Source organism: Hemitrygon akajei, chromosome 3, assembly GCF_048418815.1.
Source record: "Hemitrygon akajei chromosome 3, sHemAka1.3, whole genome shotgun sequence".
Classification (NCBI taxonomy): domain Eukaryota; kingdom Metazoa; phylum Chordata; class Chondrichthyes; order Myliobatiformes; family Dasyatidae; genus Hemitrygon; species Hemitrygon akajei.
Window position 1 is genome coordinate 112,516,469 of NC_133126.1, and position 71,919 is coordinate 112,588,387.

The following is a 71,919-nucleotide window of genomic DNA, read 5'->3' on the forward strand; positions in this document are numbered from 1 at the left end:
TTCATTCCTCTCTCCCTTCCCAATTCTCTCGCTTCCACTCTCCTATCCTGATTCTCTCCTTTCCTCTCCTTTCACCATTCACTCTCTTCCTCTCTATTTTCCCCACTCTCTCCATTGCGCTCCTTTCCTCATTCTCTCCATTCCTCTCTCCTTCCCCATTCTCTCCATTCCTCTCTCCTTCCCCATTCGCTCCATTCCTCTCCTTTCTCCATTCTCTCCATTCCTCTGTCGCTTCCCCATTTTCTCCATTCCTCTCTCCCTTCCCCATACTATCCTTTCCACTCTCCGTTTCCTATTCTCTCCGTTCCTCTCCTTTCCCCATTCTCTCCATTCCTCTCCCCTTCCCCATTCTCTCCATTCCTATCTTTTCCCCATTCTCTCCATCCCACTCTCCTTTCCCCATTCTCTATGTTCTTCTCCTTTTCCCTGTTATCTCCATTCCTCTTTCCTTCTCCATTCGCTCCAGTCCCCTCTACTTTCCCCATTCTCTCCTTTCCACTCTCCTTTTCCCATTCTCTCCATTCCTCTTTCCTTTCCCCATTCTCTCCATTCCTTGCTCCTTTCCCAATTCTCTGCATTCCTCTCTTTTCCCCATTCTCTCCATTCCTCTCCTGTCCCCATTCTCTCCTTTGCACTCTCCTTTCCCCATTCTCTCCATTCCTCTCCTTTTCCCCATTATCTCCATTCCTCTCCTTCCCGATTCTCTCCATTCCTCTCCTTTCTCCATCCTCTCATTTCCACTCTCCTTTCCCCATTATCTCCTTTCCACTCTCCTTTTCCCCATTCTCTACAGTCCTCTCTTTTCCCCATTCTCTCCATTCCTCTCCTGTCCCCATTCTCTCCGTTCCTCTCTACTTTCCCCATTCAGTCCACTCCTCTCATTTCCCCATTAACTCCATTCCTCTCCTTTCCCCATTCTCTCCTTTCCACTCTCCTTTTCCCATTCTCTCCATTCCTCTTTCCTTTCCCCATTCTCTCCTTTGCACTCTCCTTTTTCCATTCTCTCCATTCCCCTTTCCTTTCCCCATTCTCTCCATTTCTCACTCCTTTCCCAATTCTCTACATTCCTCTCTTTTCCCCATTCTCTCCATTCCTCTCCTGTCCCCATTCTCTCCATTCCTCTCCTTTCCCCATTCTCTCTGCTCCTCTCCTTTCCCCATTCTCTCCATTCCTTTCTCCTTTCCCCATTCTTTCTGTTCCTCACCTTCCCCATTCTCTTCATTCCTCACTTTTTTCCCCATTCTTTCCATTACTCTCCTTTCCGCATTCTCTCCTTTCCACTCCTTTCCCCATTCTCTCCATTCCTCTGTCCTTTCCCCATTCTCTCTGTTCCTCTCCTTTTCCCCATTATCTCCATTCCTCTCCTTCCCGATTCTCTCCATTCCACTCCTTTCCCCATTCTCTCCATTCCTCTCTCCTTTCCCCATTCTCTCTGTTCCACTCTCCATTTCCTATTCTCTCCGTTCCACTCTCCTTTCCGCATTCTCCCCATTCCTCTCCTTTCCTTATTCTCTCCATTCCTCTCCTTTCCCTATTCTCTCCATTCCTCTCCTTTCCCCATTCTCTCTATTCCCTCTCCTTTCTCCATTCTCTCCATCCCTCCTCCTTCCACATTCTCCCTCTCCCTCTTCTACTTTCCCCATTCCAACTACTCTGTCTCCCCATTATCCCACTCCCTTCCTCTCCTCTCAGTCTCCATCTACCATTCCCTCCCTCCATTCTCCCACTCACCAGTCCTTCCCTCTATTCTCTGCCTCTCACAATTCCCCCGTTCCATTCTTCTATTCACCATTCCCTCCCTCCATTCTCCCTACTCTCCCCATTCACTCCCTGCATTCTCCTTGTTCTCCTGTCCCCAGTCCTATTTCCATCATCCCTCTCCCCTTTGCTCTACTTTTCTCATTCGCCCTCACGCTCATCCTTCCTCCATTCCACTCCCATCCTTCCCCCTCCTCTTACTCCCATCCTTCCTCTTCTCCTTACTCCCATCCTTCACCCGCTCTCCCGTCCTTCCCCCTCACATTCCCATCCTCCCTCTCACCCCTACCCTTCCACTCAACCCCACACTACCCCTTCACCCTCTTCCCCCTCATCCCTTACCATCTTTCCCCCTCACCCCTTCCCTTCCACTCAACCCCAACCTTCCCCCTCACCGAATCCCTCCCCTCTCTCTCACCCCCACTTCCCCATGACACTCCCACCCTTCCACTTCACCCATATCCTACACAACACCCCAAATCCCCCCTAGCCCCAATCACTCCGCCTCACATTCACCCCCAATCCCCCACTCTCAGCTCCCAATCACTCCCCTGACCCCATAATCACCCCTCCTCCTCACACTCCCATCCTCATTTCACTCTCATCTTTCCCCTCACTCATCTCTACTCCATCTATCCCCCTCCTCCTGTCCTTCCCCCTCACCCCTACCCTTCCACTCAAACCCATCCTTCCCCCTCATCCCTCACCTCATCATACCCCTCACCACTATCTTTTCCCCTCCCCACCCAACCTTTTCCCATTACCCTTGCATCCTCTCCCCTCACCCCCATCCTTCCTCCTCACCTCACTCCCATCCTTCCCCATTCCCCCTCACCCCTACCTTCCACTCAACCCCATCCTACCCCTTCATCTTCCCCATCCCCCAAAAACCCTCCCCTCCCCATCCTCTCAATTCCTCCACCTCCCCATCCCCTCAATTCCCCAACCCCCAATTCCTGCATCCCGCCACCACCCCCTCCCCTGCCCCATTCCCCTTCCTTCCACCTCCCTTAGTCTCCTGCTCCATTCAACTCACCATTCCCCATCCCTTCCCAATGCCACCTTTGCCCCTTCTTCATCCCCCATTTTCGATCATCTTGGTGGCTCATTCCCGTCTCTTCCTTGCACTGATTCCAACCTCTCATTCCACAATCCCCCTTCCCCACGGTCTCTCCCTCACTCATTCCCCTTCCCCCTTTCTTCCTCCCTCCCCACTTTCTGAACGGGAGTTCATTCCTCTTCTTTCTTCCCTGATTTCTTTCCCTCCTCTTTATTCTCCATAACCCTCCTACCCCACTCCTTTTCACACCCCTCATCCATCTCCTCTTCCCTCTCTCTGCCTCTTCCCACCCTCACGCCCCCACTCTGACGTCTCGCCCTGTGATTGGGACACAGGCCCGGCTATAAGCGGCCGCCCTGCGGTTCCCCTCACTCTGGAGTTCAGGAGCTTCTCTATCCGAGAGGGCTGTGAGGACATCACGACCTGGTGAGTACCGGCGGAGGCCGGCCTGGCTCTCGGACTCGGCCACGGTGACCGGGTGTCACCGCCCCGCAGTCCCGCCTGAGCCAGCCGGCTGTCGGTGAGCAGCTGGGTCCCGGGGCCTGCCATTGAGCGCCTGCCTATTCTTGGCTTGCGGCAGCGCCGGCTGCAGGCTGGCCGGGCCTGGGGACGGCTTGGGAGCGGGGCCGGAGTGTGGCGGGTTGTGTGGTGCAGGGACCCGGTGTGAGGCGGTCGGCGGCCAGCAGCCGCGCTCCCCGCCAGCCCGTGCCGCTACTCATTTTTTTTCCGCTGCGCGAGAGCCGCTGGGATAAGAGCTACGTGTCAGCACTGCGCAGGCGCACAAACTCTGCGAAGTTTTTCCAAAGTTTTTTTCGCCTTAAAGTTTTCTTTTCTCTTTTTCTGTTCCCCATCCCCCCAAAAAATCCTAGTGACAGAATGACCTGATTTGAAGCCCCCCCCTTTTTGCCTGACTTCTGATCATTGAGATCTTCAGTAATTGAAATATTTAGAAGTGCTGGTGTTTGTTTTTTCTACTGAAACAAAAGTGATTATGCAATGAATTTTGCTACGTGGAATAATTCAGAACAGGTCTGGGGTGAATATGCCTGAGATTTCTGCAATCTGCATTTAAAGCCCTTGCCCGGTTTTACAGTTTTACAATTGTCTTCTCCAATTTTTTTTTCCCAGATTTTTCCCATATTATTCTTTTTTGGTTGTTTCTGCCGTTCATCGGCTTGTCTGGTGACGTTGTCACTTTCTGAAGCAGTTTATGGGATGGGCTCTGAAAGGGCAATCTGTTTTTGGCTTGCAAGTTTTCCCATACGTTTGTCTGGCATTAGGTGCTGATTTTTTTTTCTTGTGTGTTATATGATTATGTGAAGATGTTAATTCAAAGTGCCAGGATTGCGGAATTGGAGTACAGACCAGTTTACTGATTTGTTTTTACAATATATCATTATCGTACAGTAAATGTTCATTAACTTTCATGTCAATTTTTTTTTCGCTTTTCCCTCAGTTGTCTGTACCTAGCATTTTTATGATCTGAATTCAGTTCGTCGCCAAAAGATTGTATGTGTGGCACCATGATCTGCCACATGTATACATCACGCAAGAATTAATCTTTTATGATATATACATGTGGATCAGCTGATGTACCTTTCCAGCCAGTATGAAAATAAAGGAATGATTTTTAAGAGTAAAATTCACCCCCACTTGTACCTTTTTGAAGTATTTGTTCTGAGATGGTATATTTAATCATTTTAATTTGTGTTGGTGCTGTGTGCCATGAAACTTAAATTGATCGATTTCTGTGAGCTTGTTTGTTTTTATATACATTAACTGCATTGCTAAATCAGTCATTCTGGTTACACACACTCTTTAACATGTTTTTTACTCACCCATTTCTTTATCTGCTAACGTACCTAGATTCCATTTTGTTGCAGAGTGCCACGGTAGCATTGAGGTTAGTGTGATTTTATTACAGCTTGAGCTTCGGAGTTCAGTTCCGGTGCCATCTGTAAGGAGTTCGTACGTTCACTCCGTGAACTATGAGGGTTTCCTCACGAGTCTAACAATGTCAATTTTCCTCTGATTTAGGCTAGTGTTAGACATCTGGGTAGTGCAGCTCACTGGGCCAGCAGGACCTGTTCCCCCTGTATCTGAATAAAAGTAAACCCCTGATCAATGTAAAACGGCTGGAATTCTCTGAAATAACATTTTACAATTTCACACAATTTCTTTTGACATGAGTCTTATTAATTTGGCCAATTTTCATTGTGAAAGGAATTCATTCTTAATGAAGTAGTATCCGAACTGTAAGATTACAGAACTGAAATTTATTGAACTGTTTTGCATTTTTCCATTGTTTTGTAATAAGAAATAGTTTGAACTTTGTACTTGTAGTGCAGAAGCAGCCTATTCTCCAGTCTGTCACTATTTGTGTTGCGAATAAATGTCTTCCAATTTATTTCTAAGTGCTTTCATATTTTCCCCATCCCCCCCCCCCGCCTGCTGTTTGCCTTAATTGTGTGGTACCAAGTTCCACGTTGTGTGAATGTGAGAAGGCCATTCACTCTTGAGTCAGCTGTGTCGTTCCATAGATCATAGCTAATCCGTTCTTGGTCTAGGCTCAACTTGCCTGTTCCCATAATCCCCTTATACTCAGAAAAATCTAGCTGTTTTTCTTTTTGAGCTGTACAACGAAACGTTCCTCTGGCAGGCTAGGATATTTTCAGATTAAAGCTCTTGTGTACATACCCACAATGCATTTTGCCATCTGCTTTATCTACTTCCATATAATATTTCTCTCACTAGCTTTCCTTAACGCATGAAATGCGCCAACGTCTTGAGTAGTGATTGGGCGTAAGTTACCATAGTCAGGGGAACGAATTTGGAATTAATTTTCGGCAAAGGTATGACCCCTAGTAGTGGGGCAAACAAGTAAGGAATGTAAAAGGAGGTTAAAATGTTTTTTTCCCCTGGAGAAAAAAGCACCTCAGTTCTTGAATTTATTTTTGTGCATACAAACATTTCACTTTGATCAGAATTTTAAAGCTGGCAGTTGTGCTCAGTGTAAACAGTTCTTTTAACATTTCTTTCCAACTTGGGCTGTTCACGTCTGCTCATAGAGCAATCACATTCTTCCATTAGTTTTCCATGCAACCTGTTCTCTCCACATTCCCATCAACTTTTCCCCAGATTCTACTGCTTAGCTGCATGCTATAGGCAATTTATGTCCAAAAGAATAGATAGCACCCTGGGTCACGATGGTACTAGCTACACCTAAAAGAACTGCAGCTTTTGTGATTCACTTGCTCCCAGACATTTTTCTTTTCCTTTCTGTATAGGTGGCATGATAGCATAGTGGTTAGTACAAAGCTTTACAGTACCGGTGACCTGGGTTCAATTCCTGTCACTGCCTGTAAGGACTTTGTACGTTCTTCCTGTGACCGGGTGTGTTTCCTCTCACAGTCCAAAGGCGTACGAGTTAGTAGGTTATTTGTTCTGCAACTAGTCTAGGATTAAATCGGGATCACTGGGGAGTGTGGCTTGAAGAGCCTATTGCACGTTGTATCACAATAAAATAAACTTGAAATGGTGGGAGAGCATTTTTGATTTACTTAACTGGTTTTTAAAAAATGAGTAATTGTAGTTGCTCGATGATTTTACCTATTGTCAAATTGCAGCTTTTCTTTGGTATTTCAAAATGGTGCTTGAGTAATCTGCCAGTCTGCTCTTGTCTACCGTTTGTGTGATTTATTTATCAGTAAGAATTAATGCCTTATTTACTGTTTTCTTTAATAGGCACTGGTTGTTTCAGAATCAGGTTTATTATCACTGACGTATAGTGAAATTTGTTTTGCAGCAACAGTACAGTGCAAGATTTAAAAATTGCTTTAAGTTGCAAAATAATTAGTGCAAATATGAATAACAGGGTATTGTTTGGACTGTTCAGAAGTCTGATGGCAGAGGGGAGCAGACATGTTGAGAGTGGGTACCACTTGATGTTAGTAACAGGAAGAGGCCACGTCCTGGATGATGGATGTAGTCTTCCTGCGACACTGCCTCGCGATGCTGTCAGTGGTGGGGAGGGTTGTGTTGTGTCCATGATGGAACTGGCTGAGTCTCCAATTCTTTTGTAATCTTATGCATTTGAGCTTCTGCACCAGTGGAACCTGCTGTAACATTTTCAAACTACATGAAGAGAACAGCCTGCCCTCACTTTGTATTCCCTACTCCGAGGAGAACAGCCTCAACTTAGCATTTTTTTTTCCCCATGAATCTTTTCTGGAACCTTCTAATTCCTTTACTTTCTTCCTACATGTGAAGCTTAACATTTGATATTAACCAGCTTGTGGAAGTTCAGTATGCATTCTCTACTTTATGCTGTGATACTTGATGAGCTCAGATTTGTATGACTTGTGAATTGCTTGCTTAACGTGCCCTGCCATTTGCAGTAGGTTGTGTATCCGTACCTGCAGAGTTCCCTGTACCTCTTCCTGCAACACCTGGCTTTGTAGTTCTTGGCATACAGCTAGCCATTCTACCAGCTTGTATCCTCCTACCCTTTACCCTTACCCTTAACAGCTTTAACCCTTTACAGCTCATAGTATAGGTTGACTATCCCTTATTCAAAATGCTTGGGGCCGGAAGTGTTTCAGGTTTTGGGATGTATAATGAGATAGCTTGTGGTCGCCATCATTCCCAACTCTGAATTTGTGCTACCGTAAGCAGTCTTTGATATACCCTTGTTCATCACAGTTATGTACTTAACAGTGAAAACTTATTGCACACCATGAAAATACAGTGTGTGTAGGGTAACAAATACAGTTTCAGCCAAATAACTGAATCAGCTGTTGAACATTAACAAACAATGGCAGGCGTTCCATCTCCCCTAGAATGCCCAGTTTTGATTAAAACGTTACAGTACACCTTTTTTAAGCTTCACTATCGAATTGGTGGAAGAAGCCTCACATTTTTTAAAGAAGTTTTTGCAGGAATTTTACAGTGGCGCAGTAATGATTCATTAGCAAGAACAAATAAAAATAAGATGGTGACAAGCAGAGTGGCCTTTTTTTTTTGGAGTGATTCCAGGTTAGTGGGGAGGCTTGGGCAAGGTGAGTGCCTACTTAGTTTCTCATTTTCTTGTCTGTTGGTGCCTAACAGTGAGGACTCTGTTGTGAAATGTTGGAATTCTGGGAGACCTCCAGCCTCCCGGATAACCACATCTGCACCAGGTGCATCGAGCTGCAGCTCCTTAGAGAACATGTTAAGGAACTGGAGCTTCAGCTCGATGACCTGCAGCTCATATGGGAAACCGAGGAGATGACAGGTAGGAGCTACAGGGAGGTAGTTTTTCCTCCCTGAGTTGCTGGAGCAGGTAACAGGGTGACTGTCAGGAGAGGGAAGGGAAACGGACGGCCAGTGCAGACTACCCCTGTGGCTTTGCCCGTCAATAATAAGTGTACCGTTTGGGTGCTGTTGAGGGGGATGACTTACTAGGGGGTTGGGGAGAGGGCAGCTGCAGTGACCGGGTCTATGGTACTTTGGCCCAGAAAGCTAGGGGGGAAGAAGAGGAATGCAATAGTGATAAGGGATTCCATATTTAGAGAAGAAATGAGATGCTGTGGAGACACCTGGATGGTATGTTGCCTGCCAGGTGGCTGAGAAACTGGTGTGGATGGCCAGGGCTTCATAGTTCTGGATGATTGGGATCTCTTCTGGGGAAGCTATGACCTGTACGAAAGTGACAGGTTACACCTGAACTTGAGGGGGATTGATATCCTTGCAGGCGGGTTCTGTTCGAGGTGTTGGGGTGGTTTCAGCTAATTTGTCAGGGATGGGAACCAGAGTGATAGGGCTGTTGGGTTACAAGCAGAGGCAGTGTGTAGCAAGACTGCCGGGAAGGGTAGGCAGATAATAGGGCAAAATGGCAGTCATGGGATGAGTTGCGGTGTTGAAAAGGGTGTGAAATTGAAAAGGGTGATTGGATACAGGACTGAAGGTGTTATGTTTGAATACGCAGTATATGGAATAAGGTAGGTGAGCTTGTGCAGTTACAGATTAGCAGGTATGATATCGTGGGCATCACTGAGTCATGGCTGAAAGAAGATTATAATTGGGAGCTGAACATCTAAGGATGCACATTGTAGCAAAAGAACAGGCAGGTAGGCAGAGGGGGCGGCATGGCTCTGGTTAAAACATGAAATCAAATTCTTAAAGCTGACAGAGGTTTGGAAGATGTAGAATCCTTGTGGGTAGAGTTAAGAAACTAAGGGTAAAAGTTCCCTGATGGGAGTTGCATACAGGCCTCCAAATAGTAGCCAGAATGTGGAATACAAATTGCAACAGGAGAGAAGCTGTGGTTTCAGAATATTTGGAGGCACAGTAAAAAGGCCGAAGTTAGCATGGTTTCCTTAATAGAAAATCTTGTCTGACAAATCTGTTGGAATTCTTTGAGGAGATAATAAACAGGATAGACAAAGGAGAATTGGTGGATGTTGTGGACTTGGATTTTCAGAAGGCCTTTGACATGATGTCACGCATGCGGGTGCTTAACAAGCTATGAACCCATGGTATTACAGGAGAGACAGTAGCATGGATAGAGCATTAGCTGATTGGCAGGAGGCAAGGAGTGGGAATAAAGGGAGATTTTTCTGATTGGCTGTCAGTAAGTAATTGTGCTGTGCCTGGGTCTGTGTTGGGACCTCTTCATTTTTACTTTGTATGTCAATGATTTTGATGATAACCAAGTTTGTGGACGATATGAAGATGGGTGGAGAGGCAGGTAGTGTTGACAGATTTTTGATAATGGGCAATGTATTGGCAGATGGAATACAGTGTTGAGAAGTGTACGGTTATCCACTTTAGTAGAAGGAATAAAAGTGTATACTATTTTCTAAATGAGGTGATCATTCAAAAATCTGAGGTGCAATTGGGTGTGCTCATGCAGTATTCCCTAGTAGTTAATTTGTAGGTTGAATCAGTGGTAAGGAAGGCAAATGCAATGCTGGCATTCATTTTGAGAGAACTTGAATGCAATGCCTAATCTGTTTTTTGGCACTAATGAGGCTTCACTTGGAGTATTGTGAGCATATTTGGGCCGTTATTTATAAAACAGTTCAGGGTTCATTGGAGAAGGTCTCAGGAGGTTCAGAAGAATGATTACAGGAATGAAAGGGTTATCATATGAGGAGCAATTGATGGCTCTGGGATTTGGAAAAATGAGGGGTGTATCTTGTTAAAACCTATGGTGGGTGAGTCTAGGACCAAGAGGGCACGGGCCTCAGAATAGAGGGACATTCATTTTGAGTGTAGATGAAGAGGAATTCCCTTAGCCAGAAAATGGTGAATCTGGGATTCGTTACCACTTTGGTATTGGAGGCCAAGTCATTGTCTGTATTTAAGGCGAAGGTTGATTAAGGCAGGATGTGAAAAGTTATGGGGAGACAGCACGACAATGGGGTTCAGAGGGGAATGGATGAGCCATGATGGAATACTAGAGCAGACTCGATGGGCCAAATAACCTAATTCTGTTCCTATGTCTTACGGAATTTGTATTTTACTTCTGTTTTAGATTTCATGTAAGGTGTAAAAACAAACAGCATTGTAGACTTGTTGTGGTTAGACTTTTCGCCAGCAATGATCTTTGCAAACATTTTTTTGTGCATTTTTGTTCTATGTTTCAATTACTTCTGTTCATTACATATGTGAGGTCACTTTTCAGAACTGTCTATGATGTGCAGAGATCTGCGCATCGCCTGGGAACCTTTCCAACACCTTGTGGGTTTTCCCATCATGTCACAAGGGTTTGGATGGATTTTGGAGGGGTACTCAACCTGTGCTATCAAGTTCGTTTTTTGCTGATTTTTGGAATTGTGATTTGCACTCCAGGATCCAAATAATGAATATAGATTTTTATCCTCCAATACCAATCTCGAGTGTTCAAATATTTGTTTTGCTAGTGCTAATCAAAACGACCATTCAGTGTTACACAAAATGCTGGTGGAACACAGCAGGCCAGGCAGCATCTATAGGGAGAAGCACTGTCGACATTTCGGGCCAGACCCTTCATCCTGACAGCACTTCTCCCTATAGATGCTGCCTGGCCTGCTGTGTTCCACCAGCATTTTGTGTGTGTTGCTTTAATTTCCAGCATCTGCAGATTTCCTCGTGTTTGCCATTAAGTGTTACCCTGTTTTATTTAAACTTGGTCATCTTTGTCCATGCTATCAATATCACCCTTTACCTCATCTGTTTCAATTTAATTGAGCCTGTATGTGGCACCTTGCCTACAGGTTTCTGGAAGTCCCTGTAGATCTCATGACTGCATGAATACACATGGTGTTTGGGGTGGATGTGGGGGGGGGGGGGGGCAGAGGTAGGATTGAAGGGTCTGGTTCTGAGCTGTGTGACTTCAGGAACATCTAACAGTATCTCTTTGTGTTTTGAAATAATATCAATTAAATTAGTTAAATGTGATAACAGCCAGATGTTATTTGAGGGTAGAAAATGTTTTATTTCAAATGGTCCCATGGGAGGTTTGTCTCTATTTGATGGTTTCTTTTCCTTTATCCTGGGGGGGAGAAAATATCTTCTGAATGGGGCATTGCATGTCAAGGTGGGTTTAGTGCATGATCTCTGACGTAGGACTTGCACATACAATCTTTTTGAGCTCAGCTGATACTTAAATTTTTATTTTACGTTTTTTTTTCCTTTTTAAAATTAATCATGGGATTGCCTCTGGTGTTGGGTAAGCTATTTCCTTTAATACTTTGTTTGATGGATTGAAGATTCAAGTTGCTACTTGAATATTCCTTTAGAATGGAATCTTTCATTGTTTTAAGTACTGAATGGGAAATTATTCCTACTAGTTTAAAATCCTGCAATTCAAATTGAAGGGTTTCTCTTTCCAAATACAGTTTTTCCTCAATCAATTGAAATTCATTTCAAACCTGCCTCCTTAAATAGCAGTTACTCCTCGTGGAGCAGTAGGCTTGATGCATTAGAACTGCAATTACTTCATTCACCGTCTTGGGAGAATGGGTATAATTCATGGAAAGATGCTTGAAATACAGTTGATTCTGGTTAATCGGGACAGCCACTTATTTAGGGCAACTTTTAAAGAATGAGGCTAACCGTGAAAATACAAAAATGAGAAAATCTGCCAATGTGGAAAATCCAAGTAACAGGCAAAATGCTGGAGAAATTCAGCAGAACAACCAGCATCTGTGGAAAAGAGTAAATAGTCGACGTTACAAAGTGAGACCCTTCATCAGGACAGATGTTTCTCACCTCACCTACCACTCTTCCCCCCACCCCCCCCCCCCAGCCTCTGTGTCCAGCACATGACCTCTGGTGTCTCCAACGAGGTCCCACCACCAAGCACATCTTTCCCTTCTGATTTCTGCAGGGATCTCTCTCAATGCAAATCCCTTGTCCATTCATCTCTCTCCACCGTTCTCACTCCTGGCACTTAGCTTTGCAAGTAGAACAAGTGTCCCTACACCTCCTCCCTCACTACCATTCAGGGCCCCAAACAGTGCTTCCAGGGGAGGTGACATTTCACCTGTGAGTCTGTTGGGGTCATATACTGTGTCTGGTGCTCCTGGTGTGGCTTTCTGTATATTGGTGAGACCCGGAGTAGATTGGGAGACCGATACGTCGAGTATCTACACTCTGTCTGCCAGAAGAAACGGGATCTCTCAGTGGGCACCCATTTTAATTCCACTTCCCAGTCCCATTCTGATATGTCTGTCCTTGGCCTCTACTGTCACAATGAGGCTACACTCAGATTGGAGGAACAACACCTTGTATTCCATCTGGGTAGCCTCCAACCTGATGGCATGAACATTGATTTCTTGAACTTCCGGTAATCCCCACCCCTTCACCATTCCCCATTCCCATTTCCCTCTCGTCTTATTTCCTTGCCTGTCCCATCGCCTCCATCTGGTGCTCCCCTTCTCCAGCCTTTAACTCTTTTCACTGATCAACTTCCCAGCTTTTTACTTCATCTCTCTTCCCCCTCCCCCCCCTCTTCCCGGTTTCACCAATCACCTTGTGTTTCTCTCTCCCCTCCCCACATTTTAAATCTACTCCTCATCTTTTTCCCTCTGGTCCTGGCGAAGGGTTTCAGCCCGAATTGTTGACTGTACTCTTTTCCATAGATGCTGTCTGGCCTGCTGAGTTCCTCCAGCATTTTGTGTCTGTGTGTCTTGGATTTACAGTACTGTATCTGCAGATTTTTTTCTCTTTGAGTTTCTAAATGGCGTCAGTTCTGTGTGTTTTGTGTTCGAAAAAGCAACAATTTATTTTGTCAGTGATGATTGGCAAGAAGCAAGTAGTAAGACAATTCAGGGCTCTTCTGCTCTCTGGTTTCAAAAATTGGGGTTTTGAGATGCTAAAGACGGCCAGAAGTGAAAATGAACTTATTTTCAGTACTTCAAGTTAGGAATGGCAAAGAATTTGTAGGTATAGACAATCATCTTGAATGTTAGAATGCAAATGAAAACTCAGATGATGCAATCGTCAAAAGTAATGTATGACGACAGTCCATTATCTGAACGAGGTGTCTGACTGATTTTGTTCATTTACAATCAATCAAAAGAACATGGCAGTGCACACCAGATGCTTCGATATGTGTTGGGAACAAATATAGTTTTGTAGTACTTTTGGGGTATTGGTAGTGTTCTAGTTCTGTATTTCCTTTAAATACAGAAAGTATTAGTGAATGAAAGTTTTTCAGACCTTTTTAACTATTTCTATGAAACTTTGGAAAATAGGTGCAGTCACTTAATTGGGCAAAAACATACTGGTCCTGATGCGACCCAATCGAAAGGAATCCACTGTATTTTATTTCCACTTCTTGAATGTGTAGTGTGAATTCTTGACATAAAACACCATTTTTTAATCTATTTTTCAACTGAATATTAAGCAACAAAGGCCTCTGCTGTTGCTTGATTTGCTGATTAGGAATATGGGTGAACAGATCCACCCCACTGAGAAGGGATATTTTTGAGGAGTAGAAGTGCAATTTTATTTTCCATTGCAAGGACATGGGGGGGGGGGGGTAGAGGAGCACAGTAGACTACTTTCACTGGTCTCCTCAAGCCTGCTCCACACTCAATATCATTACGGATTATCTATCCCCATGTCTTGCCTCTTCACTCCCAGTTTCCCATTGCTCTTAATTTCCTTAATTATCCTCCCCCCTTCAAAAAATTGCTACTTCCACTTTTAATGATGTACTCACCTAGACCCTCTGTGGCTTAGAGAATCCCAAAGATTTGCTGCCGTCCAAAAGGGGCTATAGTGGGGAAATTCAATGCATCTTGGTTTTAAATGCTTGGTCCCTTAATGTTTGAACAACCTTATTGATTTGCTATGAAGAACAGCCATGTATTACGAACCTTGTTATTTTCAAGCAAAGTTATGACCAGTTGATCAAGCAGACCACATGAGATCCTGCTGTGTCTGTATATTAAGCTGTATGATACAGAAGCTGGTGTACAATCTCTTCAGTTTGCTATGAAGGAAGGGCTCTCCTTCAAAATGTCTTTCAATTAATGGCCAGAGAAGAGGGTGGATTATCAGGCACCATTTTCCCAAAGTCGTCTCTTCTAGCAGATTGGTTCTAAGAACTTCTTTGAAACCTCCCTTTTTCAAATGACTTCCTGAAGTCTCGGAGAAATTGAACTGTAGATGTTGGAAGTTGCTTTAGTCCAGTCTGAGTTGATAGCTTTGGTCACTGTGACACTTGAAGTACTACAGTTGGCCTGTCGGGTGTTGCCTCAAATTTCTGCTCAGCATTTTGTATGTTTATTGACATACAGTACAGTTGGCCCTTTCGAGCCGCATAACACAGCAGTCCCCCAGTTTAAACTTGGCCTGATCACAGGACAATTTACAGTGATCAGTTAACTTACCTACCGTTACAACTTTGGACTGTGGGGGGGGGGGGGGGGGGGGGACCGAAGCACCTATAAGTGGGAGAATGTACAAACTCATTACAGGCAGCAGCAGGAATTGAACCCAAGTCGCTGATACTGTAAAGCATTGTGCTAACCACTGCGCTACCCTGTTATCCCTGAAATTGTGGCAAGTAAAGATTCACGCCAACTAGAATGTGGGAAAATGAGGGTGTTTAAGAGCTTGTATACAGAAGGGGGAGGTAGAATTGCTCAGGTGAGATGGCAGAAGCTGAGAACTTGCAGTGCTTTACCTAACAGACAAGGTAACATAAAATAATGTTTGAGCAAGCTCTACTTTTGATTTTCAACTGTATTTAAGATCCAACTTATTTTGTCATACATTTTAAATCTTCCCTTAATCCTTGTACTGTTTATGGGTGAGTTTTGTAGCTCTGGTGGGGTGGTATCAGTGGTTTATTGAAATAGTAGGTGGCTGCCACGTTGACATTTAACATTAGAACAGCTGTTAAGAAACACTGAAAGTGGCTGTTTTATTCTTACTGAGTAACTGCAGACTTTGATAGCATTGTGGTGTCTCATCTTTCTGTTCCTGCAATGACTCAGGGTCTTGCTATTCCTTAACTGGCCCTGGCCTCTTCCGTCACAGTTTGAATCAGGACCCTTCAGTAATTATTCAATGCTACAGGACTTCTTTATTGGGTCTATTGTTTGTGGGGGTGGGGGTGTATAAGTTGTAAAAGTGTACCTGCCATTTTTTGCTTATTAAAATGTGTTCAAATGAATATATCACTTGGTTTTCTACCTCAATCACCTGGGTTTGGTTATTAATTCAAATTTAGATGCTGGAACTCTAATCTAAAAGCAGGAAAATGGTCAACAGTTCAGGGCCAGTATTTGTGGAATGAGAAAAAGTTAATGTTTTAGTTCATTTCCAGAGGGACTGCGAATACTTGTTGCTTCCCATTCCACATGACCTATTTACCAATTTCTTGCAGCTAGCTACCTTGTCTTGATTTCTTTTGGTGTTGCTCCTTGGGTGTTGCGTTGGAGGGTGGCTTGCCTCTTAATCCCTGAGGCAGGGGTTAATATAGACTGCTGCTTCTCCACCTGAATATATCATCTCAACCAGTAAGTAATGGTGATCTCATGAGTAATGAAAAATAAATGTTGTTTCTTTTTAGGTTTAGTATATTTAAAATAATTGTTCAGTATTATTCAGCACGGGTTGTGAGTAACGTGATCTCTCGCTAACAGCAGTGTAAAATGGCCACACTGCTGAGTGTTTATTAGTCAGTAGAAGTTTGGCATAATGCTAATAAGAAACAAGTGTGAATATTTTAAATTTGAGAAAAAGCTGTTGTCCGTGCATGTCAATTTTCTGTGGAATTCCTGTCTGTTGCCATATTGTGTTGTACCAATTTATTTCTCGCCTGTAGCTCAGTTTATCACAGATGTATATGTGTCACTACTTGTGACTTTACCAGCTGCTGCTTGCTGTAGTTTCAATGTTTATTTTAGTTATGCAAATTCCTTCTTCATGTTTCATTTTTTTTCTGAAGATTGGCTTAAAATTGACTTGATTTGCATTCCCTCAATTGAAGCAGGTTTCAAATCCATTCTGTTTCGACCCCCTCACCTGATTTTCGGCTTGTTTATCCGCACTTTGTTTTGCCTGCGAGAATCTGGGATCCCATGTTTCGCACCATGGGTGTGGATGTCTGGGCATGGAGGGGTTAGTCCCAAAAACTACTTCTTGGCAAAGCAACAGACTTTACTTTTGGCAGATGCTGTATTCCGTGGTCCTTGCTCACTCTTGCATCTCTGCCCTTCTACTGAGCTGTCTGATCTGCTGTTCCTGACTTGTATGATAAAGTATTACAAAAATACAAACCTGGCCAGTGTTGTAAATTGGTTTCATTATACAATCTTGCAACTTAACCTAGATATTTGAACAGTACATCCCATAGTGCAGAGCATTGGCTCTCTGATTCAATACATGTGAGCTAAATGCTTCTGTTTAAACTAGGCATGTGTGTTTCAAAACAAAATCTTTAACACAGTTTTATTCTTGCAGTCCCTTCTATAGAAGCAAATTGGCAATTGTGCAGGCAGAAAATTGTCATATCCAATTTTGCCATCTATCTCCTAACCTCCCTCTAAATCTCTCTGTGAACATTTGCATTTAATCGGATGTTTTCCACATTTGTAACTGTTAATTATGCTCTTGTTGAAGTATTACATATGCATTCATTTTAGTTTCTAAGATGTCATGCACAGTATTAAAAGTTGCAGTGAGCTGGGAGGGTGTGTGGGAACTGGGACCCTGGTGAGTTTGGTGGTAGCCTGCATTCGTAAAAGAATTGGTTATGTATTGTTTTCTAAGATTTCCCCTCGCGTCTCCCCACACTCTCCTGGACCTTCTGCAGTTTGCCTTTTGCCACGATAAGTACGTCTACAGCTGATGCAATCTCACTGGCTCTTGACTCTGCCTTGGATCATCTGGACAATAGCAGTATCTACGTCAGGCTGCTGTTTATTGATTACAGCTCAGCGTTCAACATTATACTCAGTACTAATCAACAAGCTCCTAAACCTGGGCCTCTCTACATCCTTGCTTCTCCAGCCCTTTACCTATCCTACCCCACCTGGTGTCACCTATCATTTCCTAGCTAATCCTTCTTCCCCTCCCCACCACCGCTTTAGTGTCTTCTCCCTTCCTTCCTAGGTCTGAAACATCGACTGTTTATTCATTTCAATAGGTGCTGCCTGATCTGAGTTCCAGCATTTTGCGTGTGGTGCACTAATTCCTAAAAGTACCATTTTTATTTTAGTACTATTGCTGTGACCTGTTAAACTAGAAATTTTGTTTCATTGTGAGTGAAATTGTGTTATATAATTGAGTTTTACAAATACAGGTTAAGAACCCCTTATCTGAAATGCTCAAGACCGGAAGTATTTGGGAATATATAATGAGATAGTTTTGGATCACATTTTCAACTCTGAATTTGTGTGATACCAGTAATCAGTCTTTGTCGTACAGTTATTCATCACACATGTACTTGGAACAGCTTTTTTTTTTAAATTGCACACCATGTAATGAAACTGGATACAGGGTAACAAAAAACAGCACTGGCAGAATACCTGCAATGCCGTGTTTTGATTAAAAGGTTACAGTAGTTGTATTTTACTTTGGGTTTTACGTAAGGTATAAGAACAATCAGCATTGTAGGTTTGTTCTGGTGTTAGATTTTCATCAGCGATGATCTTCGCAAACTCATGAATTTCTCTCCTACTTCATAATCAGCAGAGGCAAGCAGCCTGCTGAATATTCAGTTACCTTAATTTTCAGTCTATCGTGATAGATCTTAGCTTGTTTCATGATCAGCGTACCATGTAGCAGCATATGTTCACTCAGCTGATGATAGACGATCAGGAACTTCATTTTTATTGCTTTATGCAGTGTTTTTTCTATTTTTCATTACATGTGTGAGGTCACTCCTCAGAACTGTGTGTGGTGCAGAGAGACCTGTGCATCGTCTGGGAACTTTCCCAGCACCTTGTGGAATTTTGTATTTGTCAGTGCTTTAAAAAAAAGAAATCCAGATTTCGAATGTTTTCAGATTTTGGATAAAGGGTATTCGACCTATATTCCTTAAGTACCCCTCTGTCTCTAGATGCTAACATATCCCTACTTGCATTTTCTGTTAACTCTCAAATGGCAAGTGCTCTCACTAGCCTCGATGTTAACTGTGGTTCTGGTGCCTACTCCATATAAAGCATAGAAAACTGCTGAGGGACAATTCTCTGCAGTGAACTGTGAACCACATTTTGGTAACTAGGCTATAACTGCTTCAATGTTTAGTGTGTAAATATAGATAGGTTAGCTGGTGTGGGCCATCTGAGATGAGGGGAAGGTAGCTTGATCCTTTACACGATATGCTCCTGGATGTAACAGTTCAAGTTGTTTGTTAACCAACATGCTCTTAGTTGACTATTTCCATCACTTCTGCAGATTAAAAAGCTGGCAGGCTGACGTGGGCAGGCTTCCACCTACAGGACGGACTTTCTGGCAACTGACCATTTAGCTGGTGAGTATTGTCTGCAATGATTTTATCTATTTATTGAGATACAGTGCCCTGCTGTCCCATCTTACAGCCCACCCCCCCCACCCCGGCTCACTTGTGCCACACAACTGTAAACTCTTGAATGAGCGCTCCCTCAGTTAGCCAAAGGGACTGCTACATCGTAGTGGGAGGGAAAAGAGTAGCAGCCGTCACTAGTGTGTTAAATTAGTAGTTTTAGGCGCATCAGCTTCGGTGCCTAGAGCTTGGGTTCCTTCAAATTATCACAGTAGACCCTACTTGGTGTGTGATCTCTAAGCAATCCAATACATGCTGAAAATCATCTTGTCTTAAGTTTTGTGCTGGAGCAAGGTACAGTACTATCAAAGCCTGCTGGAGATTGAGGCTAGACAAGGATAAGGGAAGCCTTATATAAACATTTACAGCACAGGAACACTACTTTTCCTGTGTTTTACATTCCATCAGCTTTTGCCCTTCTTGTCTGGCTTCGAATTGTTCTTGCACTATTCTCTACTATTTTCTTCACTACCTTCTAGTGAGCTCAGATTTAGTTAAAGTTGTTGCCACCAAATTCCAATTTGGAATTTGAGTTTCTCACTAACGATTCCTACCTTTGGAGGAAGTGTCTTCTCTACATTTACTCTGCAGTTTGAAGGTACCTCTTAGGTCATCTGTTGGCCTCTTCATTAGGAAAAACTAATGAGTTGATTCTCCCACCCTAGTATAGGGCTTTTTCTTTTGTAATGTCTCTAAATCCTCTTTTGCAACAGGTTTTGAGCTATCTGCATTACTGTGGTATAACAAAGATTCCATGTTAATTTTTTTGCCATTATTGTTAACTGGTCTTATTTTAATAATTTTAATTAGCACTGCTACTTAGATTTTGGGGTGTTTCAACAAGCTACTTAACATATTATTTCATGGATTGGGTGTGCTGGAATCCAATACTGGTGTAATGCCCGGATTTTCTAGATGTTGACCCTAGTAGGACAGTTTCACGTTTTGCCCGAGTTTAAAGGGGAACCGGGTAGATGAGTGAATTTTTCTTTCCACATAAATAAGCAATAAGGGAGCACAGGATCTGGGTGGGTGTGGATCATGTATTCATTCCTAAAGAGGAATAAGAGGCAACCATTTTGAAATGATTTCTGAGTTGGGTACTGGGAGGATGTTTCCCATACTGTGACTTTTAGGAATTGCGTTTCAGAATAAGGTATCACCTATTTAAGACTAGAATGATGAATGCCTCTCAAAGTCCCAGATATTTGCAAATCTCCTCCTTGGAACTGTGGAGTTGTTGAATACTGGCAAGCCCACACTTTAATTCCACTTCCTGTTCTGTCAGGTCAGTCCATGGCTGCCTCTACTGCAGCAATGAGGCCATATATGGGTTGGAGGAGTATTCTGTCTGGGCAGCCTCCAACCTGATGGCATGAGCATCAATTTTTTGAACTTCTGGTAACTGTACCCCCCTCTCCTTCATCATTCCCCATTCCTGTTTCTCTCTCTCTCCTTTTCTTACCTGCCCATCACCTCCCTCTGGTGCTGCTCCTCCTTCCCTTTCTTCCATGGTCTTCTACCCTCTCCAATATGGTTCTTCACCCCCCCCCTCCCCCAGTCCTTATCTCTTTCACCAATAAACTTCCCAGCTCTTACTTCACTGCCCCACCCTCCCAGTTTCATTTATCATCTAGGACTTTGTACTTCTTCCTCTTTTTCTCTCCCCCCCCCCCCCCCAATCTTCCTACTCTGACTTCTCATTTATTTTTAACCAGTCCTGATGAAGGGTCTCGGCCTCATTGTTTTTTTTCGTAGTTTGCCTGAGAGTGAGTTTCATTACTTAAACTTGGGGTTGCCTATATCTCCAGGTGGATATTGATGGATCTTTCCTAAACTGGAAGGAGTTTGGGATTGCTGAAAGTGGGGAGTGGTGTTGAGACGAAGGATGGGTCAGCTATGACCTAATTAAATGGCAGAGGTGGGGGGGGGGGGTTGGTAAACTACCCTCACTTACTCCTATTTCTTGGTTTGGCCAAGACTGTGCTAATACTCCCATCCTTTGCAGTGGCATACCCGGACCTCGTGTACGTGGGATTTCGACAATGAGCTCTGTGGCTGTATTGACACCTGAAAGCTTTGCTGAGCACAGAAGTGGCCTTGATGAACAACAGGTTCAAGGTCAGTGAACAGCTGTGTTTATTTTTTAGTATGAATGGTTGGTCTGGGTTGCCAATTTCCTTGTTTTTCATCTGTACTGAGACTTTTTGATCTTGAGGGAGGGAAGTTGTTTCAACCTGGTTTACTTCTTACAAGTAGGGACGATTGCCTGTTGGCCATCTTTTATTCAACTTTTCCAATTTTTTTCTTTACAAGCCATAAGACGATGCCTTTGGAACCTGCTGGCCCTCTTGATATGTATTAGTTTGGAATCAGGATAACCGAATAGTTTCAATTATTCAAACATTATCCTCTTAGCTGTAATGAATACATGGTGGGTGTCCATATTTCTTGGTACTTAAGAGAGGAATGGGAGATCTCTTGTCTAGTAAATGAAGCTACTGCCACTTGCAATATTTTAATACAAGAACAATTGAGCATTTGGGTTGTAACATACTTCTGGACTTGAGCCATTGTCTAGTTCAGTTTCCAAATAAACATTGATGTTTTTCTCCCGCCTCTGGAAGGAGAGAATGGTTCTTGTTTGCACTCGTGTTACTTGGCTCCTGAGTGTACCTAGGAAGAATGAAGTCCACTGGCTCCAGGCTACACTCCTTTTGGGTGAAATTAATAGCGGGCCAGGAGCTTGCTTCATGGCTTCAGCTGATACATAAACTAGAGCTGGCAAGAAACCTTGTCTAAAGCATGAACAGTAATTGTGTTTGTGTTTGCATTGTCTTGTTGTGGTATGTTGTAAATAAGCTGACAGACTTCCACTAGACTCTGAGTAGCTAATAAATGAAACAAGTATTTTCAGGCCTGTTTTGACATCAAGCTGCTATTGGTTCTGCTGCTATATTTTTCACTTTTATTTCTGCCTTTTTAATGTTACTGTTCCTCAACCCATCTATTGCCTGAACCAATGAGCAAGAGTCCATTGTATATGTATTTTTGGATTAAAATGTCAATTATGGTATTACTTTTCCAAAAAAAAATTGCAATAGTATAAAATGAACATGCAGTTTTAAAGTTATTTTTAACTGAATTTGACCAAACAAAATTCTTCTTTGCCTATAGCAAATGTTGGCTCTGAGGATGAGACTGATTTGGTACCAACTTACAAGGAAGCATTTCCTCCTCTCCCTGAGAAAGCTACTTCTGTAGAGACTACAGCAGAACCATCTGGAGCATGGACCAAAATCCGACCACTCAAATCTTCTCTTATCACCCAGGTATGGCTGGTTGCATTTGACTTGTGTACGGAATGAAGTGTAAGATTTCCTGAGTGGAGGTAGCAAGTAGTAATGTGTAGAGAACTGATTTTTGCATTGGAAATTGAATGGGAGTAATAATGGTTCCATTCACACTTCCTGTGTTAAAACCTTGTTTGAGTTGTGAATATTTTGCTGAACTGATAATGGGTATTAGCTCAAACATAATCCTCTCTCCACCCTATAGCGCAGGTTGGATTCAGATCTACATTGCAGGATCATTTGTTTTGATACAGGATCGTGGTAGCATGAAATGATAACCCTGTTATCTCTCCACAGATGCTGCTTGACTTGCTTAATATTTCCAGCATTTGTCTTTGTCTCTGTCTCTGCTCAAGAGTTACTATAATAAAGAAAAATGTTAGAAGCATTCAGCAGATGATTTAACCAAGTACACAGAGAGGCGGGGGGTAGTGATGGTAATAGCAATGCCATTGGAAGAAAACATTGGTTCAATAACTTGTTGCAAGAGAATGTTGGTAATTAAATGACTAAATTTGTTTGAATAGTAGTCAGAAATCCAAGAGAATTGTGAGCGTATATATTTTTAAAAAAGTAACAAGGGGATTAGCTTTTTGTAGACACGCGACTGCAGGTGCTGTTTATCTGGTGCTCGCGCAATAGGGTGAAAATAAACTCAGTCGATCAGGCAGCATCTGCAGAGAGAAATGACAGTTGATGTTTTGACTTTTTTTTGTTTTAACATTTTTAAGTTTTTGTTTTGTACCAGGTTTTTCATGTGCCATTGGAAGAACGCAAGTACAAAGAAATGAACCAATTTGGAGAAGGAGACCAGGCTAAGATCTGTCTGGATATCATGCAGAAGACGGGTGCGCACATCGAACTCTCATTGGCCAAGGACCAAGGTCTTTCCATCATGGTTTCTGGAAAGCTTGAAGCTGTCATGAAAGCAAGGAAGGAGATTGTTGCTAAGCTGCAGACTCAGGTAGGCAGTTTGTGGACTGGAGAGGGCCAAGAGGGAATTTCCAAGCTCTTAGAGAGAAACAAAACTTGGCCTGGTACAGATGGAAGGGGAGAGATGTTGCATTTTTGTTATTTTTAAGGGATCTGGTCTGAGTATGCTGTACAAGTATAAACATTCCTTGAGTAGAATAAGAGTGGATAACTGTTAATATGCGTTCATCAAATGTGACAGCCTAGATCTGTAAATGAACTCGTTTTTTGTATGTAGAATTCCTGTCACACTTGTAAAAAGGACTAGGCTGTTCAATTTTCAATTTCTAGTTTATTGCTATCCCAAATCTTTGTTCATGGAATCTGATTACCGTAGATTCCGGACTTCTAATTTTAGAAATAAAATCAATTTTTTACTTGTAAAGGCCGCACCGGATTTTCGGCCGCAGGTGTCCCACGTTGTAATATGAGATATTTACACAGAAAGATATTACACGTGAGGATTTTTTAACTTTTAATTAAATCCATATGGTAACAAAAACAAATACATATTGCAAATGCTTTTTTTCGAACCGTGCCCGTAACGCGGCTACTTTTAAATATACGTTGCGTATACTTCTTTACTGAACAACATTCCAATATCTCCTAACGACTGGTAAAAAATATATATACTGCAGCCTACCAGGAAAAGTTATTGATCGCCTTTAACTTAAAAGCAGCGTTTTCGCTCCGCCGCTCGACCCCCGCCGTCCCGTTTATCGCAAACGGCATTTAAAAGCAGCGTTTCGCTCGGGTCTAATGCCCCCTCCTTCCCGTTTATCGCAAACCGGTATCCCACAAGACGCAGCGAAACCGGGTGTGACGTCATAGCATCCCGCGATGTAGTACAGAAAACAAATATAGTTAAAACTCTTCTAACTTTAACTAGAAAATGAATTACTAAGCGAAAATATTATAAACTAAATAACTGCCATAAAGGCAGCACAATGCTTTTCTTCGAGTGTTTTCCATGTTGATGAGGGTGAGTACAAATGACTGATTTACAATAATTTAATTGTGAAAGTGCGCTTGATTTATCGTACAATTTCATTGGACCTCTGTGAACTACTCATCAATTTTATTGGTCTACTGTTACGAGGCAAAATGTTACGAGGCGGCATGAAAAAAAACCATGTATTAGCCGCACCGTAGTAAAGGCCGCAGAGTTCAAAGCTGTTCAAAATGTGGGAAAAAAGTAGCGGCTTAAAATCCGGAATCTACGGTATTTAAAAATGATTTTTCATTTAGATATTTTACTTGATGCTTGGATTTTTGGTGTCACTGCTAGGTTGTTGTATTTTGGCTGGTTAACAGCATTTGATTGACTGATTGTCCACTGCTTCAGGCCTCAGCAACAGTCACCATCCCCAAAGAACATCATCGTTTTGTGATTGGAAAAAGTGGTGAGAAACTGCAGGAGTTGGAACTAAAAACAGCAACTAAGATCCAGATTCCTCGTCCTGATGATCCCAGCAACCAGATTAAAATAACTGGCACAAAAGAAGGCATTGAGAAGGCACGCCATGAAATCTTGCTGATTTCTGCTGAACAGGTACACACAGAAGACCTTCTGTAACTGATTTTTGGATGTTGTCCCAGGAGCTGGGTAGTGTATACCTTGGAATAGGGCTGCTTGGCAAATCTGAGATGCTGTCTTTATATATCTTTTGGCATCACTTTCTCCAACTAGTCCCTCTGCAGCCATGGTCATGGGGCAATCATATTCTGTGCCCTCTGCCACTGACAATGTGTCTGATGCAATTAAATGGCACTTGGGGAAACCTCTTCTCTATTTTCCTTCCTATATGAATTGTTTCTTTTGATTTGAATTGCATCTATGGGCATTCTGTCCACTTGCAAATTCCATCTGTGTCTCTTTAGATTTTAAACCCAATTTATTTCAATTTTCTTTCTATCAAACCTGCAGTGGTTGCTCATGGTGGTAGTAGTTGGTAGCACCATGTCCTTCTGTATAGAAAGAAGGCAGTCCATTTGAAACGGACGTGTGGAAAGGTTGCTGTAGAGGCTTGTCTAAAGACATCTCCTTTCTCAGTAGCCTGTCACTTTCTCAGAAACTTGTAGCTAAGAGCTTTATATGATACTGTTCTCCTTCTCAGCACCACTAAAGGGTAGATAAGTTCTTTGATTGGGGGGGTGGGGGAGAGGAAGTCTTTCCATTGCCAGGTTGCATTCCATTGAGTCTATAAATAGGTGATTCAGAGTAGTGTTAGTACTGACTCCTTTTAACAGAGTCCAATTCTGAAAAGCTGCTGCTTTTAGCCCTGGTTTTGCTGCTGAACTCTCCGTTTCCTACAGGATAAGCGTGCAGTCGAAAGGATCAACATTGAGAAAGTATATCACCCGTTTATTGCCGGACCCTATAATAAGACTGCTGGGGAGCTGATGCAGGAGACTGGGACTCGAATCAATATCCCACCACCAAGTGTTATGAAAAATGAGATTGTCATCACCGGAGAGAAAGAACAGGTTGCACAAGCTGTTAGCCGCATCAAGAGGATCTATGAGGATAAGGTAAAAAGGGTCTATCATGAGATGCATACTGCCTGACAAAGCTTTCCTTGCTCAAAGTTGACTTGGCACTTCTGTGGGACGTGCTGGTCAAGGTTGTGACCTGACTTGGTGTAATGCAACAGAGACTGCCCTTCATATTCTCTCATGCTCCATGGAGAATGGATGTGGTGAGAGGGGATTTAAATGGAAAGTTTAAAACAATGAAATATTTCTTTTCATATGAAGATTGGAACGCGAGTGTGTATAGCAATGACGTTAACCAATACTATGTTGCACATCATGAAGGCTATTCCAGTTGAGCACTGGAATAAAAGCATATTTCTGGAAATGCTGAGCAAGCCTGGCCATTTTTAACTGACTTAATGTGCTTTGTCACTTCCCTCCAGCTTGTGTTGCTTGACCTTCCAAAAGATTCCAGGACAGTGATGTTTGTTTTCTGCTCTACCCAAGCACAATTTAATTGGCATGAGATTTAATTTAGCTACTTCATCTCTAATTGTCTTTTACACTTCCGGTTCCCCAATAAACACATCCTTTTTCCCCACCAACACTAGAAAGAGGTGATATTCGGTTCATCACAGCTGAAATCAGGCAACTTGTGCATTCTAAGATTAAGTTGTGTTTTTGTTGCACAAGGATATACTGAGAGGTTCTTGGTGGGATAAGCTTAAATCTATTATTTTCTTTCAGAAAAGCAAAACCACAACAATTGCAGTGGAGGTGAAAAAATCACAACACAAGTATGTTATTGGACCTAAAGGCAACTCATTGCAGGAGATCTTGGAACGGACTGGAGTATCGGTCGAAATCCCACCCTCTGATAGCAACTCTGAAACTGTCATCCTTCGTGGCGAGCCTGATAAACTTGGACAGGCTCTCACCGAAGTCTATGCTAAAGTAAGCAAATTACAGTTGAGATGATCTTCAGACTACATTTCATAAAGATAGAAATTTGTCCATCTTGACATTTTATTTAAACAGCTTTTCAAATCAAATAACACTCTGGAGCGTCTTGCTTTCATTGGTAGCTCTTAAATATGATCCAGTATAACTTGGGTTGAATACTAGTACGTTTCTATGTTCTCTTGTAGGTAGAAGTTAACGCTGGCATTTCATTAAATGGTCTTGTAGAATACACGTTCTGGCACAGACTAGATGGGCGGAAATGCCTGCTTTTGTTCTATAGTGCTCCATGGCTCTGACTAATGATTAAAATGGATGTTTCCAATCATCTAAACAAATCGTTTCCCATGTCAACAAATGCTTGAGTGGCTGGTTTTTTTAATGATTGCTAAAATCCACCCTAAAAGCTGTCTGCTCACCTGTAGTCCTTGTTTGCTTTTCTTGGTAAAGGGTTGGCAGCAGTTTTCTGCCAATGACTGCCCATCACCCAACATTCATCCTGTTATTCTGTCAATCTGCACCACAGAAATCCACCTCCCCTCCATAAACACTGCGTGCACTCCCCCCCACCCCCCAGCTCATTCACTCTTCTACCCTCTCCCATTGGACAGAATTTACAAAAGCCTGATACACATACCATCAGGCTCTGACAACTTCTGTCCTGCTGCTTTCAAATTGTTGAACATTCTCTGTATTATAAAGTGGACTGTTGGCCTCACAATCTACCTGGTCATAGCTCTGCATCTTGTTTGTCTGCACTGCACTTTCTGCATCCTGTTAGTGTTTTCCTGTATTCTATCTCATTGTACTATGATGAAATGGATGGCATACAAAATAAAATTGTTCACTGTACCTTGGTACATATGACAATAATAAACCATTTAACTAATTTTGAAGTAGACAGCACTTTCCTCCATTTTCTGAACTCTCAAAACCTAACACTTGTTATCTAGATGCTCTCTTGAGCAGGTTTTCCTTGGGAGAGCAGGAGTGGGGGGGGGGGGAATGATGCACAATTCTTTTGGGGGGTGGAATTGGATACTTTGGGCTATGTAAGAGTAACTTGTTCCTTCTGCACAAGGTATTTCCAGAAATGATCTCCTCTCCGTTTTTCTGATGGAAGTAGAGGAAAGTGCAGAAAATTTCCCTCTTTGAGACGATCTGACAAGCTCTAAAATAATCAACATCCGACACCAATTAGCTCTGATCTTTCACCTTGTCGATTTTGATGGCTGCCTCTTGCAGTACTGAAGATCTATTGTGCCATTTGCATATTATTTCACTCGCTGTTCCTTCTCTGTCCGACTGTACCTTATCAACTTAGACTCGATGTACTCTGTGTTCAAACATCAAGCCTCTCTGGATTTCTGTGCCTGGAGATGGGATGCTCTCGGTCAGAGTGGTTTATGGTGGTATCAATTTTCTAGTAATCTGACGGTGAAGGCACAGGAGTCCTATTCTTTATGACCACCTTAGCTTTTTTCCATAATGTGTGCTTTGACTTCTGCTTTTTTGATATTGGACAAATTTTAATAGTGTAGAAGTATCAGTCCCAAGTTCCAATGATGTCTGTATGAAAAACAGTGCATTATTATTTCAGTACTTAACAAAACTGAAAGGGTTCAGACACAAAGCTACTGTGTATGATGAGATGGCTGATATTTTCTCTTCCTTTTTTTTTTAAGGCAAATAGTTTTACGGTAGCGAGTGTTTCTGCCCCGTCTTGGCTGCATCGCTTCATAATTGGGAAGAAAGGTCAGAACCTGAGTCGCATCACACAGCAAATGCCAAAGGTACAGAAAGCGTGACTACGCCAGGAACTTGTATAATTGCCAATATTCACTTGGTTGCATATGTTTAATGGGTACTTTGTTCCGATCTTTTGTATATTATAAAACTCATTTCACTTTTTACATTGACTTTGGAATATTGCAGCTTCTGTACCCCAATGTTCAAAGTGAGTAATTGTGTGGTTTCCATTCTCTGAACTGGAAGATGAATGTGACTTTTGCTCTTGTACACAGAGGAGGTTTCTCAAATGGGTTGTTTTCACTGAAGATTCATTTTATTCTGTGCTTTCATTGTCAATCCTGGTGCAGGTATATATTGAATTCACTGATGGTGAGGATAAGATTTGTCTGGAAGGTCCAACCAAGGAGGTGCAGCAAGTCCAACAGCAAATTGAAATTGTTGTGCAGGACCTGGTGAGTATTGAATTAAAAACATCTTTGAAATTTACCGAATATCTTTTGAGCAAGATTTTATATATTAGTTACTGGGGAGTCTTAATAATTGATATTTGCATATTTATGATTTTAAGAATTGTATTTTATGGCCTATATTTTAAAGAGTAATCATTTTGGAGATAGTCGAATCACTGTGCTCGTTTAGAGTTCAAGGGATTTATGAAATACTGCTAACCATTGCAAATGTATTGATTAGATAGTTATCAAAAGGTTGAACCAGAGGTGTATGTCAAACTGAGGTAATGGAAAAACCCCACAGCAAATGATCAATACAAAGGTCTGTATTGTGGTCATGCTTTGCTAACAAAGATCGTAGACCTTTACGGACCAAAAGGCTGCACTGTCATTTCGAGCCACATGTAGAGGCTAGGCTCAAGCATGTGCTGTCCTGATTAGACGGCACTGCTGAGTGAATGATCCATTCTGGACTCTTTGCCAGAAATTGGTCTTCTAATGGCTTAATTAATTGCACTTGATCAAGAAGTGCCTCTGTGCTGAAAGCATGAAGTACCCCTGACAATAGTGTAGCCTCTGCTATTTGTATCACTAGACAAGCTAGTTTAATTTGGTTACAGAATTGGCTCTTGTCCAATAAAATGGAAGCTCCCAACTGCAAAAGGATGGTAATTGGTCAAATAGAGTTACCCATGTCTGCCTACTCTCAATTGGGCTCGTGGTGGTAAATGTCTTTGGTGTTGCCAAGTGCAATTGTTCACTATTACTCCACTTGGGTTCCATAGGGACTTGTCTCTACACATGACAAAGAATCAGGAAATTGGCTGCTTGCAACATTTGCCCAAGTGTATCATTAAACAGCCCTAGTGGAAATTATTCCGAAGTTAACTAGCATCTAGAGAACTGACTATTGGTGGCTAAGCCAAATTGTCTCGACACTCAGACATTGCCCTCTAACTTTCAGTCCTCTGCCCTAACATCTTTCAATTCATCTATGACTTCAGGAGTGGATATATCTGCTTCTGCAGTAACACCTGAAGAATAAGTTTAGAATGGTAGGGTGACTTTACTGACTTGTTGGTTTAACGAATGTCGCGTGAGGTTTTGCAGTGTGGACAAGTCTGTAGATGTGCTTCTACGGCTTTAATTTTGTAGCTTGCGATACAATTGCATTTGATGTTGTATGACATGGGACAGAATTATGCCATTCAGCCCATTTAGTTTTCTCCACCATTTCATCGTGGCTGATCCATTTTCCCTATCAACCCCATTCTCCTGCCTTCTCTAACCTTTTAATGCCCTTGCAAATCATTAACATCTGCTTTAAATATACCCAATGACGAGGCCTCTACGGTGTCTAGGGCAATGAATTCCACAGATTCACCACCCTCTGGCTAATGAAATTCCTCATCTCTGCTCTAAAGAGATGTCCTTGTATTCTGAGGCTGTGCTCTCTAGCCCTAGACTCCCCACAATATGAAACATTCTCTCCATGTCAACTCTATGTAGGCCTTTCAGTATTCAATAGATTTCAATGACATCCTTCACACCCCTGCCCATCCATTCTAAAGTCCAGTGAATATAGGCCCAGAGCCATGGAATGCTCCTCATATGTTAACTCTGGAATAATTCTCATGAACCTCTTCTGGACTCTCTCCAATGCCAGTGTTGGGACTGTGATTGAAATCACCGGAGAGACACTAAAGAAGTCTTTATTCTCATAACAAACATGCATTCTTTTGGAGAGACTCATGGTAGAGTCTCTCAAACTCAGAAGTACATCACATTTTTTTATGTGCCGTTAGATGTTTCAATAATTACAATGACATTGTCAACCCAACATGTTGAAGTAAGACAATGCTTCCTTTGAATTGCAAATCTACGGTAGGAGACACCTACCAAGTTAAATGACTTGGCTGGGACAAACAAATTGCAAATTTCTCTGAACTTGCCTACAATGATGCAAATTACTGAAAGACATGGGTATCTGGATTGATCCAGGCCAATTAACACAACCCCATTGTCTTAACATTTGGCTTATTATAAATTTCAGGTTAATCGTATGGACTACACTGAGTTGACAATTGATCCCAAATTTCACCGTCATCTAATTGGAAAGAATGGAACAAACAGTAAGTATCCAGATGCAAAAGTGAACAATTCTTGTTCAAATTACATTAAAATAGATGAAAATGAATATCAGGAAGTGCTTAGTGGATTGTCTTAAATTATAATTATCTCTAATTGGCACTTTGTGCTTCAGTTATGTTAAGGAGTTGTATTCGTCCACATCTGGTGAGATTTCCTCTTGATCCACAGGTGTATGTGAGAGAAAATGGGTGGGGGAGGGAAAGCTAGACAGACTGGCATGTCTGACCCGAAGTGGTAGTCTAGAAATTTGTAAAAGCAAGTAGCCTGAAGAAATTTTGTGTTTTTGGTGTAGAGGATAAATCAGCAAGGGGGAAAACTGCACTGGAACTGCGCACAGTACAGAAGAGAAAATATGCAGACTTGACGTGGCAGGTTGGATAAACAATTAACTGTTTGCCCCTGGCTTTACAATATTTGAATGCCGGTGTCTGATTGCAATTCCTGGTGTGTGTTCTCCTCACAACTGAAAACCAGGTCTGAGAAAACTGAAGGAGAATTTCAGTCTGACAATAAGTTATTACCTCTCATTATAACACTAAATATGACCTGAGCTTTAATCAAACTGCTATTATGTGGACCTACACTCTGTAATTGTTCTCTTTGGGCTTTCTTTTCAAGTAAATCGCATCAAGGACCAGTACAAGGTCTTGGTGCGAATCCCTCCTGATAACGAGAAAAGCAACTTGATCCGAATTGAAGGTGATCCACAAGGGGTTCAAGATGCTAAGAAAGAGCTGTTGGAACTTGCATCCAGAATGGTGAGCAGTGGAGAATGAAAAGATGTGCTTTGGACTGACTATTAAAAGTATAATCTCAGTTCTGCTGGCTCCATGTGGTTAATGATGGCTCTTTTTTCAGCATCGAGTTCTGATAAAACAAAGTTGCAAGCTTCCTATATGTGAAATGTTGCATGATGGTAAATTGCATCTAACCCACCCTCTTCTAATGGTGGTTGATGTGCATGTGTTATTTGGACAGAGCTCTGGCTTTAAAGAAATTATTTTGCAGGTCTATAGAGTTGCTAAGGCTATTAAAGATGAATTTTTATTAACCTGGCTAAGAGCTCTTGCATTTAAAACTTGACTAGATCAAATTCTGAAAGCCTCTGTGCCTTTACTGACTGGAGAAATTGTTGAGAGTTTTGAATGCAATTAAGATGAGTATGACTATACACAAATAGTTTTTAAAATAACTTGAAAGGTTGTGCTTGCTGAGAATTGGGAATTCTTGGTACACTTTGCATGTTCTAGATTCCTACAAGGTAACTAAAGTTGCCTCTATTTTGGTCAGTATGGGTAAAGCATTAAAATGTTGATTTCTTATGCTAGCTTCCATATAGTTGGAACAAGAAATAATTTTAACACTTGATTTGGGATGGGGAACATAGAATCCATTTTATTTTACAGCTCCAGCTCGGAGCAGCCATCAAATCTACATTGGCAAGTGCCAATCATGTAACTAGGTTTTTTTTCTTCCAGCTTTAAGTACAATTGAATGCAGCAATTGATTTCTGATTGCTTTATTGATCCACAGGAAAATGAGCGCACCAAGGATTTGATCATCGAGCATCGTTTCCACCGTACAATCATTGGCCAGAAGGGGGAGAAGGTCAAGGAGATCCGTGACAAGTTCCCTGAAGTAATCAATGCTGGCAGAAGCTTTTTCTTTTTTCCCTCTCTCATGACGTGTCCACTTCCTTTCCTCTTGTTAAAATTCCTATGTTAACTGTGGAGGTACAGAAGCATCAGGGCTAAGGCTGGCAGAATGGGGAACAGCTTCTTCCCTCACGCTGGGAGACTAATGAAAACCCTGTTACCACAGAGGTCTTGTCACTGGGACAGCAAACTGTTTGCCAGTGCTGCGCTTTGCTACATGAATTTTGAATTGTATTTTTAACTTTTGGTATAATATTTTGGTTTGTGTGCGTTATGTGGATGCACTGTGGTCCGGAGGAACGTTGTTTTATTTGGTTGTGCATGTAATTGCAGTCAGATGACAAACTTTTAACTTGAACTGTATGTATCCCAAACTTTTTCAGGTCATAATTAATTTCCCAGATCCGAATCAAAAGAGTGATATAGTGCAGCTGCGTGGTCCCAAAAATGAAGTGGAGAAGTGTGCCAAGTTTCTGAACAAAATTGTAGCTGAACTTGTAAGTGCTGGCTTGAACCAAATGAGTTTTAAGAGTAAGAAGAACATGTAGGAAATGATGTCATTTCTGTAATGCAAAGTGCAGTGATAAAACTTGGGTTTACACAAAGTTAGATATTGAAATGGACATTCTGTTCTGCAGCTCTTGGGTTGGGATAAAGGTGGGTGAGTTTAGTATGATTTTTTTCGTTACTTCATCAGAATTGTGTGCTGAAGTAGATGACTAATCACAATGTATTTGCTGTAAATCTACAAATATTGCAGGAAAGTAACTGAGCCATCAGTCTTGTGACTGGCAGTTTAAAAAAAATAGAACTCTGGCTATTCCTAGCTGTATCCTATTGGATGCTGTGGCTTTTAAAATTAAATACTTTCATTTATGTTGAGGGGAAGCTACAGGTGTATTGTTAGTTAAAATTGTGGGTTGGGAGCAGTAGGGCAATACCTTCATATTAACACTGTGATTTGTATTTGCCTTTCAATTTAGGTGGAAAATAGTTATTCAGTCTCTGTGCCTATTTTCAAGCAGTTCCACAAAAACATCATTGGGAAGGGAGGAGCAAATATCAAGAAGGTATGAACTTGCTGACATTGCTTATTTACTGATTTTCTAAGTTGGGTATTCACTGCTCTTGGAACAATATGCACGGCCAGGAAGAGCTGATTAAATATATTACCTAATGATGAACATTGGGATTGTTCTCATTAACTTATTTCATACCCACACCTTTTTATTCATTCAAAATGTTAGAAGTAGAGGGAATTGTAGACCAAGTATATTGAAAACAGAATATCCCACAAGTGGACGTTAGGCCAAAGGGTCTGTTTCCATACTGTATTACCACTCTATCAGCATAACTGCAGGTATTGCATTGATACTTAAGAGCCTCAGTCACTGCCTATACATTTAGTTCAATATCATTTTGAGCAATCTGTAACTAGTAAATCAATTTGCTTTTTCCTTGTCAGATTCCTGTGTATGTAGTACTTGAATTTTTAGCACAAAGGTTCCATGTCTGTTTACTTTGCAACATTCCTATGGAATCTTTCCACTGTGTTGTTATTGCTAGATAAAGGCCCTGGTGAGTGGACAGTGTACCTAATTAGGCATGATAGAAAAATCCAAGATTTGTGTTTGGATTGTTCTGTCATTATGACAGTGCAGTGGATGCTATGCTTATGAAGCCTGGTTAATGACCAGTCGCACGGTAGAAATGCTTGCTATAGCTACCGGAAGCCAACTTTTCTCACACTCTCATCAGCATTAGCAGCTCAGAAATGCTGGAGGAACTCAGCAGGTCAGGCAGCATCTTTGCAGGGAAATGGGCAGTCGGCTTTTTGGGCTGAGACCCTTCGTCTGGACTGGAAAGAAGGTGGCAGAAACCAGAGTAAAGCGAAGTACAAGCTAGCAGGTGATAGTTAACCAGGTGAATGGACAAGGGGTATTATATGAGAAACTAGGAGGTGTGTCTCCTACCTCCCAACATCTCACACCAGAATTTGGTTTGGCATCACTGGCATATGTTAAGTTTGTTAACTTAGTGGCAGCAGTACAATGCAATACATGATATTATAGAAAAATAAATCAATTACAGTGTGTGTGTGTGTTCAATGTCCATTCAGGAATCAGATGGAGAGGGGAAGAATTGACCCTCTCCTACCCACCAACTTCTCCCCACACCTGGTCTACTTATCATCTGCCAGCTTGTCCCCTCCCTCCCTACCCCCCCCCCAACCTTTGATCTGTTTGCAAATGCATAAGAGAGCATTGGAAGTGACCAGATATTTAGAAGTTAATGAACTTAGCTTTCGACAGTGCAAGTAGATTGTCATTTGTTCTGGCAGGGGTATATGGGCCATAGGATGATGGAAATGGAGATAAAGGGGTAAAAGTTGCATCTCTTGTGTGGGAAGAGAAGAGACATGGGTTTGAACAGGCAATGTTTGTGGTGCTGGTATGGAATAAATATTTGATTTATGCTAGTTCTTCCCTGATGTACATCCTATTTTGGATTTGTTTGGCAAAGTTCTTGATGGTGACACAGCAGACAGAAATATTAAGATTTCCTGAAGTTGAGTACAATATTAGCCTTCTGTGTCTGGTGCTTCAGTGAAATATTTTTGTTATTATTCAGTTCATTTCCCTGGGCTACTTGTTATTATTCAGTTCATTTCCCTGGGCTACTTATAACCTTAGTGGAGAAGAATATTATTGCTACTGTTTTTGGATATGTGGCCATGTTTTGGATATCCTCATTTGTCTTTTGGAGGCTGCTGCTGACAAAGTGAACATTTTGTAACTAATTATTTCATATTTGTATAGCATTCTTGATTGGAGTGATGATTTTTGCCTTTTAATTGAATTGTCTAGCTTCCTCTCCACCTCCACTTCACTTGTCTGCTGATTGTAATTTACTGTATCTGTCATCTCTGCCTTTGCTATTTTCTGAATGGACTAACAAGTGTAACTACCCACACTGATGTTCTTTGCCATTTAACATTCTGATTTCACTTGGTTGTGGCAGCTCTTTGTTTACGTGTCCAGTATCTCAGATTTCCCCAAAACTAAGCTTGGTCATGTAGCGATTACCCAGGTTGGCTGAGGAGGAGGAGTTAAATATTCTTAAGTCTCCTTGGAGTTTGGAGGTGGGGTGGCTTGTGAAGAACTGGCTCATGAGCGGAATGAAGGAATTTCTAGTCCAGGTGGGAAATATAAAGTCCAGTTTAAGCAGTAAAAGAAGCCTACTATCTTGCTACCCACCCACCCATCCTGTTGTCCTACACCTTCTGCTCTATGGAAGAAGGTGCATGTGGGTCCAATATTGGCTTTGTCAGCCACCTCAGACCCTCGAATCAGACTGTAAGTTCATTGTCTCCTATCCTGACAGACTGATCTGGGGTAGTTTGGCATATGAAAGGATCAATGGTTTTGTAGCCCATGCAAGTACCATTTACATAAGCTGCTATTTAATTCTCTTTCCAGTTTAATATTCTATAGATTTCCACCTCTTCACACTTACTTGAAAAGTACTTAAGTGACTGATGTTGAACAATCCAAGAAAAGAGATCTTCAGTAGCGTTCAGTGTCACACAATGTGATTCATTTGCAGAAAAGGATGAGTTCTTGCATTTGTTGAAGGCTTATTGTTGAGTAATGTTCCTTTTTGGTGGGTCTAGAGCCAGATATTTCCTATTACTGTCTTTTGGAAGTAAGAATTATTAACATCTCTGCCTTGGCAACAAGTGAATTTTTAAAAAAAATCTTAACATTAGCGTATAATCCATATATCAAAGGTTTCAAGGAATTGGGGCTGCAAATCTTTTTTTCTCTGGATTTATTTTTATGAACGTGCTTAAGTATCTGGTAAAGACTGACATTTAGCTAATTATAATTTGTGACGCCCCCCCCCCCCCCATCCATGATAACAGCTACTAACTTTCATGTCACCAACTCAAAATGACGATGGCATCTGTCAGTGTAATACAGATTCTTTTCCTTGAATTATTTCCAGATTCGTGAAGAAACTACTACAAAGATTGATCTGCCAGCAGAGAACAGCAACTCTGAGATGATCGTTATCACAGGAAAGAAATCCAATTGTGAAGCAGCTCGTTCCAGGATTCTGGCTATCCAGAAGGAACTGGTAGGGGTCACTTCCAGTTAGTCTGCAAATTAAGGTTCTTGGAGAGGAGTTTTAGATACTCTTCCTGTATAGTCTTCATGACTTCTGCTGCCCTATAGCATCTAATTTTACTAAGCTGTTTGAAGCAGTAGGTTCCTGTCCACTATTCATTTTGTCATTTTACTTGGGCTGTTGGAAGGGATGGAGTTGAAAGATCGGAAAATATTGTACTACTTTCCGACCTGGAGGAAAAATTATATTCAAGCTATTGTTGTAATAGAATTTGATGTTGTACAGCATAGGAACTAGCTTTTCAGTTCTGTTTGTCCTGGCCATCAAGCATCCTTTTTATTCTTTCCCCTTCCTTTTTCTCCAAATCCCCACCACAATTCATGTAAATGTTCTCCACGTACTTGGGCAATTTGCAGTAGCTAATCAACTTGCCGGCCCAAGTTGCCACAGAGAGAATGTGCCAACTCCACATTGAAGTCCATGGTCAGGAGACTTTATAAGTACCAGGTTGGACACTGGTTCTTTTGATGAGCGCAGAACTAATGGCTCTTCAGAATTTTCCTTGCATTCCCACACGTAAATTCTACCTCAGACCGGCTGTAGAAACTGTTCACGTGTTTTGAAAGATAAGTTGCTCCACGAAGGTCAATGAGCAATGAAGTATTCCAAGGTGATGAAGTGGCAAGACTCCTCGATTAGAATGCAGGCAATTATTGGCTATGAAATTCACTCTGCAGCATTAACATCCCTGTTTGCAGAAGAATTCAACCCATCAGGTTTTCCCCTATTTTGTTAATGGGTATTTCTCCTTCCAGGCGAACATCACTGAAGTCGAAGTTTGCATTCCGGCTAAACTCCACAATTCCCTGATTGGTGCAAAGGGCCGTTTTGTCCGCTCCATCATGGAGGAGTGTGGAGGTGTACACATCCACTTTCCCACTGAAGGTTCAGGGAGTGACACAGTAACCATCAGAGGCCCTACCGAGGAGGTTGACAAGGCCAAGAAGCAGCTCATTCACCTGGCTGAGGAGAAGGTAACTCAGTGACTGTTGGAGCCTTTTTGTAGATCTGGCTACTGAAGTGTGTTGTCGAAGGGAGAAAAATCTTGTGAGTTTTGTGTTTTCCCCCTCCTGCGAGGAGCAGCAGTTCCCATCCAGTGCTCAGACAGAAGGTTGTCTGCTAAATACCACTTGAACTTTGGCCCCTCAAACTTGGTTGAGAATGCAGGACTGTACATGGTTATATCTGTTAACCTTTAGATGAGATGTTAAACTTGATCCTATCTCATCATTATATGCTAAATAAGAGGGAGCAAACTGCTCCCATTAATTTATTCCACACACTTTGAAGCACTCTCTTCCTGCTCCTCCTGTTTTTTTTTGCTCTCAGGTCGACTTTCAGCACACTCTTCTAACTTTATGCATCTTATGCACAGCAAATCAAGAATTATACCTGTGAGCTGCGAGCCAAGCCAGAGTACCACAAGTTTCTAATTGGACGGGGTGGAGCCAACATCCGTAAGGTGCGGGATAACACAGGAGCTCGGATCATATTCCCTATGGCAGATGACAAGGAGCAAGAGCTAATCACTATTGTTGGGACTGAGGAAGCTGTCAAAGACGCTCAAAAGGAACTGGAAGTTCTCATTAAAAGCCTGGTACGGTTTGTTGCCTTATATAAATAATTGCAGTTTCATTCAGTGACATGTACACGAGTGAGCTGGTGTCTATTAGGATCAAAACAATAGTCAATCAAAGTGATCATTTTCTGGTTGTGATACTTGACTGTGGAAGCTGGGTTACGGACCATCTCTGCTAGGGCCTGTTCTTCCACCACCTTCTCAGATGAGATTTTGATTCCGTGGATTAGCCCATGATTGCTGAAGCCAATTTTAATATTAAATCTGGGGCTTCTGAGCTCTTGACTCTCGGTCTACAAAATGCTGGGTTTACGCCACTGAGCTATTGAGTGAGCCTGCTTGGGCATTGGAAAGGGAGAAGCTCCCACCCTGTGAGAAAAGGGAAAGTACAGAGTACGGAGAAGCCTTGTAAGAATAATGGGAAGGAAGCTTCAGTGCCTTAACAAAGCTGAACAGCATTGACTTGTCTGCATTGTTCAAATACCGATTGAATGCAAGACTATGTTGAATTTATCTACAGTCTGGAGTGATGTGAATCCAAATGTAAATGTTTTGTCCGTTTTTTCACCTGTTTTTGTAATGCGTATTTCAAAACTGAAATTTACTGCTTCTTAAGCTTGTCGCAGATTGCAGCAAAATTTGGCCTGTCTGTTGGTCATAGGAGCTGAGGCTCCTCACTATTGTTTTCTTTTTCAGGAAGAAGTTGTAGAAGACGAAATGATTGTTGACCCCAAACACCACCGGTATTTTGTGATTCGCCGTGGGCAGGTTTTGCGGGATATTGCGGATGAGTATGGTGGTGTGATGGTCAGCTTTCCTCGTACTGGAACCCAGAGTGACAAAGTGACACTGAAGGGGGCCAAAGATTGTGTCGAGGCCGCTAAGAAACGCATGCAGGAGATTATTGAAGATCTGGTATGAGGCAATTGAACATTATTCTAGTCCTGGCTGTAGATTTGTGCAATATCCTCTTCTGTAGCAATGTAATCATTTGGTACCTGAGCGGAGTACATGAAATTGGTAGATAGCAAATTGTTTAGATGCTCAGACCAAGCTGTAGATTTTATTAAGAGATGTTTTGGAATTGAACAGGAGAGGACCTTCCTCCACAGTAACTCAATGTGTGTTAAGAAAAACTGACCCTCTCTGCTGTGTTGAATACATGGTTTATAGAGCCATTAAGTCATCATTTTCTGGAGACTCCAGATGAACGGGAAGTTACTCAGTACAACTCAAGGGTGCTTTCCCAGAATGCAAATGGGCAAAACCACACCGGTTTGCTGGGCATTTAGTTTTGCAGCTGTGTGATGTAGAGCTGCTTCAGATCTGATTTTTATCAGTGTGTGTTGTGGTCAAGCATGAGACCAACCTGATTCATTTCATTATCAATGTTTTTTTTCCTCTAATGAATATAACTGACTAGAAATCTGTTATTGGGGACCCATGCAATTAAAAACTTAGCGATGTCCTTGTGCTGGTCCTCAGACCAAGCACCATCTCAGCCTGTGCATTTCATTCATACACACAGCCACTCTTAATGAAGTGGCTGATTATGAATCAGTGCTTGTTTTGGTACTTCCATGACTTCCAAACTTCTTCTCAAATCTTTTTCTTTTGGCTTCCCATCTTTCTTTGCTTCATTACATGAGAAGAAGGAAATGGCTGATCTAGTGGCTCCCATCACCCTCTGGTTCACCAGCCTTTCAGATGTTATCCATCTCACCTTTTCCAGAGATTCACCTGCCTCCAACACCTCCCCTTAGGGTTTTTATTTGTGTTGACATTTTTTTAAAGAATGTATTTTCTCCGGGTGACTTGTACTTGTTTTAATGTAGGAAGCTCAGGTAACCATTGAGTGCGTAATTCCTCAGAAGTTCCACCGGGTGGTGATGGGTGCCAAAGGGTTGAAGGTGCAGCAGATTACCAAGGACCACAATGTGCAGATTAAATTCCCCGAACGTGAGGAGACCCCAGGTATGTTGTGGGCAATAATAATTAACAGAACCACATTTAACCTTAACAAGCATCCTGCCACAAATCTGACTCTGGCACACTTTGAACTATGATGAGAGACATGCAGGTATGTTGTTCCAATTCATATACCAACACACTTTGATTTCACTCTTGTTGATGCCTCACAGTATTATAACTTCCCAGTGAGATTAAAGTGCCGTGGTGAAATGAGACCTTGTTGAGTTTAAAGGAAGGCGAACAGTTGGAGTTGCTGTATAGGTGGATGACAGATTATTAGAGTTTTCCTGGTAATTGAAGATTTCTAGCTTTAAAAGTGAATAACAAATCCCATTCAGTCCAACTTGTCTGACTTGTGGATGAATAAGCTGCCCAAATTGTAAACTGAAAGTCTGTGTGTAAGTACGTTCATTCCTATGAACAGCAGAACTAGTTCCGGTCTCTCGCTTTTTGTAATTGCTCTTTTATCTTTTGCCTTTCATTTCAGTACTTTGGGGGTACAGTTACTATGTCAAGTGTCTTTTGTGTATTTCCAACATGGACAAAGTCATCTTGGGGAGGTCTTTTTTTTTAAAAAAAAATAGAACCCGTTTGTAACTTGGGATGCCCTATATTTTGTACACCCCTTAGCTAGTATGCTTGGTGTTTGTATAGTGGAGAAGAAATATTGGTGCCAAGATTGGACATTCTTACAAAATAGCACAAAAATAAGTCCTTGAAGACCAAGACAAGCTAATATTTTCACACATAAATGCCCCATAATGAGTAAATTAGTTTTGTCACAACCTGCTCAGTGACATGCCCTTGATGTCCAGCTCTCATGTTCTGCACATTGTATGGCTTTTGACACATTAGTATTAACAGTTGGCTCATGCATTTCCTCTACAGATGGGAAGTTTAATACAAATCTGCAGAGCTTTGTAACCATTGGGTTCTATTTAACAAATTGTTTCAGACCTTGTTTTCCAAAATTGGACATGTGAAGGTATGTTGAGGGCTAGTTGTCCATAATGCATGTATTATTTTGGAGGACCCTTGGTAGTACTGAGCTTTTTTCATCTTGGATCTGTAATTTTTAAAACACAAGTGAGGTGGGGTAACAATCCTCAAGTTCTGCTTGCAGTGAAATGCAGTTCTTAGGAGTAGATCTTGGAAGGTGGGTACTACTTGTTATAACTTTGTGGCTGTCATATTGCTAAAGAGCATTCAGTTCACTTTTGTTTACCACTACTCCTACATTTCCTCCTCCTTTCCATTCACTGAAATCTATTCATGTAAAACAAAGTCATCTTCACCTATCGACAGCATGCTTGTTCCTGGTACTTTAAAAATTGAAGTGTTTATACTATCTTCTGTAACCTTGCCCACTCTTTCTCCAAGTTCAACCCATCTGGGATCTTGTGATCCTCCAGATAATGGTCTTTGTGCTTCCTCTTCTCACTTCTATCGTGACAGTAACCAATGAAATACTTTGCATTGAAACCCTTCAAGTTGCCTCAAAGCCAAAACTTTGGCCAACTGTCCAAGTGGCTCTGTTTAAACACCTACCTAATCATCTTCCCAAGGTAGCTCACATGTCTTTGACAGACATTCTTCTTTCTCCTTTCTCACAGTAGCTGAGCAGCAAGTTCATGAGAATGGAGAGACTGATGGTGAAGTTAAAGAGCTTACTCCCTCCGTGCCCCGGAAAAACGACATCATTCTAATTTCTGGGCGGAAGGAACGGTGTGAGGCAGCCAGAGATGCTTTGCTGGTAAGTTGGGAAGGAAAGTGGGGGGATGTGATGTGAGCTACAATGATAGCATTAAACCATAAGAAAACATCAGGTCTTCTGTGAAAGAGGGATCAGAATTGGTGGTTGAAGGACCCAATTCACAGATTTAACAAGCTGTGCAGCACAAACAGAGATCTTTGGCCCACTCTGAATTTGTGCTAACCACCAAGCATCCATTTGCACCAATTCCACTTTTCTTCTCTCAATGACCCCATCAATATGGGTGAATGAGCCTGTTCATACAGTACAGAATATAAATGATCCTTCAGCCTGTGCTGATGGTCAGTCATCCACACTACGCCAGATAAATCTGTAACCGAAGCTTTTTCTCTTCGTTTTTACCCTCCGTCCACACAAAACGGCGTTTTCGTCCCCCAAAACCGGAGCTTTTCAGAAACGCTTTCCAGGGTGGGTATTTTTGAAAACGCTGTCAGATGGCAGTGCGCCATTTCATTGTTTTCTTGAACACAACCTAACAATTTCAGAACAGATGGCAACAAGACTGAAGCCGGAAGAGTTGGAAATGTACTCACCAAATACTTTGACCCATAACTTACTGAATAAATAAGTATACTCACTTTGCCCTGTTTTCTGTCCTTGCTTGTATGAAGGTGGTTTACCTATTTATGCAAGTACTTCTCTGACAATAGATGTGTAACAGCCTAATTTGTATGGAACATTGTATGGAAATGCAAGATACTACTGATGCAGACATGTTTTACACATTTAACAAGGTGCTTTATTAGTGGAACAGAGTTGGTCAGTTTTTAAATGTTCGTCGTCAGTCAGGTCATACAGTCCGTGAACTCCCCGTCGGTTGCCTCCATACGCTTCAGTATTTGTTTTCTACTTTTAAATCTTCCTGCGCGAGAGCCAACAGCTGTCCGTCGTTTAAGTTTTTCTAGTCTGTAACTGAACAAACACGCACCGTCTTTCACAGAGAGATTCAACACCAAGCATGTTGCTTGTTTTTGGTAGATGTGTCCTGCGCATGCACATTTGGAGGCGATTTAATGAAATCTCCATTTCAATGTGGATGGAGATATTTTTTAAAACGCATAGTGTGGACACTTATCATTTTTACGCGAAACTGGCGTTTTCAAAATTATCCGGTCTAGTGTGGATGTAACCTCAGACTCCTACTTTAATCTTTTATACCCCCCCCCCAATATTCTTATCAACAGTTTCTACCACTTACCTACCCAATAGGGGCAGATTAACAGCCAATTAACCTACCAACCTGCATGCTTGCAGGATGTGGGAGGAGAGCAGATCACCTTGAAGGAAATCAGTCACAAGGAAAAGGGAAAATGTGCAAACTCGTAAAGATCTGAGATGAGGATTGAACGTGTTGAAGCTGTGAGCCAGTGCTATTGTTCTGCCCAGTCCTCTTTGATCCAAATTGGTTTTAGCTTGAAGCAAAGTTGAAGTGCCTTTGAAACCAGAGGTGATCCACTTGTAGAATCAGGTGTATTTTTGGGAAAGTTATGTGTTTTAGAAACAGTTAGTGAATGTGCATTTTTCTGTTGACACCAATAGCAATTTCTAGCTGTAGACTTCAGGCTTGAGGCTCTCCTTTGATTATTTTAGGCACTGGTTCCTGTCACTATTGAAGTAGAGGTGCCCTTTGATTTGCATCGTTACATCATTGGTCAAAAGGGAAGTGGCATACGCAAGATGATGGAGGAGTATGAGGTAAGAATGTGAAGTTTCATATCCAGTTTTGGTCTCCTCTGATCCCTGTTAGTCTGAAAGTATTACCATTTACTACTTGCAGAGTAATTACTAATAAAGCTGCCCCACCCTACATTTGTTCTCCCTCATGAGTGCTCTGCCAGCCACTTGTTTCCATACTGCTTGCTGTGGTAGTTCAAAACATCCCATTTTCTCTAGTTACTCCCTTCCAAACCAATGCCTCTCTGCAGTAGTTTGCACAAGTTGTAGAGATACATGTTCAGTAGGCTGTAAGGCCTGTGTCTGCCATCTTCATTAATACATTTTTTTTTTAAAAAAAGTATTTTTTCCACATTCTCGTCACCTTTGATTTCACCACCTACATACAAAGGGCCAATTGTTAACTTATTTTGAAATGGTTCAAGAAGATCTGGTCGTCATTGGTATTAATGACTGCTATTATCTCGTATTTTTATGTTGACAGTGGTAGCTCCTCCCCAAGGTCAGTCAATCTTTGTTTAGAATGAACTGATAGCACCTCCATTGCACTAAACGAAATGCCCCCTCCATTTTTAAGTTCAGTGAGCAGACTTTTTTGGTTAAATTTGTCAACTTTTTTTCTTTAAATTCAGGTGAACATTGCTGTTCCTCCTCCTGAGGACCAGTCTGATATAATTAAAATCACTGGGCTGGCTTCTCACTTGGAACGAGCTCGAGAGGGGCTAAATGACCGTGTGAAGGAGCTACAGATGGAGCAGGAGGACCGGGTAAGCTGGTTTGAATGCCAGACAATTGATCCACTTCAGGATGTCTGAATTAGAGATCGTCCAGGGTAAACTAGCATTATCTAAAGTTGCCATTGTCCAGCCTAAACCAGTGCCCTTCATGTAATCCAGATAACCTGGCATGGTTTGTTATAGATTACAATGGTGGGGTGAATTGCGCACAACTTCAATAGGATCTTGATTATCCTGAGATTTCACTGAAACAGTAGGTTTGTAAAACTAACGTGAGCAGTATTTTGGAGATGACCTGAGAATTTTGTGGCTGTGAATTGTACTTGGCTGGGGCAGGAACTATTAAGATTCAGTTTATCTTTGATACTGGGGTTGAAGTAGTTCAAGCAGAACTTATTCAGGGCATTGAAAGTTGATGTACACTTTTAAGTTCAAAGTTTAATTATCATTCAACCATACATGAATATAACCAAACGAAACAGCATTCCTCTGGGACCAGGTGCAACATACATTACCAACAGCACACAGTACAACTAGCACATGGTTACTATTTCAAAAAAATATACAGTTATAAAGGAAAAAAGATAAAATAATATAGCCCAAGTCCCTGAGTGTCATGACTATAGTCCTGGTCCAGCTTGTTCTTCCACTGAGTGAACACCAGAGGGCAGCACGAACAGGACAGGCTAACCCCCAACCCAGTACGGATTCCAGCATGCTCCAGGGGCTCTTCCACATCAGCTCAGTGTCTCCTCTCCTGGGTGGCTCCAACAGCTGAGACCGCAGCTTCAGCCTGGTCCTTCCTGCAGTTGAGGCAATGCAGCTCCCTCCCAGTTGAACCGGACTTGCAATATACTGCAGTGTCCAACAGGGTCTTGCAATCCCAACAAAAACATCCAAGACAATCACTCACACCAACATGGCATAATAGTACACAGGAAGTCCACAAAGTTCAGCTCCATCACCACTGAGCAGCTCGCTGATGGGATAGTCCTGCACTCCATGATGTTCTTGGTATCTAGCAGTGACTTGTTTATATTTTTTAAAAAGGCATATAAGATGAACAAATACACCTTTGGGTCCAGAGTGACCGTTGCGTCCAAGTGCGTGGCATCTTAATAAAACTAACTTTGTGGTGTAGTTACTCCAGGCCCTATTATTTTTAAATGGATAGTTTGCCTGTATGGGTATCATTAGGCTTGTTCCTAGTAAATTGAGGAAAATTACTACCTCCTGATCGGAAGTGTGCACACTTCCTCAAACAGTTGGCTGCTCTTTGAAATAGCAGTTGTAGATGCTGGTCCTGGATTGAAGTTGGCTTGTGGAGATGGAGCTGTGCTGGTTCTGTGGGCGTCCAGTGTCACTGTGTAGGATTGTCTACCTAAGTTGTAAGTTTGCCTGACTTGTTCTCCTTTCTCTCTTGCCACCCTCAAAGGCTCTGAGGAGTTTCAAGTTGACAATCTCTGTGGACCCACGCTATCACCCAAAGATTATCGGAAGGAAGGGTGCAGTTATTACCCAGATTCGCATTGATCATGATGTGAATGTGCAGTTCCCTGACAAGAATGATGAAAATCAGGTACAGGGTCTTCCTGATCCTAAATTAGTACCTTCAAGTCAATACGTGTATTTTAGGCAGGGAGGTTTTTGGATTGGTAAGATATGGGGGAGGGGGGGTTAGGGGGTTAAAGGTCAAAGGTAGGAGAATGGGATCCGCTATGTTTGAATGGCGAAGTAGAGCTGGTGTGCAGAACATCGTGGTCTTTTACCTTGAGGTAAGTGTTGCCACTCGGATGATGGGTGACATTTTCCTGGACTGGAGGCCAACTGTGTGCATTTGAAGAAGTTGGGTCAGTAAATGAAGAAAGAAATGGAAGCATACACCCAAGGTTGGAGATTTGTGTACCATGTATATGGGGTTGATGTGTTGTTTTGAACCTACATACTAATTTTTTCTTTGATATTAATGTGGGGCAGAGTGTGATGGCCCATTTCTGCCTGTTTTAGTGCAAAAATGCAATGCTGGAAATGCCTTAGCTTTTGGTAGTCTGGTAGTCACAAGGTGTGTTTGACCTAAATGTTAACTTTCTCTTCCCACAGTTGCTTTTAACCTGCTTAGTATTTCCAGTATTTTCCGCTTCTTGTTTTTGCTAGCACATGTAGTTTCGCTTCTTTAGGTATGTGAATAGCAAAAAAATAGTTAAGACCAAAATTGGACCATTGAAGACAGAAATGGGTGAATTTATTATGGGGAACAAGGAAATGGCAGATGAGTTGAACAAGTACTTTGGATCTGTCTTCACTAGGGAAGACACAAACAATCTCCCAGATGTAATAGTGGTCAAAGGAACTAGGGTGAAGGATGAACTGAAGGAAATTTATATTAGGCAAGAAACGGTGTTGGATAGACTGTTGAGTCTGAAGGCTGATAAGTCCCTGGGACCTGATGGTCTGCATCACAGGGTACTTAAAGAGGTGGCTCTAGAAATCATGGAGGCATTGGTAATCATTTTCCAATGTTCTGTAGATTCAGGAACAGTTCCTGCTGACTGGAGGGTGGCTAATGTTGTTCCACTTTTCAAGAAAGGAGGGAGGGAGAAAACAGGGAATTATAGACCGGTTAGCCTGACGTCAGTGGTGGGAAAGATGCTGGAGTCAATTATAAAAGATGAAATTATGACACATTTGGATAGCAGTAGAAGGATCAGTCCGAGTCAGCATGGATTTATGAAGGGAAAATCATGCTTGACTAATCTTCTGGAGTTTTTTGAGGATGTAACTATGAAAATGGACAAGGGAGAGCCAGTGGATGTAGTGTACCTGGACTTCCTGAAAGCTTTTGATAAAGTCCCACATAGGAGATTAGTGGGCAAAATTAGGGCACATGGTATTGGGGGCAGAGTACTGACATGGATTGAAAATTGGCTGGCTGACAGGAAACAAAGAGTAGTGATTAACGGGTCCCTTTAGGAATGGCAGGCTGTGACCAGTGGGGTACCGCAAGGTTTGGTGCTGGGACCACAGCTATTTACAATGTACATTAATGATTTAGATGAAGGGATTAAAAGTAACATTAGCAAATTTGCTGATGACACAAAGCTGGGTGGCAGTGTGAAATGTCAGGAGGATGTTATGAGAATGCAGGGTGACTTGGACAGGCTAGGTGAGTGAGCAAATGTATGGCAGATGCAGTTTAATGTGGATAAATGTGAGGTTATCCACTTTGGTGGCAAGAACAGGAAGGCAGATTACTATCTAAATGGAGTCAAGTTAGGAAAAGGGGAAGTACAACGAGATCTAGGTGTTCTAGTACATCAGTCAATGAAAGCAAGCATGCAGGTACAGCAGGCAGTGAAGAAAGCTAATGGCATGCTGGCCTTTATAACAAGAGGAATTGAGTATAGGAGTAAAGAGGTCCTGCAGCTGTACAGGGCCCTGGTGAGACCCCACCTGGAGTATTGTGTGCAGTTTTGGTCTCCAATTTTGAGGAAGGACTTTCTTGCTATTGAGGGAGTGCAGCATAGGTTCACAAGGTTAATTCCCGGAATGGCGGGACTGTCATATGTTGAAAGATTGGAGCGACTGGGCTTGTATACACTGGAATTTAGAAGGATGAGAGGGGATCTGATTGAAACATATAAGATTATTAAGGGATTGGACACACTGGAGGCAGGAAGCATGTTCCCGCTGATGGGTGAGTCCAGAACTAGAGGCCACAGTTTAAGAATAAGGGGTAGGCCAATTAGAACAGAGATGCGGAAAAACTTTTTCACCCAGGGAGTGGTGGTTATGTGGAATGCTCTGCCCCAGAAGGCTGTGGAGGCCAAGTCTCTGGATGCATTCAAGAGAGAGTTAGATAGAGCTCTTATAGATAGCGGGGTCAAGGGATATGGGGAGAGGGCAGGAACGGGGTACTGATTGTGTAAGATCAGCCATGATCACAGTGAATTGCGGTGCTGGCTAGAAGGGCCGAATGGCCTACTCCTGCACCTATTGTCTATTCTCTTGCTGAGGTTGGGTACTACAGCTCTCTGAAGGTACCCTCTGTCAGAAACCTTTGTGGTGACAGTGTTAGCCAAGGCAACCTGCTTTGCGGCAATGCACAAACAAAGCCAGTCTATTCCATCTAACCTGGGTCCATTCCTCTGCTTCAGGATCAGATAACGATCACTGGCTACGAGAAAAACGCAGCAGCTGCAAAGGAAGCCATCATGAAAATAGTTTGTGAGCTGGAGGAAATGATTTCTGAGGATATTACTCTCAACCACAAAGTTCACGCTCGTATTATTGGTGCTCGTGGGAAAGCCATCCGCAAGATCATGGAGGACTACAAGGTGAGATGCTCTTTTTGTGTCCAACATCCGATGCTTTTGTGCCAGAGTAAAGGGCAGTAGTGAGGGGGTGCCTGAGAGATCAAGAATGAAAGCACAGGGGAACGCCAAGCAGAACCTGCTTTGAACCAGGTATTGTGAGAAAATAAAATAGGTTCTAGAATAGCGGGTAAGAAACTAGTATTGATTATTTTCTACCAGTACATTACAACACAAATTTTCATTTAAAATTATTGAGCTCATGTACCAAAAGAAACTAGTTGCCTTTTAAATATTGAGTACCTCTAGGTTTAGCTGAAAATTAATTTCCAAGTTACCCAGACCTGGTCTGGTCATGTTAACAATTGATGATCTAGCTTGGTGTTACTCTGAGATCACAGGCACCCAGTTGAAGACCCCTGGGAAGGTGGGTATTCTTGTACAATGCAGTAATAGAATAATGGGATAGTTGGGGAAGAGGGGTATTGAATGAAGATCAGGAAATTTACAAATTGGATGGAGGTTATATGGGCCCTTGAGGGAAATAGACCATTGGGAAACTGGCAGCAGAATCTCTATCTGCTTAAAACTTGGTTTCATTCTGTACGAATGCTCTTTGCCCTTTAAACTTCACTTGCAGCTTCACCAGGATTGTTCCTGCTTGAACTTTGTAAGTAAATGTCATGTACTTCTGCAGGTTGACATCCGTTTCCCTCAGTCTGGGGCAGAGGACCTGGACCGTGTCACTGTGACTGGTCTTCCTGAGAACGTGGATGAGGCTATTGACCATCTCTTAAATCTGGAGGAGGAATATGTAAGAGCACTTGTCAGTCTATGAATACACACAGTACCCTCGTTTTTGTAAACAGTGGAGGTTTTAATTACTCTTCTAAGGTATAGAAGCCAGACTTAGTGCCTAGATCCTAGAACAAGTCTTTAACTGTTTTGCGTCCCAAGCTTGAAGGAAATTCCAAATATTCAAAATTTAGACCAAAACAGTTAAAGGCTTGTTTAAAAAGCCGTGAGAATGTTTAGATCATACTTGGAATATTGTGTTCAATTCATAATGAGAAGAATGTGGACACTTTAGAGAGGTTTACCAGGATGCTGCCTGGATTAGAGAGTGCATCCTATGAGGATAGGTTGGGCAAGCTGAGGGTTTTTTCTTTGGAGTGAAGGAGGATGAGAGGTGACTTAAAAGAGGTGTATAAGGTGGTAAGAGGCTTGGATTGAGTGGGTATTCAGACTTTTCCCCAGGGTGGAAATGGTTAATTTGAGGAGACATGATTTTAAGATGTCAGAGGTAAGTTTTTGTACACAAACTGGTGGGTGAGTGGAACATCCTGCCAGGGGTAGTGGTAGAGGAAGATGAATTCGGAACATTTATGGATGATGGAGAAAAGGAAGGGTTGTAGGAGGGAAGGGTTAAATTGATCTTGAATAGGTTAAAAGGTCAGCATCACATTATGGGCTGAAGGGCCTATACTGTGCTGTAATATTATGTTGTATAATGATTCCCTCCATTTAGACCCTTCTTGACTGAGCACTTAATAACATCATTCAGTGTCAAATTTTGCTTGTATCTGCTTGTATGAAATGTTTCTATGGGACATTTTTGCCGTATTAAAATAACTTTGTAATCCAATAGCTCAAGGATAAGTGGACTGGTTATGAATTATATAGATTGCCTGCTAAATTGAGGTCTGTGTCAATGGGATAAGGCAAGTGGAAAGCAGTCTTGCTGCAGCCCCGAGCCATGCTAAGTGGATTAAGTTGTTAAGTTCTAGTATTATTTGTAAGGCTGCTTTTTAAAAATTTTTTAACCAATGTCAGTTAGTCAGCAGTTGCTGTCTGATTGAAGGGATTTGCCATTCAGATGTTCACTTGCTGTGTTCTTAAAGGGAAACAGAAAATATTGTAAACACTAGGTAGGTCAAGCTAAAAGGGAAGCAGGATTAACCATTAAATATTTCCAGCACTTTCTTTCATTTCTTGTGTGTTTCTGGCATCTGCAGGTTTTGACTTCTGAAATGTTCTCTCCGCAGATGTCAGATGTCGTTGAGAATGAGGCATTGCAGGCTTATATGAAGCCAGCATCTCGCGTGGATGAACCAAAGACCTCCTCTAGGGGCTTTGTGGTCAGAGATGCCCCATGGACTAGCAGCACGGAAAAGGTAAAGAACGTTGGCAGCTCTTTTGTGATCTTGGTCCGGGTTGGTCCGTGTAGGAGGACGGCCTCATGGGGGAGCTTGAGGGGAGTGTAGCGTCAGCCTTGGTGCACACTCTCTGATGGCACGTCATTCTGTGGTTGACCTCTAACCTGAGAGTGCTGCCTTGAAAGAATCATTTTGCCCCTCAAACCTGTCCGTCCTTTCAATGTGATCAATACTGAACTGACCTAGTCCTTCACTCTTCTGCTGCTTCTCTGTGGTCCTTTTTCTAAAGTACCTGCTTCAAAGTAATCTAGGCTCCACAATCCTTCTGGGATAGATGAATGTCGAGATTTGACACCCGCAGAAAAAATTTCAATAACTTTCTAGGGGGTGCTTTCTATAATTTTTTTTTCTTTTGACTCTTCATTTGTGATACTCTTGTCTGCATGTTAGTTCAAGCACGACAAATCTGTTCACACAACAGAAAATTATTGGACTGTTAGTTTATAAGGGCTTTGTTTGAAGGTTCCACCTGGTAGGCTGCTCTGGAAAGTTAGATCGCATGGGATCCAGGGAGAGCTGGCTAATAGAATACACAATTAATTTGAGGCAGAAAGCAGAGGTAGTAGTTTGTTTCACGGGCTGGTGGCCTGTGTCTAGTGGTGTGTCTCAGGGTTTGATGTTGGGCTCATTCTTGCCATCTGTATCAACAATGCAGATAAGAATGTACAAGGCACGGTTAGTAAATTTGCAAATGGACTGTAAAGAAAGTTGCCACAAATTATGGGGGAGTCTTGGTTAGATAAGTAAGGGGTCGAAGAGGAGAAAGGATGGGGCATCTTGGTTAGCTTGGGCTGAAGGGCCTGTTTCTTTGCTGTACAACTCTGACATGAAGTACATCCTGTTTGTGCCCAAGTGCTAGCGTTCCTCCTCGGTTTCCTTCCTGTCCCAGACCTGCAGGAGGTTTTTGTGGCTCGCAGGCATCTCACTCCACCTGTCAATCCTGCACATTAGCACCCACCTTCTGGGAAGCCACATGTCACAGTAAGAAGCAGGAGCCAGGGTGAACACCTGTTCTGGAGCTGGGTTAACTGCAGTGCTCTGTGCTGTGCTTCCAATAAACTGACATCTTCTGTTCAGTTCCACAGCATGCAATGTGAGTCACCTCTCATCTTTATCTGAGCCAGGTTTTAAAGCAGGGCAGAAAATCTAAGCCTTTGAAATGAAAGGTTCAGTATGTCCTGTCCAAGGAGATGTCTGTACTCTGAACTCGTGTCATTAGCTTTGTTCGTGGAAATGTTGTTCAATTTTTTGAAAATTTACTATATCACTTGTATTCCCCTCTCTAGGCTCCAGATATGAGTAGCTCTGAAGATTTTCCAAGTTTTGGTGCTCCGGTTGCTCCAAAGACTTCACCATGGGGACCGAAAAGATTCTGAGTTGGGAGGAAGTTGTTTTCTCCCCCCTTCTTCCCAACTCCATACAGCTGGGCTACCAAGATGTGCTTCCTGTTTAATTCCAATTCAGCAGCCTAGCAAGTAATTAATATAGCCAAAACTACTTCCTGTGTCACACGTTTTCCAAAAAAAACACAAGTAGCATGATTAAAGGTCAGACCTGTGAGCCTCATTTATATTTGTGTAATGGTGGCTCATTTCCCCCCCCCCCCCACCCCCCCAACAGCATTCCACATGCCCTGACACGCACAACTGGATTGGAACTGCCTGGTGCTGACTTTCGATGTGGTTTCTCACACTCAGCAGCCTCAACTGCATCTCTGCACTCGGCATACGTCTCGCTCCCCACTTTATTTGAGTTGAATTGACATTTTGCAGGGATTTGAAGCAAAGGCTGGGTGGGTTGTAGTCTCCTTTCCCCTGCCTTTGCCTCCCTTGGAGTGCAGTCACTTTAATTCTTCACTGCCTGTGGCTTTGGAGCCTCAAGTCTGTTGTTACACCTGTGCTTGGGATGTGCCTGTAGTTCTAGCAATGTAGTACTCAGAAATAATGGTTAAAACCCAAAACCTGTATTGGCCTTCTCTATACCGATCTATCAGATATCCTAAAGCAACTTTTACAAGACCACTTTTAAAGTTCATGGTCTCTTTGTGGCTTCCTCTCATCCTTGGGAGAAGGCTGTTATCCACACTGTGATATTGCTTTGTCCAAAAATTTGATGGGTTGAATAAACTCATGAGCACAGTGTTAAATGGAACTTGAGGGTTAGAAGCAGATGAGTCCTGAAGGGGAATTTTAAAAAATGATCAGGAAAGAAAAAGCCAAATTAAATCACTTCAACTATCCCACTGCCAAAGACTCAGTTAACTTGCTGTTTGCAAATTGTTCAAAGCTGGAGTCATGATTGAACTAACATAAAGGGTGAATCCTCAGATATCTATTCTGGAGGGTTGGGTTCTCTCCCCAAGTTTGCTCCTTGTAATGTATATCTTCCTTGTATAAAAAAAAATTAGGTTCTGTGAAGTAAACACAACAAATTAGAATGAACATGTTTTTGCCTCCCTTGCTTGGCTTAGTATTTCTGTACGGTTTTCATGTATAGAAAAGACACAAAATTATTAGACTTCTGTGTTTGTGTGTAAATATTATACATATCTCGTATGTTGACTTTGGGCCAGTCAGCTTAATTGTTCCAAAGACCTTGGGGAGGGTAAATGTGCATTCTCACAGCAGAATAGACCAGGTCTGCCACTTGCATTTGGATACAACAATATCACAAAAGAGATACTGCATCTAAAGTTGAATTGGTTTCCTCGTGCAGGTGTGGATGGCCCAATTTGGTTAACAAAAACGGGGAATTTCCTCCCTCACTCCTTTCCGCAACACTACAGATTCAAAGCCAACACTGTCAAGTTGGTGGATCGCCTGCGCTGGAGTTTTGTTCATTGTAACTTGTGCAGTCTGGTTAACACTGGCTGGTCTGCCATGGAAAAGGGTTTACCAAACTGAATCACAGTTTGGTGGGGTATGCTGTTAGGGAGGGGAGAGAAAACCACAGGTTGTGCAATGGATATTTCATAGCTTAGGGGATTTGTCCATCAACATTAAAGATGGACTTGTTGACTGGGGTCCTTGTTCCATGAACAAGGGTGGGTATAGTTTTCATGTGAGGTCAGTTAAGAAACTGAACTTGCTGATATCTAAAATGAGGTTTAAGAAAACTTAAAACACTAAGGTATTGGAAATTAGGTCATCTGTATTTTTTAATATATTTCTCTCAATTATAATTGATTCCCAGCTCCCAGCATCTCGTTTCACTGTGACGGAGGCTTTTGCATCAGGACTTTCAGCCGGGAGAGTTGAACCGGTTTTGTTATTAGACTGTTTTCAGGCTACTGTTCACCATGTCACCCGCAAGAGAAATCCTGCCTTGGAGTTGCTCTTGTGATTAACTATTTGGTTCTGAATATTGCTTCCAAATCTGTAGATTTTTGAAAGTGTCCTCTTTTGGAGTTTGCTAATTTCCTGGTGGTTGTTTTAATTGAAAGTTTTCTAGTTTGTAAAACATTCCTGTCATAATGCTGGGAGAGGAAAATTCAGCCTCTGTTTTGCTGCGGCCCATTGTCTGATTCTGCCTGGAGGCAAGGCAGTAATTGGTATCACAGAAAGTAATGTATTAGTTTAGTGGCTCCTTTTGTATAGAAACTTGCTGCTCTTCCCCACCCTCCCTTTTGTCTTTTGTCAAGATCTCTTTACTGGCACATTGAACCTAAGGTGAGACTAACAGATTCCTTAGTTGTGCAAGTGCAAATCTTGTTAGATTTTAAATTTGTAGATCTGTTTTTTCATTTCTACTACCTAGGGTTAAAGGAAAGTTGTTTTCCTTTGAAACATGCTAATCTTCTCAGGGCTTCTGTGTAATTCCCTGGCACAGGCTGAGAACAATGGTAAAGGCTGCCCCTTTTCAAACATGGGATTTTAAATGCCAGGTTGTGTATTTGGTGCCATGTTCTCTGGAATACAACTCGGCCAGTACTGTCAGCCTGACAGCACAATGTGGATTTGGTGTACTTTCAAAGTCTATGTCCAAACATTTGCTGCTGTGTCTATTTTTGCTTTGTCCATTTGTTCAAACAATTGATGTTCCATTGCCCCAGTTCTTCCCCTCTATTGATCCCTGTCTTGTTGATATGAAGGATTTGAGAAACGGGCCTGTTTTCACTGCTCCCACTTGTTCAAGTCTTCCATGTTGATGCAATACAAAGAACAAGCAGTTTCCATGTAAGACCCATTGGCCTTAACTCTGAATGGAGATATGCAAATGTACAGGAGATATGGATGACACTGGAATTTTATAAATCCAAAATAAAAAAAATTGAATAACCAGTACTTTTGAAGTATTTTGTTTGTCTACGCTAAGGCTTCCTATAAGTGAAATGTGTTTTGAACTGTCATTCATCCAGTTGAGTTCTGCCTTGGCAATCGACCAATGTTTATCCACCAATGTCTTTTGAATAGGCCAGTTACTAAGCAAATATATGGCTAGAAGGGAGATAGACCATGTTGTAATCGGGATGCAAGGTTGATGCCAACACCAATGGTTCTGCAGGCCCTCCTGACTTCTACCCTTTGTAAATGATGAAAGGTCTTAGATCAGAAATTGCAACTTTTTCATTCAACGGATACCACCTGCCCTGAATTCTTCTGCATTTTCTGATTTTTTTTTTAATTTCAATTTTCAGTGACTATGGGTTTTGCCTTCAGCCCTCACCTGGTGTATTGTAGAGATTTGGCCTCCCTAAGTTTGAAAGGAGTGCAGGCAGATTGACTGGGCTCTCTCCAGAGCTAGCAAGTTTTGTCTTGTGAGGAGAGTGGGTTTGTGTTCCCTAGAGTTCGGGAATGGGAGATCTCATTGAAAGTAATAGGACTTGATGTGATTTTTGCTGGAATGTGGTTTTCTCTGACTTGAGTGTAGAATAGGGGTAGACAATTGGAACATAATGAATCTCTAGGAATTTATTATTCTGTTTATTAAATAGTGTAGGCCTCCGTTAGTCTCAATAGACCATGGATTTGCACCTTGGAAGGGCGCAAGCCTGACCGGCAGTTGCCCCAGCTGCAAGTCTCCCCTCTCCACGCCACCAATGTTGTCCAAGGGAAGGGCATTAGGACCCATACAGCTTGGCACCGGTGTCGTCGTAGAGCAATGTGTGGTTAAGTGCCTTGCTCAAGGACACACACACACAAGCCTCAGCCAAGGCTCGAACCAGCAACCTTCAGATAACTAGATGAATGCCTTAACCACTTGGCCATGTGCCAACACATTAAATATAAACAATAGATTTTAATACATCAAAAGATTGTGGGAAGGTGCTGTAAGATGGAGCTGAGACTAGTGATCAGCTGTGATGTGTTGGGATTGTGTTAGTGTGTTGATCATTGAAAACAAGGTGAGTAGTGAGAAGGGCCTGGGAAACAATATAGTTGAGCTGAGGTGCTGGGGTTGTGCTGTAACAGGTTTAGTACATGTCTGATACTGTCGTGGCCAGGGCTATTTCTCCAAGATAAAAGATAAAAAAACATGCACACAGCAAAATCTGGGGGTCTTTTTATGTTGAGGGAAAATGATAATCATATCTAGGTTTGCGCTCGAGCACAGTGGTTAGCACAATGCTTTTCAGCACAGGTGACCCAGGTTCAATTCCCACCGCTGCCTGTAAAGAGTTAGTACATTCTCCCTGTGGCCGTGTCGGTTTCCTCCCACAGCCCAAAGATATACAGGTTAGTAGGTTAATTGGTTATTGTGAATAGGCCAGGATTAAATTGGGGGTTGCTGGAAGGGTAGATTTCACACTGCATCTTTGTTCTGTCTGTCGGGTCTAGTTCTGCTGCAGATAGGTGACTGTTTTAGGAGCACCTGGGGTTGTTTAGTGGATGTGGGAGGAGAGGACCATGGGCTGTAGAAAATACAAAGGTACATTTAAGGCGTGCTCCTGTTGAGCACATTCACTGGCAGTATCTTGCAGTCAGATATTCATGGCACTTTAATTAGGCCTGGACAGCAATTGTAAATTTCTGCAGTTCATCACTGTTAGGACATGAAAACTTGCCTATGATGTCCAATCCTGATCATAGTTTTAAATATCTGTGGATGGATAGAACACTCTCACCTCTGCAGCAGGAAATTTAAACAGACCAAGCATTGACAGTCCAACAAGTTTGGACAGGTTTTCAAACAGAAGTCATTAGTTAAAATCATGGACTTCTATATCGCTTGAAAATGGCCTCTGTTTTATCCTACCAAGTCAGTGTCAACCACCAACCAACCAGGTAATTAATCCATTCTCATCAGCATCCTACCACTCACCAATGTTCACAGTGGCCATTAACCTACTAATTCACACACCTGTAGGAATCAGGAGGAAATGTAGAATATGGTTTCACAGAATATGCATAGAACATGGAATATTGCAGCACAGTAGTGTTTGGCTGGCAATGTCGTGCTGGCCTAACAATCTAACCTCTCCTACATAGCCCTCCATTTCTCTATCTTCCTTCCATGTACCCATCTAAGTTTGTTAAATGCCCCAATATAATCTACTTCTACCCACCCCCTCCTCTTCCCCCCCCCCCCCCCCCATCCTGGGCAGGACACTCGTCACTGTGTGTGTGTGTGGGGGGGGGGGGGGGTGGAATCCTAGCTCTGGCTTTGAATCCAAATTACTTTACAATTATGCCCCCTGGTTTTAGCCATTTTCTGCCCTGGGGAAGTCGGACTATCCACTTGACCAATGCTTCGTGTATACCTCTATCAAATCAACTATCATCTTCCTTGAAAGAGAAAACCCCTAGCTTCTTCATCTTATCCCCATAGGACATGTTCTCGAGTCCAGGCAGCATTCAGGTAAATCTCTGCCCTCTTTAAAGTGTCTACATTCTTCCTATAATGAAGTGCCCAGAATGGAGCACTGTTAGGTTTTCAGAGTACTACAGTGAAGAAATGGGCTCTTTAGCCCAAATATCCATGCTGACCTATTATTCTGCCAAGTCCTATGGACCTGCACCTGGACCATATTCCACCATATCCCTGCCAACTATGTACCTATCCAAATTTCTCTTAAATATTGAAATTGAACCGCATCTACCACTTCTCCTGGCAGCTTGTTCAACACTCACCACCCTCTGAGTGACGAAGTTTCCCCCGTATGTTCCTCTTAAACATTTCACCTTTCTCCCTTGACCCCAACTTTCTCCCAACGACTCCCCCAGCCTGTTAATTTGCAATCTAACCCTTGTGGTTTGACATACAGCTGTTTTTGCAGTGCTACACCCACTCAAGTCCTGGTTTCCACCTTGTCCTCTGTCTTCTTGGTTCCCTGGGACAAAAAAGAAAATTATTCCACTGCAGAACATTTAAAGAAAAGTTGAATGCAGTGTGTGTGTGTGTGCGTGGTGGGCATCAATAGAATAACATTCAATATCTTGGACAGTCTGCCACTGTGGCTCTACTGAAGTCCTAACTTTATTGGAATTTAATTGTAAATAAACACTTGAGATTTCTTGAATCATAATGAATAACATTTCATCTGTGCCTTTCAGTCATAGCACAAGAGTAACAGTTTTAGTTTTTGGTTAATGAAGGTTATAGCTCCTGGGCAATCCAGAGCCTGAACTATACCTGCTGATGAAATGTGGGCTGGTGCTACAGTTCCTACTCTGGCTCCATAAATCAGCAGCTCTTTACATGGATAGTTCATGAAATGAATAAATACATCCACTAATTAATAACTAAATAAGCGTTCTTTCCTTGTAACACAAAAGCTATTTATTACTAGCACCAGGTAGCAAAATCTGTTTACAGCTATGTTTTGCATCTGCATTCTATTACAATGAAAATCTATTGCTGAAAAACGTCAAAATTAGATCTTAAAGACAGAATTTTTCACAATTTTTGTATTATGCCTTAGGCTAAAGAACGTTGGTTGGTAAGAGGAATGTCATGATTTGTTCTGGGTTAGGTCATTCATGACTTTGCTTGTCTGTTATGCACACTTCACTCTGCCTGGGTGTTCCAGTTGTATGTAAGTCCATTTTACACTCCAGCTCTCCGTTACTGGTGTTGCAGGCTTCTACAGAACTGTGAAGTATCAGCTCATACCTCTGCAGATTGTAGCTTCCAAGAAAGATTTTCTGAAAATTGAGTTTGATCAAATGATGAGCAGTAGCTGGGCAAGTGGGGATGACAGGTATTCAATAGTTGACTTTCAGACCTCCACGATGGGACCTGTGGTGGCATTAGCTCCATTATTCAGATGACATGGGATTAGAAGGTGTAGAATCATTGTGGGTAGGGCTAAGAAACTTTAAGGGTGAGAAGAACCTGATGGGGGTCCACTAGGGGATCAGCTATTCTGGATTGGGTTTTGTGCAATGAACTGGAATTGATTTGAGAGCTTAAGTTAAAGGAACCCTTGGAGGCCAGTGATCATATGATAGAATTCACCCTGCAATTTGAGGAGAAGCTAACATCAGATCAATCAGTATTACAGTAGAGTAAAGGAACTACAGAGGCATGAAAGAAGAGCTAGCAAAAATTGATCAGAAGGGAACACCAGCAGGGATGAAGGCAGTGCAGCAATGGCTGGAATTTCTGGAAGCAATTCGGAAAGTGCAAGATAGTTACATCCCAAAGAAGTCGAAGTATTCTAAACAGTATTGCAACTCTGACTCATGAGAAGTCAAAGTTAACATAAAAGCAAAGTGGCATATTATAGAGCAAAAGTTAGTGGGAAGTTAGAGGATTTGGAAACTTTTAAAAACCAACAGAAGGCAACTTAGTTATAAAGAAGGAATACCAGGGTAAGTTGGCCAATAATATTAAAGGAGATACAAAAAGTTTCTTCAGATACATAAAGAGTAAAAGAGGTGACAGTAGATATCAGACTGCTGGAAAAATGCTGGAGAGGTAGGAATGGGGGACAAGGAAATGGTGGACAAACTGAATAAGTATTTTGCATCTGTGGAAGACTAGCAATCTGCTGGAAGTTCAAAAGTGTCAGGGGTATAAGTGTGTCAAGTTGCCATTACCAGGTAGAATGCATTTGGGAAACAAAGGTCTGAAGATAGATAAATCACCTGGATCAGATGGTCTATACACTAGGCTTCTGATGGAGGTGGCTGAAGAGATTGTGGAGGCATTCATAATGATCTTCTAAGAACCAGTGGATTCTGGCATGGTTCTGGAGAACTGCAAAGTTGCAAATGTCACTGCACTCTTTAAGAAAGGAGGTGAAAGAAAGGAAATTATAGTTGGTCTGACCCCAATGGTAGAGAAGATGTTGGAGTTGATTTGTCAAGGATGTGGTTTTGGGGTATTTGGAGGAACATGATAAAATAAAATAAGTCTGCCTAGTTTTCTCAAAGGAAAATCATGCCTGACAAAGCTGTTGGAATTTCTTGAAGAAATAACAAGCAGGATAGACAAAGAAGAATTGGTTGATGTGTAGCTGGACTTTCAGAATGCATTAGACAAGCTATGAACCCATAGTATTACAGGAAAACACTGGCATGGGTAGAGCATCAGCTGATTGGCAGGTGGCAAAGTGTTGGAATAAAGGGAGCCTTGTCGGATTGGCGGCAGGTGACTAGTGGTGTTCCACAGAGGTCTCTGTTGGGACCACTTCTTTTTACATTATACGTCAATGATTTAGATGATAGAATAGATGGTTTTGTGGCCAAATTGGTAGATGATATGAAGACAGGTGGAGGGGCAAGTTGTTCTGAGGAAGCAGAGAGAATTGGACAAATCAGGAGAATGAGTAAAGAAGTGGCAGATGGAATACAGTGTCGGGAAGTGTTTGGTCATGCACTTTGATAGAAGAAATAAAAGCATTGACTATTTTCTAAATGAAGAGAAAATTCAAAAATCTGCCGTGAAAAGGGACTTAGGAGTCCACGTATAGATTATGCTGAAGGTTAATTTGCAGGTTAAGTCGGTGGTGAGGAAGGTAAATACAATGTTAACATTAATTTCGAGAGGACTAGAATATAAAAGCAAGGATGTAATATTGAGACTTTATAAGGCACAGGTGAGGTTCACTTACAAAACGTAAACCTACAGCACAATGCAGGCCCTTCGGCCCACAAAGCTGTGCCGAACATGTCCTTACCTGAGAAATTACCTAGGGTTACCCATAGCCCTCTATTTTTTTGAGCTCCATGTACCTGTCCGGGAGTCTCTTAAAAGACCCTATCGTATCTGCCTCCACCACCGTCACCGGCAGCCCATTCCACGCACTCACCACTCTGCGTTTTTTAAAAAACATCTTACCAATGACCTCTCCTCTGTACCTACTTCGAAGCACCTTAAAACTGTGCCCTCTTGTGCTCGCCATTTCAGCCCTGGGAAAAATCCTCTAGCTATCCACACGATCAATGCCTCTCATCATCTTATACACCTCTATCAGGTCACCTCTCATCCTCCGTTGCTCCAAGGAGAAAAGGCCGAGTTCACTCAACCTATTCGCATAAGACATGCTCCCCAATCCAGGCATCATCCTTATAAATCTCCTCTGCACCCTTTCCATGGCTTCCACATCCTTCTTATATTGAGTCAACCAGAACTGAAGTGGGGTCTGACCAGGGTCCTATATCGCTGCAACATTACCTCTCGGCTCTTAAACTCAATCCCACAATTGATGGAGGCCAATGCACTGTATGCCTTCTTAACCACAGAGTCAACCAGTGCAGCAGCTTTGAGTGTCCTATGGACTCGGACCCCAAAATTCCTCTGACCCTCCAAACTGCCAAGAGTCTTGCCATTAATACAATATTCTGCCATCATATTTGACCTACCAAATGAACCACCTCACTTATCTGGGTTGAACTCCATCTGCCACTTCTCAGCCCAGTTTTGCATCCTATCGATGTCCTGCTGTAACCTCTGACAGCCCTCCACACTATCCACAACACCCACAACCTTTGTGTCATCAGAAAATTTACTAACCCATCCCTCCATTTCTTCATCCAGGTCATTTATAAAAATCACAGAGTAGTGGTCCTAGAACAGATCCCTCAAAAAAATTCAATCAGGCTCGTAAGGCACGACCTGCCGTTGACAAAGCCATGCTGACTACTCCTAATCATATTATGCCTCTCCAAATGTTCATAAATCCTGCCTCTCAGAATTTTCACCATCAACTTACCAACCACTGAGGTAAGACTGATTGGGCTATAATTTCCTGGGTTATCTCTACTCCCTTTCTTGAATAATGGAACAACATCTGCAACCCTCCAATCCTCCGAAACCTCTCCCATCCTCATTGATGATGCAAAGATCATCGCCAGAGGCCCAGCAATCTCCTCCCTCGTCTCCCACAGTAGCCTGGGGAACATCCTGTCCGATCCCCGTGATTTATCCAACTTGTTGCTTTCCAAAAGCTCCAGCACATCCTCTTTCTTAATATCTACATGCTCAAACTTTTCAGTATGTTGTAAGTCATTCCTACAATCGCCAAGATCCTTTTCTGTAGTGAATACTGAAGCAAAGTACTCATCTGAAAACCAATATTATCTCCTCTGGTTCCATACACATCTTTCCATTGTCACACTTGATTGGTCCCATTGTCTCATGTCTTATCCTCTTGTTCTTCACATGTTTGTAGAATGCCTTTGGGTTTTCCTTAATCCTGTCCACCAAGGCCTTCTCATGGCTCCTTCTGGCTCTCTTAATTTTTTTTCTTAAGCTCCTTCCTGCTAGCCTTATAATTTTCTAGATCTCTATCATTACCTAGTTTTTTGAGCCTTTCATAAGCTCTTCTTTTCTTCTTGACTAGATTTACAAAAGCCTTTGTACACCATGGTTCCTGTACCCTACCATCCTTTCCCTGTCTCATTGGAGAATGTACCTATGCAGAATTCCATGCAAATATCCCCTGAACATTTGCTACATGTCTGCTGTACATTTCCCTGAGAACATGCATTCCCAATTTATGCTTCCAAGTTCCTGCCTGATAGCCTCATATTTCCCCTTACTCCAATTAAACACTTTCCTAACTTGTCTGTTCCTATCTCTCTCCATTGCTATGGTAAAGGAGATAGCATTGTGATCACTGTCTCCAAAGTGCTCTCCAACTGAGAGATCTGACACCTAACCAGGTTCATTTCCCAATATCAGATCAAGTACAGCCTCTCCTCTTGTAAGCTTATCTACATATTGTACCAAGAATCCTTCCTGAACACACCTAACGAACTCCAACCCCTCTAACCCCTCACTCTAGGGACATGCCAATCGATATTTGGGAAATTAAACTCTCTCACCACGACAACCCTGTCATTACACCTTTCCAGAATCTGTCTCCCCACTGCTCCTCGATGTCCCTGTTGCTATTGGGTAGTCTATAACAAAGACCCAGTAGACTTATTGACCCCTTCCTGTTCCTAACTTCCACCCAGAGACACCGTAGACAATCCCTCCATGTCTTCCTCCTTTTCTGCAGCCGTGACGCTATCTCTGATCAACAGTGCCACGCCCCCACCTCTTTTGCCTCCCTCCCTGTCCTTTCTGAAACATCTAAAACCCAGCACTTGAAGTAACCATTCCTGTCCCTGAGCCATCCAAGTCTCTGTAATGGCCACAATATCATAGCTCCAAGTACTAATCCACGCTCTAAACTCACCCGCTTTGCTCATAATCTCGGGATTACTGCCTGTGCCACGTGACAGTGAGAATAGGAATAGGATGAGGTGGAGATTAAATGCGTGGCTGAGGGATTGGAGCAGGGGGCAGGGATTCAGATTTCTGGATCTTTGAGGCAGGTGTGACCTGTACAAAAAGGAGGGGTTGCACTCAAATCCCGGGGGACCAATACCCTGGCGGGGAGGTTTGCTAAGGCTACTGGGGAGAGTTTAAACTAAAATTGTTGGGGGGTGGGAACCGAACTGAAGAGACTGGGGAAGAGGAGGTTAGCTCACAAATAGAGAAAGCTTGGAGACAGTGCAAGAGGGAGGATAGGCAGGTGATAGAGAAGGGATGCGCTCAGACTGAAGGCTTGAGATGTGTCTATTTTAATGCAAGGAGTGTTGTGAACAAAGCGGATGAGCTTACAGCGTAGATCAGTACTTGGAAATATGATGTGGTGGCCATTACAGAGACTTGGATGGCTCAGGGACAGGAATGGTTACTTCAAGTGCCAGGTTTTAGATGTTTCAGAAAGGAGGCAAAAGAGGTGAGGACGTGGCATTATTGATCAGAGATAGTGTCACGGCTGCAGAAAAAGTGGACGTCATGGAGAGATTGTGTGGTAGCTGCGTGGAACAAGCTTCCAGTAGAAGTGGTAGAGGCAGGTTCGATTTTGTCATTTAAAAAAATATTGGATAGGTATATGGACAGGAAAGGAATGGAGGGTTATGGGCTGAGTGCAGGTAGGTGGGACTAGGTGAGAGTAAGCGTTCGACATGGACTAGAAGGGCCGAGATGTAATTGTTATATGGTTATACTCGGAAGGAGCTTAAGAAGGAAATTAGGAGAGCCAGAAGGGGCCATGAGAAGGCCTTGGCGGGCAGAATTAAGGAAAACCCCAAGGCATTTTACAAGTATGTGAAGAGCAAGCGGATAAGACGTGAAAGAATAGGACCTGTCAAATGTGACAGTGGAAAAGTGCATATGAAACCGGAGGAAATAGCAGAGGTACTTAATGAATACTTCAGTATTCACTATGGAAAAGGATCTTAGTGATTGTAGTGATGACTTACAGCAGACTGAAAAGCTTGAGTATGTAGATATTAAGAAAGAGGATGTGCAGGAGCTTTTGGAAAGCATCAAGTTGGGTAAGTCATCAGGATCAGATGAGATGTTCCCCAGACTACTGTGGGAGGCGAGGGAGGAGATTGCTGAGCCTCCAGCAATGATCTTTGCATCATCAATGGGGATGGGAGAGGTTCCTGGGGATGGGAGAGGTTCCTGAGAATTGGAGGGTTGAAGATGTTGTTCCTATATTCAAGAAAGGGAGTAGAAAGTCTTACTTCAGTGGTTGGTAAGTTGATGGAGAAGATCCTGAGAGGCAGGATTTATGAACATTTGGAGAGGTATTGTCAAGGGCAGGTCGTGCCTTATGAGACTGATTGAATTTTTTGAGGATGTGACTAAACACATTGATGAAGGAAGAGCAGTAGATGTAGTGTATATGGATTTCAGCAAGGCATTTGATAAGGTAGCCTATGCAAGGTTTATTGAGAAAGTAAGGAAGCATGGGATCCAAGGAGACATTGCTTTGTGGATTCAGAACTGGCTTGCCCACAGAAGACAAAGAGTGGTTGTAGACAGGTCATATTCTGCATGGAGGTCGGTCACCAGTGGTGTGCCTCAGGGATCTGTTCTGGGACCCTTACTCCTTGTGATTTTTATAAATGGCCTGAATGAGGAAGTGGAGGGATGGGTTAGTAAGTTTGATGACACAAAGGTTGGAAGTGTTGTGGACAGTGTGGAGGGCTGTCAGAGGTTACAGTGACATTGATAGGATGCAAAACTGGGCTGAGAAGTGGCAGATGGAATTCAACCCAGATAAGTGTGAGGTGGTTAATTTTAGTAGGTCAAACATGATGGCAGAATATAGTTTTAATGGTAAGACTCTTGGCAGTGTGGAGGATCAGAGGGATCTTGGGATCTGAGTCCATAGGACACTCAAAGCAGCTGCATAGGTTGACTCTGTGGTTAAGTAGGCGTATGGAAAGAAGGCCTTCATCTATCGTGGAATTGAATTTAACAGCGGAGAGGTAGTTTTGCAGCTATATATTGCCCTGGTCAGTCCCCACTTGGAGTACTGTGCTCAGTTCTGGTCGCCTCACTACAGGAAGGATGTGGAAGCCATAGAAAGGGTGCAGAGAAGATTTACAAGGATATTGCCTGGATTGGGGAGCATGCCTTATGAGAATTGGTTGAGTGAACTCGGCCTTTTCTCCTTGGAGCGAAGGAGGATGAGAGGTGACCTGATAGAGGTGTACAAGATAATGAGAGGCATTGATTGTGTGGATAGTCAGAGGCTTTTTCCCCAGGGCTGAAATGGTTGCCACAAGAGGACACAAGTTTAAGGTGCTGGGGAGTAGGTACAGAGGAGATGTCAGGAGTAAGTTTTTTACTCAGAGAGTGGTGACTGCATGAAATGGGCTGCCAGCAACGGTGGTGGAGGCGGATACAATGGGGTCTTTTAAGAGGCTTTTAGATAGGCACATGGAGCTTAGTAAAATAGAGGGCTATGGGTAAGCCTAGTAATTTCTAAGGTAGGGACGTGATCAGCACAACTTTGTGGGCCGAAGGGCCTGTATTGTGCTGTAGGTTTTCTATGTTTTTATAATACTCCTTTCATTAAAATAGACACATGTGAAACCATTGGTCTGAGCACGTCCCTTCTCTATCACCTGCCTATCCTCCCTCTTGCACTGTCTCCAAGCTTTCTCTAATTGTGAGCCAACTGCCTCTTTCTCTGTCTCTTCAGTTTGGTTCCCAACCCCCAGCAATCCTAGTTTAAACTCCCCCCAATACCCTAAGCAAACCTCCACACCAGGATATTGGTCCCCTGGGATTCACGTGCAACCCGTCCTTTTTGTACAGGTCACACCTGCCCCAAAAGTGGTCCTAATGATCCAGAAATCGGAATCCCTGCCCCCTGCTTCAATCCGTCAGCTATGCATTTATCTTCTACCTCACTCTATTCCTATACTCACTGTCACATGGCACAGGCAGTAATCCAGAGATTACTACCTTTGTGGTCCTGTTCACTTGGTGTATTGTGAACAGTTTTGGCCCCTTATCTAGGAAAGGATGTGTTGACACTGGGTTCAAAGGAAGTTCATGAAAATGATTCCAGGATTGAAAAGCTTATCATATGAGGAGTATTTGATGGCTCTGGGCCTGTACTACTCACTAGAATTCAGAAGAATGAAGTGAGGATCTCATTAAAGCCTATCCAATGTTGAAATGGCATGACAGAGTGGATGTGGAGAGGATATTTCCTTTGGTAGGGGAGTCTAAGACCAGAGGGCACAGCCTCAGAATTGAGGGATGTCCTTTTGGAATGGAGATGAGGAGGAATTTCTTTAGCCAGAGAGGGGAGAATCTGTGAAATACGTCGCAACAAGTGGCTATGGAGGCCAAGACATTGGGCATATTTAAAGCATGATTGATAGATTCTTGACTAGTCGGGGCATGAAGGGATATGGGGAGGAAGGCAGGAGATTGGGCCTGAGAGGGAAATAGATCAGCCATGATGAAATAGCGGTGCAGACTTGATGATGGCCTCATTCTGCTCCTTTATGTAACTGTCTCATTATCCAGGAGCTTATTCTGAGCAAAGTTTCAAATTGATGCTTCCAATAATTCCATTAAAATACTTAAAATAAATAACTGAATATACAGTGACATCTTAACAACTTCAAAGTGGGTTTGTCTCCAACGAAAACTATTCATGTTCATGCAGTAGGTGTCAAAGTGTGCTTTGGTAAGTGGTTGCAATTTCCTTGGGAGACTGACACTTGCAGTCTTCCCTTTTCCATAGTGCTGTCCAAGCTTCCAGGCAGGGAGTGAGTTTGTAATTCATGATTTGTTGACAACTGCTCATCAGTTCAGTTCATCCAGTTTATGACCTTAAGATCTCCCGTTCAGTGCTGCTCCATTTCCAATTTAACACCCTGATCTGCACAGCTGCATAGAGACGCAAGACTGGAGCTGCTGGAGGAACTCCAGATCAGCTGTGGTAGTGAAGGGATAGTGGATGGTTTGGGCCCTGACCCTGCATCAAGAGTAAAAGGAGGGAATTTTCAAAGTAGGTGTATCTTGAAGAGATTTGATAACTAAGCAGTATGGAGCAATCCTGCTGTAAGGATGCTGTTCAAAACCTCGACTGTCCCTTGGTCTCCTCAGGTGCTGCCAGACCTACTGAGTTCTTTCTGCATTTTGCTCTTTGCTGTACATTAAGGTTACTGATTGAAAACTCAGTTCCTTATTGGCTCAGACGATGAATGATTTTAAAAAACCATAAAGTCTGCTATCCTATTGTTCAAGAACCCTGTGTGTGTGTTCCCTCAAAATTACTTGTGCTTTGTCCCTGCCCTCTCTCAAACACAGCTGGACCTTCGTCCTGGATTCCATCTAGCACAGAATTACTCTGCAGATGCTGGAAAATTTGAGCACCACACAAGATGCTGGAGAAACTCTCCAGTCCTGTTGGAGGGGCTCGGCCTGAAACACTGACTGTTCATTTCCCTCCACAGATGCTGCCTGACCAGAGTTTCTCCAGCGGTCGGTGTGTGTTGCTACAGATGGGAGATGGGAGTTTCGGTTTGATTTGGCGCAGTGGGTGCTGCAGCTGAGCAGCTCCTGTGACCTGATCAGTGGTGTTTCTGTGTGGAGTTTGCATGATTTCTCTCCTCCCTGAACCCAGATACATGTGGGTTGTTTAATTAGCTGCTGTAATTTACCACTCGTGCAGGTGGGTGGCAGGGGAAAGAAGTGTGCGTTCAGCGGTCGTACAGAGAATTTAATTTTTTTTTATTGCCTCATGTAAGAGGTTGATTGGAAAACTATTTTTCATGTCATCTATACAGATCACTTTATTCCATCAGCACATCAAGGGAACAGACCTTGAATTTGGATTTTAAACAGTACAATTATAGTAGAAGTGATGAGCAGTTCTGAATGAGTCACCACACTCAGAATCATCGTGCACTGCAGCACCAAAGCAGGCCCTTCTGCCCATCTAGTCCATGCTGATGTGTTATTCTGCCTAAACCCATTGACCCACACCTGAACCGTACCCCTCCCATTCATCTACTTATCCATAATTCTTTTGCATGCTGCACTCCAGTGCCACCTTACCATAGGCTGCAGGGTAAAGGAGTTGTTCAAAGGGCCACCATAAGGCAATCTTGTGTGTCAAATGCCACCCTATAACACCACCTTCACGTGGTCTATGGAAGTTTTAAAAAAAACCTTCCAACACATTGGCCTAATCAATGCCATTATCCGCAAGCTTCAGGGGCTTTCAGTCTGGTAGATGATGCCTGTTCCACTGCCTGTCCCAAGGAAGCAGACTGAGGAGACGGAACGAGCAATGAGGCTCGTGGTGCTGGAGCAGCTCTGCTGAAACCACTTGCCCCCGCTCCAACGACTGACAGTCAGAGGAAGGAGAGAAAATCACAGGTAGAAAAGAGAAATGAAACAACAGTATTATGTTCAGTGAGGAGGCTGCAGTCACTGAGAAGTGTTGGCAACAAGAGCAAATTCTCTTTTCAAATTCAAAGGTTTCCAGTGAGCAAGGGGGATTGTGGCCCAATGCCACAATCAGCTCTACTGGTACTCTCATCTAATCCGAAGAACCAAACAGAAGCTAAAACTCTCCAGTGGGGGATTGGTGTACTAACTCTGTCCACAGTGGTAGTAAGTAAACTCTCGTCACAGTCTTGTAGGCTGGAATTTAAGACCTTGGCTCCAGATTTAATGCAGTCAAGCACAAGACATAAACTAAAGACCAATTTAGTCAAGGGAGTGGTTGGTGCGTGTAGTTGAATAGATGCTGGGGATTGAGCGGCGTCCAGGCTTGGATAGTTTCTGCCCAAAGGGGGTCGGTTTCTACAGGGGCTCCGAGAAGTATCTGTGAACTAGCCAGGGCCACATTTGCACGGGGCATTCACAGTGGGGATCACAGGGGTGAATATCCACTGCTCTGGCCATAAGCACTAATCCTTCAGTCGCTTCTCTCCCCAGGAAACCCTCAGTGGTGTTAAAGCAGAGGGGGAACCCTTCTCAAGCTGTGGTTAATTCAGCAGAAGAGATACGCACAGTGGGGGTGTGGTGTTTGATCATGTGACCATACAACCATTACTACATGAGGGTCGCCTAAAAAGATCAAATTCTTACAGCGCCAACATTATTGGTTCACTTCTGTTGTTTTGAAGATGTTGTGAGTGTGTGGGTTTCCTCTGAGTGCCCTGGTTTCCTCCCATATTCCAAAGATGTACAGTTAGTAGGCTAATTGTGATCACATGGGTGTAATTGGGCAGCACTAGCTCTGCCAGAAGGGCCTGTTTGCCCTGCTGCAGCTCTAAATAAGTAAAAAATATTTGCATCTCCTGTGAGGGAATGAGACAGGGCAGGTGGGCAGAGGGGCACACTCTGGATCTAGTGGTTGCAATTCCATTAGTTTCAAGGGAAGGGTAGAACCGGTCGGTCCTCAGGCAGAGATTCTAAATTGGAAAGGGGCCAGTTTTGATACTATCAGAAAGGATCTGGCAAGTATTGCTGGGGACAGGTTGTTTTCTGGCAAAAGGATGTTTGGTAACATAGAGAGAGTACAGAGATTTACTAGAATGTTACCTGGGTTTCAGCACCTAAGTTACAGGGAAAGGTTGAACAAGTTAGGTCTTTATTCTTTGGAGCATAGAAGGTTGAGGGAGGACTTGATAGAGGTATGTAAAATTATGAGGGGGATAGATAGAGTTGACGTGGATAGGCTTTTTCCATTGAGTAGGGGAGATTCAAACGAGGATATGAGTTGAGACTTAAGGGGCAAAAGTTTAAGGGTAACATGAGGGGGAATTTCTTTACTCAGAGAGTGGTAGCTGTGTGGAATGAGCTTCCAGTAGAAGTGGTAGAGGTAGGTTCGGTATTGTCATTTGAAGTAAAATCGGATAGGTATATGGACAGGAAAGGAATGGAGGGTTATGGGCTGAGTGTGGGTCAGTGGGATTAGGTGAGAGTAAGCGTTCGGCACAGACTAGAAGGGCTGAGATGGCCTGTTTCCGTGCTGTAATTGTTATATGGTTATTATATGGTAAGTGGGAGGTCAATGTTTATATGTTCCTGTCAGAACATAAGGCACGGTTAACAGGTTTAGTCAAGTCACTTTTATTGTCATTTTGACCATAACTGCTGGTACAGTGCATAGTAAAAATGAGACAACGTTTTTCAGGACCATGGTGTTACATGACACAGTACAAAAAACTAGACTGAACTACGTAATAAAAAAAACACAGAGAAAACTACACTAGACTATAGACCTACACAGGACTGCATAAAGTGTACAAAAACAGTGCAGGCATGACAATAAATAATAAACAGGACAGTAGGGCAAGGTGTCAGTCCAGGCTTCGGGTATTGAGGAGTCTGATAGCTTGAAGGAAGAAACTGTTACATAGTCTGGTTGTGAGAGCCCGAATGCTTCGGAGCCTTTTCCCAGACGGCAGGAGAGAGAAGAGGTTGTATGAGGGGTGCCTGGGGTCCTTCATAATGCTGTTTCCTTTGCGGATGCAGCGTGCAGTGTAAATGTCCGTGATGGCGGGAAGAGAGACCCCAATGATCTTCTCAGCTGACCTCACTATCCACTGCAGGGTCTTGCAATCCAAGATGGTGCAATTTCTGAACCAGGCAGTGATGCAGTTGCTCAGGATGCTCTCAATACAACCCCTGTAGAATGTGATGAGGATGGGGGGGGGGGGGGGGGGGTGGGAGATGGACTTTCCTCAGCCTTCGCGGAAAGTAGAGGCACTACTGGGCTTTCTTTGCTATGGAGCTGGTGTTGAGGGACCAGGTGAGATTCTCCATCAGGTGAACACCAAGAAATTTGGTGCTGTTTACGATCTCTACCGAGGAGCCGTCAATGTTCAGTGGGGAGTGGTCGCTCCATGCCCTCCTGAAGTCAACAACCATCTCTTTTGTTTTGTTCACATTAAGAGACGGGTTGTTGGCTCTGCACCAGTCCATTAGCACCTCCTCTCTGTAAGATGACTCGTCGTTCTTGCTGATGAGACCCACCACGGTCCTGTCATTGGTGAACTTGATGATATGGTTCGAGCTGTGTGTTGCAGCACAGTCGTGGGTCAGCAGAGTGAACAGCAGTGGACTGAGCACACAGCCCTGGGGAGCCCCCGTGCTCAGTGTGATGGTGTTGGAGATGCTGCATCCGATCTGGACTGACTGAGGTCTCCCAG

At 42.7% G+C, this 71,919-nt stretch overlaps 1 protein-coding gene across 2 annotated transcripts; it reads left to right on the top strand.

The window, feature by feature from the left end:
• The first annotated feature begins 3,133 nt into the window (after positions 1–3,133).
• Positions 3,134–55,329, top strand: hdlbpa (high density lipoprotein binding protein a). Of its 2 annotated transcripts, none has more exons than XM_073040588.1 (28): positions 3,134–3,244; positions 18,701–18,776; positions 20,836–20,948; positions 22,005–22,159; positions 22,929–23,144; positions 24,498–24,704; positions 25,469–25,684; positions 26,375–26,581; positions 28,273–28,380; positions 28,687–28,791; positions 30,842–30,920; positions 31,558–31,697; positions 32,473–32,577; positions 32,978–33,091; positions 33,578–33,664; positions 36,603–36,734; positions 37,541–37,759; positions 38,161–38,382; positions 39,061–39,279; positions 40,200–40,338; positions 41,949–42,088; positions 43,700–43,804; positions 44,416–44,550; positions 45,956–46,099; positions 48,675–48,854; positions 49,528–49,644; positions 50,876–51,004; positions 52,333–55,329. In XM_073040588.1, exons 3-28 carry the CDS (start codon positions 20,873–20,875, stop codon positions 52,420–52,422), a joined length of 3,786 nt encoding a protein of 1,261 aa, XP_072896689.1. In that variant the 5' UTR covers positions 3,134–3,244; positions 18,701–18,776; positions 20,836–20,872; the 3' UTR covers positions 52,423–55,329. The 2 variants fall into 2 exon arrangements, with proteins under 2 accessions (XP_072896689.1, XP_072896690.1); XM_073040589.1 differs by having other exon boundaries at positions 41,952–42,088.
• The last annotated feature ends 16,590 nt before the right edge of the window (positions 55,330–71,919 follow it).

Bases quoted from the DNA above. Each gene is read 5' to 3' on its own strand.
- hdlbpa (XM_073040588.1), top strand. From the start codon at position 20,873: ATGAGCTCTGTGGCTGTATTGACACCTGAAAGCTTTGCTGAGCACAGA. The intron at 28,792-30,841 runs GTGAGTATTGAA...TATAAATTTCAG, and splicing joins AAATTGTTGTGCAGGACCTG to GTTAATCGTATGGACTACAC. The intron at 30,921-31,557 runs GTAAGTATCCAG...TTTCTTTTCAAG, and splicing joins TGGAAAGAATGGAACAAACA to TAAATCGCATCAAGGACCAG.